Source organism: Cyanistes caeruleus, chromosome 3 (assembly GCF_971803275.1).
Source record: "Cyanistes caeruleus chromosome 3, bCyaCae1.hap1.1, whole genome shotgun sequence".
Classification (NCBI taxonomy): Eukaryota; Metazoa; Chordata; class Aves; order Passeriformes; family Paridae; genus Cyanistes; species Cyanistes caeruleus.
Genome location: NC_141703.1, coordinates 27,554,349 through 27,626,437, shown reverse-complemented (window position 1 = coordinate 27,626,437; position 72,089 = coordinate 27,554,349). Strand labels below are relative to the sequence as shown.

The 72,089-nt window shown below is 38.8% G+C and overlaps 1 long non-coding RNA gene across 1 annotated transcript; it reads left to right on the top strand.

Annotated features, from left to right (window-relative positions):
- The first annotated feature begins 25,340 nt into the window (after positions 1-25,340).
- On the top strand, positions 25,341-34,450 carry LOC111922687 (uncharacterized). The gene is made up of 4 exons (XR_015284283.1): positions 25,341-30,367; positions 32,766-32,958; positions 33,413-33,591; positions 34,256-34,450. It is a non-coding gene; the product is annotated as an uncharacterized LOC111922687 (long non-coding RNA).
- Positions 34,451-72,089: the final 37,639 nt, after the last annotated feature.

Here is a 72,089-nt window from a genome sequence, read left to right as displayed (position 1 = left end):
TTCTCTTAACAAACCTGATTTTGTGACAGAGAGCTATTACTGCTCTAGATGGAATCCCTCTTTGTCTGAGGATGTATGATTGAAAAAAAAAATCTATATTTAAGGTTATTGGAGATTTATTATTGTCCTAAAAGAAGTCTGAAAAGGAGAAAATGAGAGAAATAACATCTAAGTTCTCTCATTTTTAATAGTTGTCTCCCTTTACAACTTTCCTGAATGACTTTTTGAGTATTTCTGGCTTAGGCTTCTCCTAATTGCCCCTTGAAAATTTGAGGACATGTGGCTGCATTACCTTTTAAAATACAGCAGGTCCTGTATTGTGTGCTCCTAGTTCATGCTGCAAAAAAGGAAAAGGGAGGGAAATTTCAGAGTGTCTTCTGATTCTGTGCAGTATTATGTCTTTCTTGATGATCCACTGATATGGTTTGCTACTTGTTGAATGGTTTATTAAATGCCTTTCAGCCTATGTTGCATAGGCACATCACTCATTACAGACACTTCAGGTGACATCAGCTCTGCAAAGAGGGTCTGAGCAATGTAGGGTCCTTCTTCTGGTGAGAATGCAGAGAAAGGAAATTGTCATTCAGCCCCCTTTTCCAGCAAGAGGTTGGCTCTTGGCTTGTTTGTTATCACGATTACTGTCAGTCTATAGAAGAAGCTTATTACTTGGCTTTGTCTTGCAAAATGGGCTTCTATGGCTGTGGTTAAACTGTGAGACAAAAAGTTGTCTAGGCATAATGGGATCTGTCCCAGTGTCACAGTCAGTGTCTCATAAAGAGATTTAATCATAGAATCACAGAATAATTGAGGTTGGAAAAGACATCTAGGATCATTGATTCACAACCATGAATGCAGTACCACCATATCCTTCCAACCAAAACCCTAGGTCACATTCACACGCCTTTTGGACACTTTCAGATGTGGCAATTCCACCACTTCCCTGAGCAGCCTGTTCCAATGCTTGACCACACTTTAAGTGAAGAGATGTTTCCTAACAGCCAATCCAAATACCCCCTGGTGCACCTTGAGACCACTTCCTCTTGTCTTGTTAATAGAGCACACCATAGTTCTTCAAACCTCTTTTCTCTTGTAAAAGACCCAGGGATGGTGCATACTAAATACCCCTGGGGCCAGTGCAGGCTGGGACCAGGATGTGCAGCCCCAGTACACAGGCTGAAGGCTGCAGAATAGTTAGTGTAGTTACAACCAATATCACCATGGAGATCTCACAGTTGTTTCCATGGCATTTATTGGTATTTTCAATTCTTCATGAGCAGTGAATAGAAATGAAAAAGACTGGCATTCTTCTTTACAGAAAGAGAAAAAGAAAACATGCAGCACATTTTAAATTCATTATTTAAGAGTTTACTTTTAAATCTATATATTATCTGTAAATTAGCTTTTTGTCAAGCAGTGAATCTTTTCTATTATGCATTTTTACATCATGCTTTACTGTCCTGTGTACCTAACAATAATTACTAGCAGGACTTTTGTTTGGGCATTTGTTAGATACTAAATAGATGAAACTGAATTTAAAAATAAGAACAATCTGGTTTACTGTGAAGAGTGATCAAACACTGGAGTATATTTCCCAGAGTTGCCCAGTGGATCAGCCATCCCTGGAAATGTTCAAATCCTGACAGAATATAACCTTTGGTAACTGGCTTTAACTGACTCTTTCATCAGGGGATTGGACTAGAGGATCTCCAGAAGTGCCTTCCAGCCCCAGCAATTCTGTGATTGTGATATCAAAGCAGATACATAAGGAGACGTTCCACCAGACACTAACCTGCAAAGCACCAGGATTTCTTTTTGCTGATGTGAGTGGGAATTAAACAAGATCATGGGTGGTTTGCAGCCTTGACAGGAAGTCTGAGATGTGCTTTGTTATAAATGTAGTGTTAATAAAATCCCCTGTTCTGTGAGATCTATTTTTATTTTTAATAACTAAGAGGCACTTCCCACCCTTTATATTGAACTGCATGCATTTTCCTTTATTGATATTCTCCATATTTTTCTGTGACACCACTATATACCAAAAAATAGCATTCTTTAAGAGAAACAATGGCTTTTATCACTAAGATAAAAAAGAGAGGATTTTGCTTCTTAGAGGAGAAACAAGTGCAAGAGAGGTATATCATACATAATATGTTGATTTTGTAAAGTAATTAATAGAAGACTCAGAACATATATTTTTGGCAATATATCAGCATTAGAGTTTTACATTTTCCCATACTTTTTCTTTCTCAGCGGATTTTCAACTGCAGAAAAAGCAAAAACCCCCAACCTTCTTGAATAAATAGCTAATCAAAACTTAGTCTTAAAAGAAATACTGGTTTGGTGGAATTTTTCTGCCAAAAAGCTGAATTGTAGGACATCTGTTGTTCTACTCTCTGCTACCTAAGAATGAAGAGTCTTTTATTGTTTACTGGTCTGATCTTTGAAATGGTTCACAAAACAGGTTTGATAAATAATGATAGCTTCTGGGGGAAAAATTAGATTTGGTTCATTGCTAGTTTTAAAATCACAGTGTGTTAGAATAAGGTCAATATAATTGCTTTGTCAGAGTAGTTTTCTTCTCTTTTGGAGCTTTCCTAGGGTATTTTAGCTGGTATTAAATTGTTCTTTTTAGAATTCATAGCAAATTTCTAAGATATTTAAATCAAACCTGGATAATGGCTATTAACTCTGTTTCACACCATTCAAACATTGTAATAACTAATATTGAGTGGGTCTTGCACAGGCGGAACATGGATTTGAGAGATATTTGAGCTTTTATGGTTCCTATTGAAACTCCAGAATTTTTGATAGGCTGTTCAAGGTCAAAGAATGGGCAAAAAGTTGTGAATGCATTTTAAGTTTTTAATATAAGAACTGTGACATTAAAACCCAACAACAGTAAAATGCTTTCATACAGGCAGATTAATTTTCAGCAATTGTTACGAGTACTGAGGTGTTATGGACAGCACGAGAAGGTTCTGCACATGCTGAAATGTGTCCAGAGGAGGGCAGCGAAGCTGATGAAGGGTATGGAATGGATGTCCTGCAAGGAGTGTTGGGTTGTTCAGCCTGGAGAGGAGGAAGCTCCAAGGGGACCTTCTCACTCTTTACAACCACCCGAAAGGAGGCTGTAGCCAGGTGGGGGTTGGCCTCTCCTCCCTGGCAACCAGTAACAGGACAAGAGGACACAGTCTTGAGCTGTGCCAGGGGAGGATTAGGCTGGACATCAAGAAGAAATTCTTCACAGAAAGGGTGACTGGGCTGCCCAGGGAGGTAGTGGAGTCACCCCTGGAGGTGTTCAAGAAAAGACTGGGTGCAGTATTCAGCACCGTGGTGAGTTAGGTCATAGGTCAATGACCTCAGTGATCTCAGAGGTCTTTTCCAATCTGGTTAATTCTCTGATTCTGTGATAGCTATTACCATGGTTTGATATTTCTTCATATTGTTTCTAGATTTAGAAATATTTCCAAGTTTCTGGTACACCACCACACTGCACTGCATGCCATGCCACTTGACTCTGGCAGAGAATATATTGTACATTACCATAGCAACCGTAAATCAAAAAGCAGATATTTTGCATATGACTTCAAATGCATTATGTTAGTACTCTATCAATATCTTAAATTTCTCTAGTTTTACACAGTGACAGATTCACTGTCTGCACTGTATATTTCATGCTGGAAGGGCAAAGTCAGGGCCTGTGATCGTAAGTTCCAATTATGGTGTTTTCAAGGTATGATGGCTACAGATCAGAAGTTTTGATAGACTAGAAAATTTAGTTCAAAATCCCAATTGTTTCTTAAACCATCTTAATCTTTCAAGTCTATAAAAAACTGGAAAGTTTTGAGGGTACAATGTGATTTATAAAATTTGCCTAATTTCTTCCTCTTCTTCTACATTCTGCTCCTATTTCTTCAGCCATTAGATATCTTTCCAAAATCACTGGAGTGGCAAAGGTATTTAAAAGGAATAATTTAAAGAAACAGATTTGATCAGCAAGAAGTGATGTTCATTTTTTTTTTACTTGACATTTTAAAAGTTTCTGGTGGACTCCATTCTAGGTTGTGCAAGGTTTTTCTCTTCTAAAGCACAGAGTTATTAGACAGCAGTGGTTTGCACTGTGATGGGGCAGATAAGAAAACGACTGAATAGAGAATTAAAAAATGTATTTATCTACATCTTTTGACAAGAAGAAGCCAAAGAAGAATCAGAGCAAAAAAAACAAACAAACCAACAACAACAACAAAAAACAAAAAAACCCCAAAACAACAAAAACAACAACAAAAAAAAACAAAAAACCAAAAAACAAACCAAAAAAACACAGGGCTCTTCTGTTTGTTTCCCATATAAATATCACTCTGGGAGCCCAAATTCAGTCATGCCCTCAGTTTACTACTTTTGAAAACCCACACACCAGCAGCTTGCAGAGGATTTGCTAAAACTCTAGATTTTCAATATGTGCAAATATTCTCCCCTTAGAAAATGCCAAATGCACTCTGTATCAAAAGCTCCCTCTGATACATCTGCACAGAACTGTGGCATTACTGTCTTTCCAAATCTATTGACCACAGCCAAAATTAATTAAAAACACATCTGTTAGAGAATTTCCCAAAGAAAATAAACCACAACACAGCAAAACATTAACAGTATAGGTTGTCCAGCAATTCAGAAACTCAAAGAATGAAATAGTACTTTGAATGGTGATCTTAATAAGATACATGTAGAAATCTAGAAAGTGTGTCAACTTTCATTTGAATTATTTCTTCACTGATTTAATTAGCCACATATCTATATATATGGATATATATATACAGATAGATAGATAGATAGATAGATAGATAGATAGATATAGATAATGCACTTCTTTCAGGAGAAAAGCTTACTATCTCCTATTATAGCCATTATTAATGTAATATGAAAATAATAGCAGGTTAACTGTTTACAGCCATTTAAAAAGCACCTGTTAGAAAGGCAGAAGAAGCTATGATAAACATTTTAAGAAGCATCTTCAACTTATTTGCAAGTTTCTGATAAAGTGTTACTAAATACCTTAACCTAAACAATCAAAAGTAAAAATTCAAGTGCTCTGCACTACAAGCTCATCTCTGAGTGATTATTTAGTGCTTTCAATCTCTGTTTCATCAGCTGAAGAAGCCACAAATGGCTCCCTGAATACCAACTCCTTGCAAATTATCCTGTTCCATAGCAGGGGACAAGAGAAATAAAAACACAGGGCGCTTTGTCTCATCTTTAAAACCCTAGTCAGATCATTCTCTTTTTTATATATATTTCACTGCAGGGTGCCAGAAGCAGAATATTCTGATGTCAGCAAGTGATTCCTTAATGGGGATCTGATAAGCACTCTGTCTGTATTCGATTTGTACATAAATGGTGCCATTTTTCATGTGCCAAACAGTGCAATCTTCTTAATTGGGATGTGCTTAATCAGAAAAATCATTTAATGGGACATTGTTTGGGAATCCTGTTTAAGCCCAGTGATAATTAAAAGCAATGGGTGCTGATTAATGGTGGCAGTAATTCTGCATATTGGGACACTAATTATTTGGTCTTGGTGATGCCTTTTGTGTCTCACTCTCCTGGAAAGCCACTCAGTTTGCTTCTCTAAGAACTGATTTCACTCTCTGCAGCAGAAACAGAAGGATCAGTAACCAGCTCACTCCTGCCTGTTCCCGGTACTCAAGGGTTCCTTACAAGTAATGTTTCTGATTTGTCACTTAATAACTGTAATAATGATTCTGAGGTTGTTTGAAAAAGCATTCTTGCTAAATGACACTTGCTCTTACCTCTTGCTGATTAGTGCTGTTCTGAAATTGTAAGGTTTGTTGGGAAAATAGGTTATTTTCATAAGAAAAAATTGTGCCTCCTGCAATAAAGATGATACTGAAATTTGGCATTTACAGCCTTAAATGCTGTGGCTTAGACAAAACTGAGACACATACATCCAACCATTTAATAAAAGGTAGCACTCTCCCCTGCAAATCCTTCATCACTTTTTGCCTGACTGGGGTCTGCAAGGGAAAGAACAAGCTGGAGAAATACAGGAAGCTGGGCTGAGCTTCCCTTTGTTCTGTGATAGCCTAGCTGGTCACCAGTAATCATTAATAGTATTTTCCACCACAGCAAAGCTGCCCCAGACAGCATTAAAGGCTACTTGAAAGGTTCACCATGTGCACACCAAAACACAGGTGTGGGACAGTGTTGATCTACAGTGTTTCTCTGTCTCAGTCACATCTGAGTATGCAAAGCAAGTTCATGCCAAAACCTACTTGTCTGTTGGGTTGCAGTGCATTCCTCACATTATGAGCTTCAAAGAGTAATATTTTTACTTGGCTATGGAAAATAAAGGTTGTGAAGGAGATGCAGGGTTGAATGTTATGTACTCAAGGTGGTTGACTGAGGCCAGCCAGCTCTAAAGAAGTGAGGACCCAATCCTTCCTGCATACCCCAATCTGGGGTTCAAAAGAAATACCCCAGAAAATCTGTACTTAGTCCTGCATTGCAATACTTTCTGCAAATATTTAATAAATCAGCAGTAACCAGTGCAGAGTATGGGCTTCAGTGGAGATGACAGAAATTATGTATTTATTTAGATATTATTTGTTTATATATTAATATATTAATTTATTTTTTTTTACAAATTTTATTCCTGTCTACCCCTTCTCCCCTCCCAGAAGACAACTAATGTGAACCTGCTGGCCCTATTATAGTGAGTCTTTAAGCATGATAACAAAAAGTCATCAGGCTTCAAGAATTAAGTTCAGAAAAAACCCAAGATGCAGATTCCTAAGAAAGAGAGAATTAAAATACATTTATTGATCCTAAAACACTTCTGAAGAAAGTATGAAGAAGATTTTTCCTTTAGTTAAGATGAGTAGTAGGAAAAAAAGTAGTAGTGATTAAGGGTTTATTGATGTAGCTTTATTAATTTTGGGTGAAATATTTGCTTTAATAAAATGAAGGGATTTTTGCCTTTGACTTCAAGGAAGGCAGGACTTCATCCTTCCTATTCTTCAGCAATACACAAGCTTTAAAAGGGCAAGAATCATCTTAGTTAATCAATATATATGTTTGAGACAAATTCCATCTACTGTTAAGAGTAAGCATTTTTAGGGTGAAATCAATACGATCTATTTTAGATGTTTATTTCTTAGATGACTATCTTTAAAAAGGATCAATCATATCCCAGATATGATTTATTTTTAATAAATTTTTTTCAATTTTTTCACGCTTACAATCAAAAGAATGTGATTTGCTTGCACCTACATGCAACCAGATGAATCCCACCCTACAGTGCTTGTCTCAATATATTTCCTGTTTTCTTACTGTAAGCATGCATTAAAGGAAATTCTGGTCACATTAATTTATATCTTTTTATTTGGCAAATACACATCTTTTGGTACAACATGCTTATTTTATCTTTCTAATCACTAACAGAATGTGAAAATTTTTTTATGTGTTTTATTAATTTTGTGTACATAATTGTACTCAATAATTATATGGCCATATAATTAATACACTGTGCATTCAACAAACAAATAGTGTAACACAAAACTGTTCAAAATTGTAGGAATATCTGTAAACACTACAGAAACATTAACAGAAATATTAACATATTGCTGGTTTGAGGATGTGTATTCTTAGTTATTACATTTTCCATGTTGTATCTTGAATGTCTGTTTCATAGAGGTAGTTAACTGTAATTTCTCCATTAATCATTTTATGTTGTAAAGGACTTTAATCTTCTGCTAAATGTATACTTCATAAAGACTTTGTAGACGAATAAAGGCAGAAAGTTAATCTTTTCTTTATAATAAAAATGAAGTCACAGTAGGCCTGTGCTTGGCTAGCTGAACCACACTTCTGGTTTCTACAGATTTCCTGGAGAAATGTTCCTACTTACAGGAAGGAAAGCAAACAAAGAAGGACTGACCTGTTGCTGGAAGAGGTGTGTTTTCCTTACTGGGATGTAAGATAGGCTTTCTAAGCAATATATTGGAAATTACTAATACACCACTTGCATTATGAGTGCTTTGCCTCTTTTGGCCTTCTCATACATACATAATGTTGACCCTTGTGCATTCCAAATTAGTCTGTGCAGTTACTATCATTGATACTGTCTCCAAACAAAAAGCATTCAGGAATTCTGTTCTTGTTTTCACATGGGTGTTTCAATCAGATTCTTTACAGCAAAAATCCATTTTTGAAAAACCCATGTGGAATTGCCCAGCAGCAGTTTCTTTCAGAATGCCTACCTGTTGTATTCTTCCTAGTAAAAGAACAAAAACCCTGTTGTGGAAGCAACAATAGAGAAAGTGCTTGCTCTTTAACACATTTACATTTGGAATTTCATCATTCTTCAAGTTATTCATTTGTTTGAGTCCATTTCACATAGCCTCACTGCAAGATTTTCTGTACAAAAATTACCAGTTTAGAAGGAATCATTTTAAGGTCTCCAGTATTTTATGTGACAAACTCTAAATGCAGTGTAAATTCAGATGATTGACAAAGAGAAGAGGGAGCAAAGAGATGCAATGTTGTTTCATAGTGCTGCCAAAGCCTCTCTCAAATACAAAGGCAAAAGTGTTTTTGAAAAAACCTTTAAAATTCTCTTGGAAGGCTCTTTTGTTTCTGAAAGCTGTCAGGACTGCTCAAAAGATATTTCTGAAGCAAAAACTAAAAAAAAACAAAAAAAAAACATTTTGGTTGAGCTTCAAAGTTGGAGCTTTGTAAACTTTTAAAACACAAGACCTGAAAATTTTCCATTCCAAGTATGATTTCATTGTAACCACATTTAAGCTTTTATACACAGCCTTATATGGAACGTAGCAGCAGAAAATTGCCCTGCCCTCAGCTTGGCCTCAGTTGTCTGGAGGAAGAGAGGTTGTAGGAATGGTGGTTGGAGGAGGAGAGATGTGCAAGGCTGGGAGACCATGTCCATGTTGACTTTTGGGAGGGGACCTTGAAGACTGGTCATGTCTGCTGTGCACTGGGGAACATGCAGGTTCATAGAACCACAGAAATGCTTCATCAGGAGAGCCAGCAGCTGCTGCATCATCTGTGCAGTGCTCACTACCTCTGGAGCTTAACACCTTCTGGAGAATCTTCCTTCAGAGCAAAAATGATGAAGGCTATGAGTTTCTCATGCACCTAGGCACATGGGAAAATGCCAAAAGAATTTGATATACCTTCCCTTTCCCAATAAAAAGCCCAATATTTCTTGTTTGGGGCTTGCAAAATGGAATCCTACTGCCTCTTAAGTACTGGAACTAGGAGCATCCCTCCAAGTCATCTCGAGTATCTCCAATGGTAGCAGGACATCTGCCTGGCACCCAGGTGGAGGCATAAGAACACACAGAGCAGCACAGAGACCTGTCACTGCATTTTTAATTGATCTGGACTAGTGTAGTTCTGGTGGGAGCAGAAAAAGTTCCTCATCAATCCAATGAAAGGAGGGGGATCAGACATAAAACATGTGATGACAAGAGTTTACACTGTAGCTAAAGTGTGTAATGAAGCATCAAACTTCTACTGGCTATGTTAAAATAGCAGGGAGGAGTTGATTAATTTTATATTAAGCATTGTGTGGTTACCAGCAAAGTATATACCCTGAAGATCAAATTTGGGTCTTTTTTTTTTTTTTTTTTTTTTTTTACATAGAATTAACCATTCCTTTAATTGTAATCCTTAAAAATAGCAGGGAAAACTTCCATTATCAGAGTCCAGTTGTATAAGTCACACTTTGACTACCAACATTTTAGATCTTTCACTATAAAGATTGTAATATGGGGTGAAAAAAAAGAAACAAAATTATATAGAGCAAGAACGTGGGGGGTTTTCTTCTGCAGGCATCCTTTGTCTCCCAGCATAGGTGCAATGTAAAAGTCCAACATTATGTTAACAAGATGTTGATCTATAGCAGTCTTGTGGAGGGGCAAAAACTCATGCTCTAATTATTGCCAAAATAGTCATCTCCCCTAAAGCAAGTGAGGCCCCCTGCATTATCTGAAGTTATCACTCTGAGTAACAAGAGGTAGCTGTCTTCCTCAGCTCAGCCCTGCTCAGGGTGTTCTCTCATCTCTAGGGATAGTGGTACCACAAATCTGCATCTCCAAAGCAGTCAAGCAACTGGAAAGACATTTGGCTAATCTGCTCAGAGAAAATGGCCTTAAGACAGCCCTGGATGAATCCAGCAGAGCCTGCTATTCCCTGCTGAGGAGCAGCAGAGGTGAGCAGCTAAGATCCAGTACCATGAAGATTTTCTTGACTGAAAGGTTTATACGGTGATGCAGAATAGGAAGCTCATGAAAGGCTGCATGAAAATTTCCCTTGCCTCCCTTCAGAGACAGAGAATGTGTTAGTGTGGCAATTTGCCTTTCCTGTATCTAAACTGTTCCACAGCAATTTACTCTTTTTGAGCCTACTGCAAAATATGGCACTCAGCAGAGCTCAAATCTCCCTGGAAACACATGGGGTTTTCCTGGCCCATAGCCAAGAATGGTGTATGCACAAAGGGACAAATTATTAGAAGATATTGGCAAAAACCCTTCACAATTACTTGTGTCCTTTTGGAAACTTGACAGATATCACTCCTTTGGTAGCTAAATATAAAGGGCAGAGTTCAGGGGCAGAGATAAGCAGCAGGAGAGGAAAACTTACCACAAAACAAGTGATGAGAATCCGTGTTATTTTTCAGACACCTTTTAGATTGCCCCCATGAGATTTACCAAAAGGCTTTTCTTAGGCCCTGCAGACAGTGCTTTACACACCATACCCTGGAAAGTGAAAGTTTCCTGAGGTCTCTGGAAAAGCCTAAGCCCCATTTCTCAACTTGATGAGGCCAGTGAAATCTATGTAGGTACCTTTTTTTTTTTTGTGTGTGTGTGTGTGTGTTTTAAATTGTGACACATTTTTTGCAGTTTATTGAGCCTGTAAGGGCCAGAAGATCACATTATTCAGCTCTGCACCACAGTCATCGTGGTACAGATGATGCCTGTGTCAGGAAAATGCTTATTTTTCACTCCTCCCATTTACCTGTCAAGAAAGAAGAGGAAAAAAAAAATTATTGGCAGAGTGTGTAGCACCCAGGCTCTGAAAGGCAGAGTCATGCCCTGGCTTAGCCTGTGAACATAACCCAGCCCCATAGAGAGGTAATTATGTTTTGGGAGCTCAGCAGACTGTGCATAATTATACTCTAAGGAGGATTACTGCCTTGTATGAATAATACCATGATGCAATGGCACATGCAGAGTGTATGCCTCAAACCTGCAACCCAGGCTGCATGACAGACCCTGGACCACCCTGCCTGTGGCACAGATTAGCTGTCCCCACAGGAAGAATGCCCTGCATGAATCAGTTTCCCATACAGACCTCACTTTTTCAGAGACAGGTAATAATCCTCCTGTCTTTTTTATTTTACTCCATTCAGGAGATAGAGAAGTAAAGACTTGCTAGTCAAAAAAGTAAGATTTTGAATGTGAAAGAGGGAAATATATTGCCTGCAGCTTAATCTGAACTAAGTAATCCCTTCCTGTTTCTCCCCTCCCAGCTTCTCCTCAGCCAAGAGACCTACACAGTGATTCTGGGATCCACAACAGCTTTCTGCTAAACCTGACACACCAAACAAGCATCTTAGCTTTGAAAAACCTCTGCATATGGGCAACAGCACACAGAGCTGTGCCCCTGGGGACGGGCACTTACGTTTGAGGTTATTCAGGGCTTCCCTAGCTCTTCCTGTTCCCTTCTCAGGGCAGTTCAGCAAAGCCTCTTGCACCACCTGCCCATGTGCCATGGAGCACAGGGAAACCCAAGGAGATCTTCCTGTGTTGTGCTGTGGAAGTGGGCTTTTAGTAGAGGTGACTGCAGGAGATCCCTTTGACTCCATTAAATAGAGAGGCAAGACAGTAATGGGTTTATTTTCCCTATTTAGCTGCTGATTTGCTTTGGGCCCCAGCCCCTCTGTTGTAGCCAGGTTTCTGAGTTGTTGAGGTTACCAACACCTCGTTTACCTGTCCCACTTTCTCTGCTTGTTAGCTTTTGAAAACTTCAAGCTTATAGCACAGAGATACTGACTAGTAGCTCTGACTTTTCATGCCACAAAAGAGGGCAGGCAGCTGCTAGGAGATGACCCAAATTGTCATCCCAGCCTCAGCTGTCCTGGTGGCCCAATGTCTGTTGGAGCCCAAAGTTGTCTTTTTAATATTGTAAAAAATGAGGGGAGGGGAGGTCCTTCTCACATAGCAACATGAAATAGCAGCTAGGATGACACAGCTTTCTTGACTGAAAGGAGCAGGGAGAAAATAACCCCCTCTGCTGATGGGGCTGGATGTACAAAAATAAATACTTATCCTTACAAATTTATTTAAGAGCACCCACTTAAAAATATTGACATTATTTATGTGTACAGAACCCTTCAAAATTAACTTTGGCTAAACTCTTCAGGTAGACTAGAGTTTCAAAGGAGGAAAAAAGCAAATATAGGGCCCAAACGTTACTTTTAATTTGGATCTGAGTGCCCAGCTCCAGGGCACTTTTGAAAACCCTCACCTCAGTGCAGCCAACCCTGGCCAGAGGTCTGATCAGCTGCTCCACTCCTTGGGCAGCAACCTTCAAGGAACACCTCTGCCACAGCTGTTTGTATAAGATACTGGCTTAGTTTGCAATACACACGCTCTCAGGAAAAGCTGTTGGCAAGCTTATGATTGAAAAAGTAGAAACTGCAGCCCTTTGACAGATGAATTGGGTAATTAAATGTGACAAGGGCCTAAAGTGGAAGAGTGGGGGCAAAGTGCCCAAAAATAAATAGAAATCTAAATGGTAAAATGTGGTAACATATAAGCCGAAATGAATGTTGTGTTGAGTAAAACATCTAGATGGATGAAGAAAAAATACTCTTTGCCCTGTCAGTGTGTACCTCATGCCTTATAGCAGTGATAGACCATTGGTAAAACAAAAAGCAACCAATCAACCAAAAAATATGCTCTCAGTTATTCAGGTTTCTAATGATAAATGTAGTAAAGGTCTAATGTTACAAAGAATGGTTTTGCTTCTAAGAAGTAAAAGAAATAAGAAGAACCATTAGAGTTCTTGGCATGTCTCAGCAAAATGGTTAAACCAGTAGGTATAATACCAAATGTACACTGCATTTTGGAAATTTCTTGCAACCACAAGGATTTTAGGACACAAAGTTTCACTGTTGTTTAGGCACCTCTTGGGAAGCACAAATTTAGACCACTTGTGTCTATAAACATTTTAAAATGCAATAGTTTGCATATGCTGTGATGATAGACTGCAGCAACTGCTGGACAAGTACTGGAAAGTGTCTTTTTACACTGAATAATTCTATACTGTCAAAATGTTCAGAATGAAGTCATTGCTGAAAGTGAGAACCAAGCAGAAATTTTAAGTGCCAGATGCGCACTCATTGCTGTCAGCCATTAATGAACAAATAATCCCTGTGATGGCTAAAGTGGATTTAAGTGTAATGGTACATTATAGTGGTGATCTGTGATAAATTTTCTGATGCTTCTTACATAATGAGTCAAAAGAAGTAAGAAAAAATCCAATTTATATATAAATAAATAAATAAAAATTTAAAATTTTGCTGGATTATCCTGGCTTGTGTATGCGACCAAAACACCCAAGAATGCATCTACACAAATACATATCATAACTGGTGACTTTATAAGTAATGTGACAGCTCCATAGTATTCAAAAAGAAGATAAATGTTAAAAATAGTGAGGAAATCACTTATCACATCATACTGTACTGGTAATAGAAGTATCAATCCATATTATAGTATCAACCAGTACCTCACAGCAGGGGTTGAGGGAATTTCCTTTAGATATGAAGGTATGTCCCCCGTCATTTAGTTCAGATAAACCATGCAGAGGAATTATGTCAAAAATATTTTTAAAAACCAAAATTAAATACAAAATTGGTAATTTAGAGAATGTCACAGATCTATGGTTTTCTTCAACACTGAAAAATATCTTGGAGAAAAAAGAAGGCATCCCTTCAAACAGCTATTATGGATGTAAAGACTAGACCCTGAAAATTACTGTTGACTCATCACGTTTCTGTGGTTTCACAGATAATTAGCACCCCTGAGCCTTGGGCCCAAAAATGTGGTTGGTCCCTCGGCTTATGTTCAGGAAACAAAGCAGTAGCTTTCCAGGAGTGCTTGCTAGGTACTTGACATCAGCTTTTCCTTTTAACATGCATTCTGTGCACTTGCATTTTATCTGCAATAAGCCTTAAAACCCACCCAGAGCAGAAGCTCTAGAGCAAAGGGAGAGTTAAAGAGGGAAGAAGCAATTAGATTAAGAGGGAAATCTTTTGTTAGTTATGCAAGAAAGAATTCGGTGGCCTACACTCTCAACCATCATAAATCATTGTTGTTCCAGTGGTGACAAGGGAACTGTCAAATTAAAGCTGTTCACAGTCCTACCCTTTCTTTTTGTAGCATCTTTTCTCCTTCAAAAGAATGATACTGCACCTGAGAGAGCTGCAGGGGTAATGCTTTCGTTTCACTGTTACAACATACCTGCTTTGTGCTACATCCCAGTCAAATCTCCCATATAAAGTCAGTTTATTTGGCCCAGAAATATCACCATAATGTAAAGGGAAAGTGTGGCAATTCAACAGAAATGGAAGTGCTCATATTCCTGCCCTTCTGCTCTCTACTGGCATTTGGGGTAGGAAATGGCCAAAGGGAGAGGCCAACGCTTGGATGGGACATATGCTGCAGAAATCAGCAGCCTGTGCCTCCATGAGTGTAAGGCTACCAGCCAGCAAAACAAAATCAAAGCACCTCTGCTACAGGCTCCTGCCTTGCCAAGGTGCTCCTTATGCCTGGAGGGTTTCTAAAGGAGAACTTCACATCCGTTCCCCCAAGACATCCTGTAGTGAAAGTATGAGGATTTCACTCAAGAGATTCATATGCAGCCACAAATAGTATTTTATTAATTAACATGATAGTGCTGGGTTTAAATAGCTTCTGTTGTTTACAGATGGGCTGTCAAGACTGTCACTGCTGTATGACTGTTTTTAATAGAGGCATAATCAATTAAATTGACTACATGTGTTCAAAACTGCCATGAGAAACCTATTATACAAATACAGAACATTAGAAAAATCCCTTTACAGGAGTTACTTAAAGAGAACCAAAACAAATTACAGAGTACCATGTGCCATGAGGACATTATTCATTCATGACAACATGGCTTTGCTTTTGATAAACCCCACCCTGTACAAAGGGAGCCACTGAAAAGTTACACGTGGCAGTGCAGTAGGGACTGGTGCCTACAGTGAAAATATACTAACCACTAAAAAGTATCTCATCTGCAACTGCAGATGTCACACACAGCCTTGCTGGAATTGGTGGAAACTAAAAGATAGAAAATACTTTGGCTTTACTAACCCATCTGTGAGACCCATGTGTTTTGTAATAGCTGATTTTCAGTCAGAAATCCCTGTCAAGTACAAATGCTAAGGCAGCCAGCACAGACAAGGCAGCAGCTCTCAGGTTTGCATCAGAGAGTAATATAGTGAAGCTGAAGCTGCGACTTCTACTGCCCAATTATTAAAGGAGTTATCAGGTGGTATCAGAATCCTTTGCTTCTCCACTGTGACCAGACATTTTAGGTCTTGGATTAGATTCTCTTGGCCTATTTTCTCCAAACAGGTGGATGGATTAGAATTATTAACTAAAAGAAACCATAAATATGAATGCATTAGGGAGACATTACAGTAATGTACATTGTAAAACCTCAATTTAAACCCTGATTAGACAAAACTTGTCTCACTCACTGTGGGGCAGGCATTGATTAAGAAGCTGATGGAAATGTCCATTTTATGATATTCCCCTCTAAAGGAGTAATAGGTGTATGGAGAAAGGTTGGAGATAGAGGAATAACACACCTGAAGAGTTTGTCCTGGCATGTCACCAGGACTTTTTTTTCATGGTAGACCTGGGAGACAGAAAATGCTCCCTGGTCCCAGAGCACGTTGATAGCTATAGTCAAGCCTACATTCCACAGCCACAGAGACCCTCTGGTCTATACACAAGAGCCTCTCACACAGCACCAAGCCCACTGCTCTGCAAGCAGGGACACTACAATTTTCCATGTGCTTGGCTCTCCCTTGCTCCTCCCAAGGAGCCAGGGATTTAAAATGGACACATCATATGTCACAAATGGCTGCTGTGGAGGTGCCTCCAAGATGCTTCCTCTGCAGGCTGGAGGCTGCTGAAAGCACACGATGATTTCTTTCAGTACACTGGCACTGAAAAGCAGCAAGGCAATCTCTGTGAGCACTCTTTGTCTGTGTCTGATTTATGAGAAGATCATAGGGAATGCTCCAAATCCAACCCCTTTTTATTTCATATTTAGGTATCTACCCAGGGCTTGTTTTCTTCTGACCCTTGATCAGTCAAGCAGGGCACTTTGAAGCACTTTGTCCCACGAGACCTTTTTAATACATAACCCTCTCCCTTTGTTAGTCTACAAGATTCACCGGGAACATGATGGTTCTGGACAAACTTCTGTCATTAATCTTAATTACTGTGATATCTGAGAGACATAGAGACGCATCCTACAAATATAATGGCAGTGGAACTGCCTTGAAAGCTAAGCAAACCTTCACGGGAAGTGTGAAGTCTCAAGTGTCACAAATTTCCACTCAGATGTGGCTGCAAACCTTCTCTCCAAGGTTCAGCATTTTCCAGAGTGTCACACGGATCATGCACCTGCTCTGCTGTCCAATAAACTGCACCACAAGGGTTGTGAATGAGAGTATTTAAAGATTAGTCACCAGGGAGGTCCCAGACCCTGTGCTTAGTAAAGGAAAAAAATGGATCTTGCATCATGTGCTAAAAATGGCTATAACTTTACCTTCAGAAAATCAAGTTAAGGGAAAACTTTAATAAAATATATGAGTTCTGTCATGTATATGCACCTGCCAGTAATTGCCACCACTGTTTCTCTTGGATGCAGACCAAGACATCTGTCCTTCATCCAGAATATAAGAATAGTGGAATGGAAATCAGGAAAGCTCCCTTAATTCAGGCTAGAGCAATTTTCATAATGTGTTCCTTTGCACCTAATATAGAGAGATATAAAATGCAAGAATTGTTTAATTCTAAGAGAGGAGTCCAGATTTAATTCCAGACAGGATAATAACTAAATCTTGTAGACACATGTGAATGCAGAAAAGAGATTATATCAGTTATGCATATGAGTAATTTAATATGGAAAAAAATATGTGAGCAAGCAGTTGTGGGGAAGATGAAAAGTCACATTGCATAAAAGTGCCCAGCATTACTTTGTGAATTAGCAATGCTGTGTGTCATTCAACTGTTGGAAAGAATCAGTAATGTCACTGTGGCAAATTCTTGATATGGCATTACAGAAGATTCTGCTGTGCTTGAGATTAATTCAGCTGGTTTCTAGTGAGTATTAGTGATACAGCAGCAAGAAGCTCGCAGGGAAGAGCCATTCAGAAATTTACACTTAATATGAAATAACTATTCTAGTGCAGAATCCCGGACGTGGATAATACCAAACCTTTGTCATCAAGCCTGCATTTGATGGCAAACAATTAACATGTACAGAATTCATACATTCAAAATTCTGTGTTGCTTTTCAGTTTCAATAAGCACTATTCAATGGTAGGAGAAAAATAAATCAGAAAAGTCACACTGCTCAATAGTATGAGGGAAGAGAATGCATTTTCTTCCTGAGACTGTGAGATGCATACAAGTGTGGGGACATATGAAATATGCTAAAATTTTCTCCTGAAAACTTTTCTTCATATCTTGTAAAGAATGAAAACCAAAAGGATTGCTACAGTACTGCACCAGAGAATATTATTAGAATTAATCCCAAACACAGAAAAATTTCAGTTGCATTCAACTGTTGACAAAACCTGGAGGGGAATCATTAAGGTTTGTGTATTTTTTTAAACCATTTCTACTCTAAGCATTTTCAACCATGAATTAAAATGGAAGCTCATAGAAGTCCTATAAAAATATTTTTAATAAAATTCAATTTTTTTTGTGGAGGAAGAAATCTGAAATTGAGTGAGACACATATGCTAAGAGACCAAACCTTGACCCAGGAGATTTGAATAACTGTGTAAGTATTCTGGGAAGCAAGATATTGGAAACATCAGCTGTCAACTTTAAGGCATGACTTTTGGCATCATAGTACATCGTTATCCATTGCCTCTGAGACAGTCCAGAAATGAAAGTTGTAATAACGATAATGTGTTAAAATAAACTGACAGGACTATGTAAAACAGTGGAAAGTATTTTGCAGTGACTGCACTTGCTTCAAGTTGTTCAGTTCAGTTTCTCTGTGGCAGATATAAAGGTCAAGGGGCAGTTTAAACACTTCCATTTATTGGGAGTGTTTTCTGCCATATATAGTCTCATCTCTTATCAAATATCTATTGAGTGGCAGATTTCAGCTGGGGTTATGTTCTTTGTCTGGAGCAATTGTTGCTGCAACTATTCCCTAAAGCAAGTCAATCAATTTTTTAAATGTTAGTGACTTTTTGTCCCAAATTTGTTTGTTGTGTCTGTCTAGGCACAAGGACAGCAGAATGTTTTTATTTGTTCTGTTATCCAGCTAATGCCTTTATTTACTTGTAAATGTCAGTCATGACCAATTCTTCCACTGATGAGACTAATCTAGGATACAGTCACTAATGAAGATGATCTTGCTGATCTGTGCTGTCTGGTTACATTACAGCTCAAAACGCAGTTTTATTTTCATAGTTTGTGTTGAGGGTAAATCACACAACAGAACAGCAGCTTTTGAACTATAGTTTTACAAGAGGTTTTTATCTAGCATATGTTTAAATAAGCATAATAATTAAAGTAATGGATTCACCAGTACAGTCAGGAAACTTGCTGAGTCTACAAAAAAGAAGCTGAGGGGGAGGGGATGTTTAATTAAAATATGTTTCCTTAAACTCTCCAAGGCAGAATGAGACATTTCTTCAATTACCATCTATACTTTTCATTAAACTTCTCCTAGTGTGTTTTGGGACTATATGAGGCCTGTGTCCACTTAAAAATTCCTATCTCACCTAAAACTAATTTCACTGAAAGCTCTCTGAAAAGTGCCTATCTTACTGAGCACCATATCTTTGGTGAAATGCAGAAGGGTGCTTGAAATAAATCCATTCTAGCAGCTACGGTTTTGTCTACTAATGAAGAGGATTATGACCATATGGTACATCCAGATTGTATGTGGAAACAGTATTAATTCCAGAAAATCGATGTTATGCTCCTGATCATGGTAACTGTAAGAAAAAATTATATATACATGCATAAATTTACAGTAGCTGTAGGGAGCAGGTTCCCAGTTGATGAGTAGTAGATAACATGTTCTTATTTCAGTAAGGGGAACATACACAGTCCTTTCGTTAATCAAAAGCAAAATCAGGGTGTTTCTGGCCGCTTGTTAATTCTCAATCACAAGTCAATGAGAATTATGCCTGGTTTCAATATTCTGTGGGAGCCCTCAAAACTACTAACTTTTAAAAGTCTCTCTGTTAATTCCTACTAAGAAAAACTTGGTATATACTGGGCTGAATTGTGTAATAAATATATAATAATATAATTGTGTAATAAATTATTCCTTTTTAGAATGGCAGCAGATGGGTAAGACCCTCAGTCAGTTGATGACATGAGGATGGACAGCACTTGGTGGACACACAAGCAGGGATTGTGCATTTCGTTGACAGAGATACTGTGCATCCTGAAGAAGAAAAGACATAGAACTAAGCTTTGTGAAACTTTTGTGCAGTCAGAAGCACCTCAAATGTGCCTTTTTACCATTGTGGATGGGCTTTTTCAATCTGTCATAAGGAAGTCATGCATCTGCTTGGCTGTGCACCTGAGCTGTTGGTATCATGCAGACAATTCTGCTGAATACTGAGTGGATTCATTAGCATCAGAATGAACCCTATGGCCCTAAATGGGAGAGTATTTCCTGGCAATGCTGCTAGCAACATTATTCTAAGTTGGTACATTCGTGTCTGCAGGCTGACTTAATGGGGCCAGACACGGAGACAAAAGCTAGCTAATGTTAGAATTAATTTTCCACTATTTTCCTCCTCATGTTGCCAGACAGAAAGTGTAGAAATTGAGTGGAAAGGAGAGGGAGAGTTTGAAGGGACCATCTGGCTCAGAGTCTTGGCCTCCAAAATTGCTTTACAGAAGATACTTAATGCAAAAAGTGAATGCCTGAAATTTGCTCCATATTCTCTTACTCATAGCAATTTATTTTAATTTTCTTTTCAAGTCCCACCTCGGTTTCATTTACATTTCTTTTTCTATACATTTTAACTACAAAAATACAATTTTCTCACTAACCCATTCCTTTTCTATATTTTTCCAGGGGAACTGTATTTCTTTACTATTTCACCCTTCTTAGTAAAAACCCAGAGTATTGCACTGAGGACCTAAAGCAGTTCTACCCCTAGCTAATGAAAACTCTGAGTTTAATTCCCATTACCTTTGCACACTCACTTTCTCTGCTTCTTTACATTTACACCTAGAAATTCATACGGTGTTTTCTCCTAATTTTTCAGTCTTTCAGTTAAAAAAAGTCAAAATCTGTCACATCTACTCAATCCAGGATTATTTTCAATGAGTATTTACTCTATGTTTTTTGCTGCTCATGTAATCCAAAACTAAAATAGCATCAGTTTCACTGACTATTTGTCAAAATGTTTGCTAAATATAATACCCCAGATGTCTAGGTCTTACCATGTTTGGTATTTTGTGTGGTTTGGGGATTTTGGTGGGGTTTTTTATGCCCTTCAGTATGTATTTGAGAAGCTGACATTTCCTCTCTCTCTCTCCCCCCCACCCCCATATCCACCATTTCTTTGTATGTATTTCATTATTAGCTTGATCCATATCCAGCTCTGAAAAGTCTGTAATACTGTTTTTATCATCCTTCTTAGGGGTAATCTTTATAAGAAAAGATTTCATTTTATTCTTGTTACCACAGTACAATTCATTCCACCAGCTACTTAACAGGTAAGCAGCACAACCAGCTCCCTCATTTTTCTTTTCTGAATGCAAGAATGCTTTCACTCCACTGATTCCTACTTTTCTACATTTTCTCACTTTTCCTGCAAAGTCTGGTTTCATAACCTTTCCAAGAATTTCAGTCTCCTCACAAGCATAAAACAAACATTTTGGTTATTTCCACCAACTACAAACTGAGTACCCAGACAGAATATGCATGTTTATGTGTATTCCTTAACTTCCAGCTGAAGCTTAGATACAAATCCATACAATCACAGCATATAGACAGTTTTGAGTTGTTGTGGTGTTTTGCAGGGAGTAGAGGTTATCTGAGACTCTCAACTTTCTCTGACAATTGCCTGGCTCTGGCAATACCCTTTTGGAAAAGTAATGTCAAACTTCATGAATAGGTAGTGTACTGGTGTATGTTTGAATAAACTGTAATCATCAAGAAGTATCTTATCACTTTTTAATCTCTTTAATATTTTTAATCTGTTTTTCTGGACAGGAATAATCCCCATTTTTTCATTCTTGGATTTCCCCATCACATTAAACAGTTTGTTTTCTATGGCGAGAACCTGGCTGCCTGATGTGAAGAGCAACCAGTAGCCTTTTTCTCCTTAATGTCAGCTTGCTCTTCAAGCACTGTTTGGTTCTCCTTCATAAAATGCTTTCTTATTCCTCTCAGTAATGAGACTGCTGATGCTCTGGTGCTAGGAACAGATATGTCTATTTCTCTTTGGTATTGTTTTTTTGCTCATTTTTCTTCTTACACTGCATTCTGCCTTCGACTATTTCTCCTCTCTGGAGCATTCTCCTATTGATCCTGGACACTGTCTCTGAAGAATCCTATTGTCTGCTCACTGTAGGCTAGTTTTTGCTTCATCTCTGTTGAAAGCAGAGATCCTGCAGAGATACCCAGATAAATTAAAGAGATGGGAAATCACTAGTAGTGTGATGTTTAACAGGGGCAAGTGCTGCACCTGGCATAGGCCAACCCTGGATGTATGGAGGCTGGGGAACAAGAGGCTGGACAGCAGTGCCATGGAAAGGGACCCAGGGGTCAATGGCAAATTGAACATGAGCCAGCAGTGCCCTGGCAGCCAGGAGGGACAACCCTGTCCTGGGGGCATCAGGCACAGCATGGCCAGCTGGGCAAGGGAGGGGATTGTCCTGCTCTGCTCTGAGCTGGGGCAGCCCCACCTCCAGTGCTGGGGACAGTTCAGGTGTCACAATATAAAAAGTATATTGAACTATTAGAGAGTGTCCAAAGTAGACCAAAGGGGCAGTGGAGGCGCAGGCACTGATCTCTTCTCTCTGGTGACCAGTGACAAGACCCAAGTGAACATCACGAAGCTGAATCAGGGAAGGTCTAGGTTGGATATCAGGAAAAGGTTCTTCACCCAGAGGGGTGGTTGGGCACTGGCTCAGGCTCCCCCAGGAAGTGGTCACAGCACCAAGCCTGATAGGGTTCAAGAAGCATTTGGACAATGCTCTCAGGCACACTGTATGATTTTTGGGAATGCTGCTGTGCAGGGCCAGGAATTGGACTTGATGATCCTTGTGGGTTTCTTCCAACTCAGGATATTCTATGATCCTATGATTCTTGCTATCCCATTTTATCAAGCCACTGAATTTTTTCCTTAACAGAATGAGACTGCTCCAGTGGTTGAGTTCTCTTGCACATAGCCAGACATTTTCTTCAAAGATGTATGATTCCAGTGTTCTTTTAAACAGACTTTCTTTTTGGGTGCCAGGTATCTGCAAACCATATCAGATTTCTGTCACATCCCTATAATTTTTTTTTAAGTCTGTTGTTGCCTTCACTTAAATGTCTAGGGCCTGAAACCTCTCCAGAAGCTCTGTCAGGAAATATCTTTTATAAAGAACCAGCTATAAAATTATGCTAATCTTACAGATCCAACATCCAGCCACTTCCATGGCCCATGCCATATTTGATATTTCCCTTGCTAGTGCCACAGCAACCTTCTCCATCCACCTTAATATTTCCTAATATAGTAAAAAACCCAAATCCCATCTCTCTCTTTCCCTCCCTTTCTCTCTCTCTCTCTCTCTCTCTCTCTCTGTGACTCTCCTAACTCATGAGCAAACTCATGGTTGTTGCCCACTAAACAGACTACTCAGCATGCAGGTTTTTAAAAGCTTTGTATTGAGTCAGTCCTGTCCTTATATTGTCTGAGCTAGGATGAGCTTTCTATTCCCTCAGTTTTTGCAAGCTCAAAAAAAGATAAAAAAATAAAAAAATCACTCACTCTCCCATGATCATAACCAAAATGTTCTAAAAAAGAGACACTCCTTTTAAATCAAGTGGCAAATTAAAATGTCACTAAATAAAATCTTCCCCAACAACAAGATTAGAGGTTCTGCCTTAGCTGACAAAATTAATGGCAACTAGCCATGATTTTTTAGAATTAGCAAAACAACTCAGTATTCCAAGCTGAAGAGAAAACACAGAGCAGATTAGCTATTCCTGCAATATGGCACAGTATCAAAAAGTTGAATATGATCTGAACTCAACTCAGAAGTTTTACCTTATGGAACAAAGGCAAATGTTTTTATCCTCTGGATGTGTTAGTACAGTATTGTGTGTGGTTCTGAAAATGCCATTACTTTATAGCAGGACATTTTTTTAAAAAGACCAGAAGAAAATTATCCAAAATTAGAAGATTTTCTACACATGAAACATCTTAAAATACTTAAATATGTACTTTCTTACACAGTGATGGTGACCCGTGAAAGTTCCGCAACAGCAGGTGATGAGTAAGAAATCTTGGTGTAAGCTGAAGAGTGGATCCATTTAATGAAAAAGCATTGCCTTTATTTCACTCTGATAGTAGCTACATGTTATGGGAAAACTAATGCCAAATATAAAAAATAGTAGAGTCATATTGATTTAGGGTTTTCATCAGTCTAGTCATCAGATTTAGAGTATTTCATCAGTCTAACAGTAGGAAAATTGTTCCCTTAAAATCAATGCTTCTGTTAGATACTGAATATCAAGCTTTTGTCTTCCAAGATTTAATAGGGAAAATCCACTTATCCCTTTGATCAATCATGGGTGACTTAGTCTTTTTTTTGTTGAAGTCTTTGAAAATCCATCTGTATAACTTTCATTACAGTGTTAATACCCTCGAGGCTCTAAACAAATTGGGGGAAAAAAAGAACGAATATTTCTCTCAGTCCTCAATACCATCAAATACATTGTGCTTTTTAGTGATAACTTAAGAAAAACAATTGGGAGGAATCACAGTCAAATAACATAGCAAAAATACATTTTTAAATAATAATAAGAAAAGTATTCATAATTTTGCAAATTTTCATAAGACTGTTTAAGAGTAACATAGGAAGATCTTTTCTCTGTTAAGAAGATTAGAGCTTTAAACATTCTTCTTAACACAGTGATCCAGGAGTAGTTAGGGTGTTAACACAGGTGGCTTTGCAGGTTTCCAGTTTATTTTTTTTCATTCTATTTCATGAGACAGGGAATTTGCTATCAAATTTTGACCGAAAAAACCCTACTCTTAAAACTAAGATGATTTGGGTTTTTTCTAATAAATAAAAGAAAACAACCTTTGTGGAATAGTCAACATTTTTAGGATAACTGAAAATAAAAGAGAACTTCAAAAAGTAGAAGTTAGGCAACTAATAAGTGAACATGATCTACTCAGTGTCATTTTTCAAGCATAAGAAACTGCAGAATATAGACTTTACTGCCTGTGTCTGTTTGCAGCCCTGAGAGACTGTGCATGGTCCCTGTGAAAAAATGCCTGGGCTGCAGTGTTAGTGATATTAAAACCTAAGAATATACTGATGTGCTAGCTAATTAAATTTAAACTAACTCAGATACATTTGAAATTTGAAATTATACCAGGATTTCTGAAATGATAGTGTTTATATATCTTAGATTTAAAAATTAAATAAATGGGATTAATTCAATCTTGCATGAGTGCAATGATATTCGGACATTCCAGCTCCATGGGTAGGAATCAGTACAGTGATCTGGCAAAATCAGAACTGCATAAAAATAGCACATGTGAAAAATGCCCAAACAATCTGCCTTAAAAATAATAAGCTGGCTAAAAAGTGGCTATGAAAACTGTAACAGTGGAAGACCATAGCCTTCAGAGCAGATATTAAAACAAAGATGAGAAAGAAACTACCTCAGGAGGAAAAATGTATTTCTTTAATGGTGACTTGGGACAATATTAGAAGCCTCTGATATCTTTAGACTCACTACTCACCTTCTTTGTTTTCACAGGAAACATGTCAGTGTGGGAGCTAAGTTGGAACTTGAGTAAAGACCTTGAGGTATGGCCCCTGGAAAAGACAGTATCAGTGCTAGCAGACGTGAGTGAATTATCCACTACTAAAGAGAGATGAAGGATTTTATCTGCTTATTATGGGCAAGTACTGATAAATGATTGTGTAATTAAAATGGAAATTGAGTCCTGCGCTGCACTGGCTGCGGTGGGAGGAGGCATCCTGAGGCAGTGCGAGTCCTTATGCTCTGGTGGCAGGCACAAGGTTAAACATCTGCTCCCAGCTCTCAGCATCCAAGTCAATCAGCTGGTCATCCTTCCCCCTTTAATCCCTCCATTGCATGCTTTGAGACTTGCAGGCACTAAAGGAACAAAGTGCTACCAGCAACAAGAGGTTTGCCACGTTGCCTCAGGTCCGGTAATTCAGTTACCCTGGTGTAGTGACCAGAAAGCAGTACTAATTCTGGTGAACCTGCTTCAGAATTTATCTGAGGAACACAGTCAGTCCCCATTTGTGTACTAAAACAAAGGGAAATGGAAGTTTGAGAGGAAATTTTTTGTAAAAGAAAATTATTCATGTTGAAGTAAGCACATGATATAAATAACATATTTAGTAATAATGTTATTATAATAGTGATAGTAAGCATATAAGCCAAGCTAGGTTTACAAAAAGAGGTAATAGATTTTACTGGACCAGTGAGATCATTGGAATAAAAAAACAATGAAACTGAGAACCTTTCAAGTGCTTCTTCACTTTGGAATTTGGTAATTGGCATGCAAACCAAACCATTGCAAAGGTAATTACATGAGCTATGTTTGAGAAATCAGTCTCATCAATCATTAGCCAGTTACCAAAAATACACACTCTTCATAGGTAGGAAGAAGGGAAGCTGTAGGGATCTTCTATCACAGTTCAGAAGCTTCTCACACACTCCAGAAATCCCTAATAACTCAATTGATTTAAACGTCAAATTCAGCCCAGCAGAAAGCCTAGTCTTTAAAGCTTAACACTAGAAATGTCTCTATGTATTTTTATAAATTATACACACATGTGAATTACTCAGTCAGTTTCTATCATATGAAGAATATCAACAGGTTATTGCTCCACCCAGCTCCCAGTCAGGCATTACCTTTCCTCACTCCCAGCTGGACCAAAGAATTACTGAGAAGCTCCTAAAGGCAGAGCTATCAGGGATGCTAAAGAGTAGGATGTGGAACACAAACTGGGGAAGAACTGTGTGGTTGTGAAATCTCTTTATGGATGCAATAAAACAGGACAGTGGGGGAAGATAAAGGAAGCGACTAGAAATGTGGATTGGAATATCTATCCTGTGTAATGGATGCCCTGCTGAGAGGTACCCTGGATCAGCATAGCTGGATCTAGGCAGCACGAAAAAACACTTGGTTCTGACTGTGGTCTTGGCAGCAGCACGAGACCATGGTTCCCAGGCTGATAAATCCTGCCAGTCAGCTCATCAGGAGCTACATGCTGCTGAGCTGCTGTGATCTCCACTACCTAAAATGTTACAGCACAGTCTTCCAGCATTGCAGTATAGGCATGCTTTAAAGATATTTGTCTAGAAGTGAATATTAGAGGGTTAACTAGGGAGAAGGGATTGCTTTGGAAATGCAGACTGCTCAGCAGTCTTTATCCTATATCCCATGTGATCTCTACAGGAAAAAGACATCTATCTTTATCCTCCTTCCCATCCATGTTCTTCCCTCTTTCTTTGCACCTACATGTTCAAGGTGTGTATGAGGAACTGCATGGATACTGATGATTTTAGTGCTTGCTACTTAAGACATAAAAATAAGTATTGTCCCTTCTCAGGGAGGAGTGTGGAGCCCTCCTGAGCTAGAGCTAAACTGGACATGGTGGAGATGCATCAATGGAAACAACAGAGCAATTCTGTTCCTCATATCTGCTGAGGCATTCCACCACACATGGAAAAGTTTTTTGCTGTAAAATCTCTTTTAAACAAGCTGGGTGAGATAAAAGTAACACAGGAAGAATCTAAGAGAGGTTCACAGGGATGTGTTGTGTGTCTCTTTCATAAGGTGTGGAGTGGCTGAGTACTACATGGAAGAGACTCAATTTTCACTCTCAAACTCATAAAGAACTTTTTATGATCAAAGTATGCTACTTCAGTGTTAATTTTTCAGCAATATGAGAATAAAAACTAAAAATCCATTCCAATGCACAATTCTGCTGGAGGGAAAAGTGTTGACTGACTTCTGACCATTTGCTTGTTTTACTTGTGTTAAAAATATTTTCTTGACCTACCGCAGTGGAACTACAGACAAATTGATATGATCCTTTTTTCTATCATTTTCAGTCCAGTGAAGCCCAGTGTTACAATTATCCTACATCTCATCAATTGTTAATGTGATTTCTTGGCTATGAAAACAGTGAAATGTCAAATTTAAGCCTCTATGTTAGACTGAAATTGTCCTAGATTTAAGGGAAGTAGAGACTACTTAAAGTAGGGTAAATTTTTTTACTTACATAGTGTTTGTCACAGGAGCAGTCTTGGTGCAGGCCCAAAAATATGTCAGGATTAGTGTCAGACAGATCCATGGAAAACTGAAACCTGCATAATATCATAAAGGGGTAAACTGGCAGAAGAGGTTCCATAACCTCCATTTAGAAAACTTTCCCATTTCTTCACTCAGAAAAGTAACTTGGAAAATTAAAAACTTATAACAAATACTTGCCAAACTGCACTAGGACCTAAATGGCCTGTTGTATTCTGTACTGGTGACTCACAGACAGTAACAACAGCATGGTGCAAAATTACTCTAATTAAATGCCTCTAAGAAGACTTTGACATTTTGGTATGCTTTTCATCTTGCAGAAGCAACAGACAATGGTGCCTAAAAATTATTTTTTCACACATTTTTATTGCTACTGTGTCTGGAAATGTGTTAATACTTTTTAATAACTGTCATTTAATTTTAACTGGTTTGTCCATATTGAATGCACAAAATATCATAACTTTAAGAAGTGCCTGCATAAAGGATTGAAACTGTAAGGGCTATGGCCTTTTGTTGTGCAAATGACCTGTGAAGAATATAATTCCTAGGAGAAGGTGTATAGACTCAATCCAGGTCTGTTTTTCCATAATGGATACAAAGCAAATACCTTCAAAGAAAAAAATAAACAGAAAATCCTTCACTTGCTCTGCACTCCCAATACAGGTCTGAGTACAATTAAAGCACTCTGAAGAAACAAATATGAGGAAAAGAGGGGAAAACACCTTTGAGTTTCCTTAGACCATAAATACAGTGTGTTTATACATTACTGATCCATCAAGTTATAAATGGGAGTAGTTCCACAATAGTTACTGCTTCTCCTGAAGGTAGTGCAGGTGTTCTGATGGCACTCCGTAGCACAGCCGGGACAAGAGTCAGTTCATCCTAAGAGTTCACAGTAATCCATGAGCAATTGTGACAAAACAGGAAAATAACCCAGGAAATGAACTCTGTGAGGAGCTGCTGGCATTTTGCATGGTGCCTCGTATCTGTTTACTGCTACCACAGTACTACTTTAGGTTTTTAGAAATTTCTTACATCTGTCATTCTGAAAGATTCTCAGCCACAGTTCAGCCATCAGCTGCTTCCCTACTACCATCACTGTTTCCTCTACTGCTGCCTCAAGTCCTTCCATTGACCCACACAGGTAAGGTTGCTTCCCTGGTTCCTTCAATGTTGTATGTGAGGGTCTCCAGTTGTACTGCATGCCACATCTTTTGGTCAGCACCACTGTCTGCTGTCCAACTTGTAATCAGGCTTTTTGTTAAGAGGGCAGAGATGTTCCCCAAACTTCCCCAAAGTTTAGGGAAATGACAGGCTGTAGCTCTCTGTGGGTGCAAAGCACAGCTCAAGAAGCTGTGCATTGGAAATATGAGCACTCAAGGAAGACACTGGGATCCAAGGGAGAGAAGAGATACTTGGAGGCAGAAGAGATCAGCTAGAGACTTCAGGAGCCATGGCCACCACCTAGAAGGAATGCAACTGCACAGGAAGCATAGTGCTGCTTCCCAGCACTGCTACTGTGTCAAAACAAAAATGAGTGGAGCAGGTTACTACCTGAGGAGAAGCACTGGGCTTTTTGTTTTTAAAGTTCTTACAAAATCTGACTTTTTCAGACACCTCCTTTTATGCTTTCACTCAGTCTGACAGATATAATCCTCCAGTAACCAGAGTTGTAATCTCTTTTAAATGTGCTTTTATACTTTAAACTTAGACAATGAGAAGAAGGGGATATTTAGGTCCCTACTCAATTTAGCCTTCTTTGGAATTGGTTATGGTTTTGCACTTTATCTGTCATCTTCTCAACCACTATAAAATTTCAGTCAAAATAGCTGAAATCATTCAAATGATTCTGAGCTGACAAGTCCTTTAAGCAGAGGTAAAAAATCTTTGCTGCTGTATATTTCCCTATATCTGTCATTTCAATGCATGAAAAACTGAATGCAAAATAAGACTTTTGACATGATATATCTTTTTCTCCAATTTGGTTTCAGTCTATGACCCCTATATTTAAGGACCTTTGTATTTGGCTACCTTGGTACTTGTAATGGGAAAAGTTCTACAGCACCTCTGAATTGTTTTTCAGTTTTGTCCTTGAGTAGTGTCAGTTCCTTGTTGTTAAACCAGATTTACACAGAGATTGTGACAGTAACAGCAGCAGCCTGTAATCTGTCAAGTCTGTCTGAAACATCCTTCAGTTGCCTTTGTAAATTTAGCGCATCTGTATAAAGTCTCTTGTGTAAAATGTATGTTCTGGTTTTGATCAAGTCCTCCATATGCTCTCTTCTTCTGGTAGTGGTATGCAAATGCAGAGATTCAAGGCATTTTGATACATCTCTTTGTATCTTTTTCCTGCTGCAGTAATTGCTTTGCATTTCTCACTTTCTGTGGTATATTGATGATAATGTTAACATGGAAAAAGGTTGTAACTTTCTTGGTTTCTACTTTTCAGGCACTTTTTATGGAGGAATTACCAACTGGCCCTCTCAGGTTTGTTTTTCTGAAGATTGTTCTCTATTCAGTTTTTAATTTTATAGTTGAACATCTCCTTTTTTTTGGAAAATTTGGGTCAGGGATTTAAAAAAGCAGGTAAGACTGTGGTTCAAAAATATCTTTCTGTAGCTTTAATTGCTTCCATTTCCTATTTCAAACTTTTGAGGAAATGACAGAAGGGAACTATCCAGGTTTCGAGTCTTTTTGAAAGAAATGTATGCTCACTGTTTTCTATAAAGCATAGAAATTTAATGTCCTCCATCCATTAAATAGAACAACTTGCAGCAAAGTACTTTGCCCTCTGCTGGGTTTTCCACCCTCCTAATACCTCACAGATATCTTACTTCAAGGGAACACACTTGGCATGTTGCTGAATGAGGAGCACCACCAGGAAGCATAGATAAAATAGAGGCATATAAACATAGATATAAAGAAGAAAACCCATCTTCTTGTCCTCAAGATTCACCTCTTCAAGCTGGAGTTAGACACAAAACCCATTTATTTTTTAAAGCACACAGCTGGGCAATGTAACCGTGACATTTCCTCCTTGTACTCTTCTGCTGAGGAGTTAAGAACATTCCTCTCACATGTACCGGGGACTGGTTACACACCTACGACTTTGGAAAGCTCAGCTGACAAGCAGTGACTTCCAGCTGCCAAGACAGTGTTCCCCTGCCATGCAAAGGACATCTTTGCATGTACCTTCCATTTTTTTCTTTTAAAACTTCGTTTGTTGTAATGCATTCACAGTAGCCTGCAGTCTCCCCCGGTTCCAGGCTGTAATCCCAGTCTCACCTGTGCTTTAAGAACCTGTCTGATAGGTGTAGCCCCTAAACCCTAAACCCACTATGGTTACAAATGGAAATTGCAGGGATAAGTACCTTTTGAATTCCACCAGGTGTGACAACTCTTAGACATGACTTGTGGAAAACAATGACACAACCCATCTCCCATCACTTTCTCAGAGGAGGAGTGACAAACTTCCTCCATCCATTGTCCTCATGGATAGAAAAGCTACCTTAGGATGAGACAGGCATTTTTCTTCCCCATGGTCTTCAGGCAGACCATTCATTGCCCCCTTATTGGTGAGTGCTTAAGATTTCATAGCTCTCTGCAAGCAGAATATCAAACACCATGGATTTCTGGTGTCTCCAGAGAAAGACAGCAGCTGCACAGGGTGTTTCTAAGTTTTGTGTTTCAGGGAGGATATACTGGGCCTGAAATGTAAATAAACTATCTGGATCCATTTTTTGATCCATTTGGAGCTTTTCACCTTATCTGTTTTAAGCATACAGGTAAGAAATACACATCCTCATTCTTAGTAGGTAATATTAAGCATGTACATGTGGTATTTCTCATTGATCCTTGATTACTGTAAAATATGTTGCAATCATGTGTGGATCCAACACTGAAAACTATCACTAAAACAACCTATCATGTTTATACCACATTGGAGCCCTGTATGTTTACTTATATCCCAAAATCCCCAGAGCACTTATGATGCTAAGGGAGTCCAGAGATTTTGGGCACCATTTGGTAAGTCATTTTTCTCTCAGACAAGTACCAGGAAATCCACCAGTGTATTTTTGGTTTTAGGTTTTCAGAATAGCTAATATTTCCATTCATAGCTTCAAATGAAAGCATAATGTTTTAATGTCAAAACCACTACAAATCTCTTATTTGGTTTCATCAATGTAAAAAGTAACATTCATCTTTCCCCAAAAGTAAAAGTGAAACTTAGTATCCTACAAATAATGCCTATAAATATCACAGAAGCCAATACATTAAAATTGGAAAGGACATACCAGATCAATTAGTTAATCTCCTTGCAAATTAATTTCTATTTCACATTATACGATAACATTTGTGTTTTCTAATTCTTATTTACCACAATCATTCAAATGCACAAAAGAAACTAATCACTTTAATGACTGGGAGACCTTTTTGAATGATTGAATTTTGGGGGAAATTAAATAGTACGAAATGTGCAGAAAACAGAACTTTCAAAACTGCATTAGGTGACCACATGGTGATCAGGAGTTACTATATCGTGTCCTTGAAACGGGCATGTCACTATCTGAAATTCAAATTCCCCAGCTTTTATATGTAAGGCATTTAAATGGTAAAACTCACAGGAAATTGAGCTCCCCTGTGGATATTTAAGGGTTACAAGCAAATATAAGTCAAAACACAGTTGATGTTGAAATTACAGTAGCCTAGTTACAAGGGAAATATACTGATGGAATGAACCCAGAAATAACTGATGTTAAATTAGCCTGGTAAATGGGCAATTAGCATGGATGTGGTGCGAACAAATATGCCTCAGGTTTTACCATGCTAATTACTCAGAGGCTTCATCATTCAGACCTTCACTGCCTTTTGTCTTTTCCTGCAGTTCGTAGGTACATGTGACATTGCAGCTAAGATTTTTTGTGGGAAAGGAAAGGGTACAGCAGCTTTGGTTGATAACCTCTGCGTGACATCCTCAGTTTGCTCAGCTTTGCCCTTCCCTTGGTGCAGTGTATGAGAAATGCCCTGGATCTACACAGGCAAGGGTTCTGCCAGGTGGGGCACCAAGAACACACAAGGTGAGTATATAGCCCTGGTAAACCTCAGCACATCAAATCTGGTTAAGCTACATCATCCATTCATAGATATTTATTTTTTTCAGCAACTATAGTGAAGACTTGGGAAAAAAAAAAAAAAAAAAAAAAAAAAAAGTCTGCTCTGTCAGGACCATTAGACTACTGAGACATTTTCTGAAGCTGAGGTAGATCATTAATGAGTGGTTTCAAACCGCTGCAGTAATTTTATTTTTTATGGATTTCCATTATTTGAGAAGTGGCAGAAATATATTAATTAATTTTTCACTGATGCATCTAAGTAACCTTTACACACAGCAGGCAAATAAAATCAACAGTGAAATCATGGTTTAATTATTTACCTAGAAACAACTCAGAATCAATACAACATATCTTACTGACTGCAAGAACTTAATCTCCTTTCTATTCTCTTCCTTTTATGTGGTTATCATGCAATCAGGAGACAAAAGATGATGGGATTTTGCTCACATAATTATAGCTCATCAAAACGGCCCTCATGAACAATTCATTCATCAGATTTGACCCTTTATCTCTTGGAGAATTATCTGTGAATTGATCATGGCTTTTATTATTTGGTTGATGAAGAGCTTTTTCCAAACACATCTGAGCCTGACTGTAGTGAGTACTTCAAGTGTTTGTTATTTAGAGTTCTCTGGTTGGATGTCAGCTTTCTCATATGGTATAATTATTTTTACTGTTTGATTAAATAGATGTCCTTTGCATAGTGGACAGATAAAAAAAAATTTAAAATATTAGTGCTGAAATCTTCTCAGAGAGAAAAGTGAATATGCTATGGAAACTTATTAGGAAATTAAAGCCCTGAAATACATAATGTAGGAATAATGTGAAACAGGAATAACAACTTACTGCTGTGTTTTACCACTTTATATCTGTCTCGGTATATCTCATTGTTGAAACACTGCCCACCCTTCCAGAATTTTGGGACTTTTTAGAAATTATTCAGTATTAAACATCAAGGCTGTTATATGTAGGACTTGATATCAAATTCCTAATAGTTTTGAGTTAATGTCAGAAAGAAACACCATTCTCTAGAAAAACAATGAACGTTCGGAGAAAATGCTGCAAATGGTGTAACACACCATAAATACCACTATAAGTTGCTTTCATGAGCTCTTAGAGTGCAGAATGTTATTTAGAATGCTACTACTACAGATTCCCCTCCTTCCACCATGCTTTAGGTCTGTTGCAGGTTTGTGGTTAAATAGGAAATGTCAGATTTCATGCTTTCATACCTATGCCTCCATTTAACTTTTTCCTTTAGCTTCTCCAAGACAATTTCTCAGTTATTGCAGAATGGAGATATTGAGTCCTGTGGTCTACCTGGAATTTTGACACTTCCTGAGAAAAGTGCTGTGCCCTCCCTCCTTTCTCCCCAAAGCTATAAACTCATTACTCTCTCAAAGAGAGGAATACTTTCTGATTTGTTCAATAAAAGAAGTAACACTAAAATAATATACTCTACAAGATGACTTAATAATAAAGCTGGAATTATACTCTTATCTGTTGCCAAAGTACTGTAAATTTGGGGAAAGCATTCTCACGAATTGTGCCTTCTCACGTATTATGTGTTGTGTCTGTCAGTCACCAAGCCTCTAACTTGTAAATTTGCATCATCCCCACCCTTCTGTCAGTGTGCTCTGATTAACTGGGCTCTCAGAGAGAAAATGTGTGTGGAGCCTGTGACAGCCTGAAAAGCTTTTTCCCAAATGTAATCCTCCAGCACATTTGCGTAAGCACTTACAAAGTAATGACTATCCTTTACGACGGGCCTTTCCGAGGTTTTATCTCCCCCCACTCTTGTAGACACAAATAATACTCAAGATAAAGTGCATGTCACATCTCATCGCTGCTTCCCCCTCTCCCCCGCATCACACAAAATCAAACTGGTACAATCTAATGTGGAAGAGTGACACAGAGTGAATGATTCATTTCAAAGGAAGGGGAAAAACGTAAGAAAGTGAGGAAAGTTCTGAAAAAAAACCACACTGTGTATTCTCCTCTGTAGTAAATTGTGTCTCCCCAGTCTCACCTTTTAGGAGGAAACCCTCTGTCTTCTAAGCACAAGGTTCAGCCCACATTGGTATCTCAGGCTGGACTGGGATTTTTGGTGTAACTTTTCTGCAGCAAAGACAGTGATAAAGTCTCATTCATTAACTTACAGATTTCCCTGTCTGAGGATGTGACATGTAGTCCTTTTCCTTGGTCAGAATATTAAAGACATTTCTCTTCTCACCTGAAGCTAAATTTCATTGAAGATATAAGAATTTAATATTTCTGAGGTTTCTTTTCTTCCCCCATCCTTTAACTGAGGTGAGCCATGAGTTTTACGGTTACGGAGGAGATGAAGGCAAACACAAATGTGCTCACCCATATCCTCTCCTTAGAAAATCAGGTGGGGAGAAATGGCTGGGATCCCTCAGAACAAGAGATAAACCACACATCTTAGATAAAGAATTACTCAGGTAGCTGTAAAAAATCATGGAATGGTAGGGTAGTGAGAAGAATGGAGGAATATGTTATTTGGTAAGAAGTCAAACAATGTGAGCTGACCATCAGAGCACAGATCTTTCACTCTCCTGTGCTTCCCACACCCCTTCTAACCGCCTTGGGAAGCACTCCACATCTTCTACACATTCCTCTTGGCTATCCCCAGATATTTTCCCCATCCCCTGCCCCCAGACAGCCCTGCATGCACACTCGAGGCTGCAGAGCCTGGAGGAAAGGTGAGTGCTCCATCCTGCCCTCAGTAAACAGCAGGAGGTGCCTCTCTTCTAAGCTGCCCCTCACCTTGAGCAGCTTTGCCAGAAATTATCTATCTGCCTCTGTGAAAAGGGATGATGGATTTGAAAAAAAGAGTTGTCACATGTACTTGAGGAACATGCACCTTTTTCCCTAGGAATTCAGACTAAAAGGAGTGCCTGTCTCAGAAATTCACCTTTGACATGAGAACTATTCACTCGATTCAAGAGATGTGACAGCCGACAGTTCTGCTAAAAGTATCACCTTAATGATCATATCAGCAGAAGATTTTTTTTTTTTAATATCAGTATGATATTTTTTACCTAGCGCATTTAATACAAACACACACACACACACACAACCATTTGCATTTGGGTATTTAATGCAAGCCTGAAACTGTGCTGGTGTGCATGCATGTACTTACAGGCATTTAGAGATTCCTGGAGAGGTTCTTCCTGTTTTCTGACCTCTTATTTTCTCTTATTATTCATCCTTCTTGCACTGGAAAATAAAGACAGGAGATTGCAGCTTTCAAACATCATTTCAGGGAGGACAAAAACATAAACCATGATCTCAAGAAGACTGAGCTGCTATCTGCTCTTTCTATCTGAAATGGTTTTTAATATTATTAAGCTTGTTTTTCCATCAATACTGCACTGTTGACTTAACTCTCCCCTACACAGTTGTCAGTGCAGACCAAATAACTCATTTCAAATGCCAGTGTAAAGTACATGAGCCAATTTATTTTTTTTTGGATGGTAAAGGTCATATAAATTTAATATTCATATTTTTTCACTTCTAAATACATGGTCAGGAAAATACAGTACATTGATACAAGTGTAGGAATGAAGCATAAAGTTTGGAAGGAAAATAAAATTTTAATAACTTATGTAACCTGTTCAGATACCAAATCAGGATGCCAACACAAAATGAATAAGCAAAATAATTTCTTAACATAAGACACAGTCTATATTAAATCAAACCCTAAGTCTGCCTGATTTGCCACTTGAACAGAAAGTTTCTTTTTATGTGTTCTATAATTTGATCAGACCATGGACTGCAAGTAATCTAGGACAGGCAGATGAAGGAAGAGTAAAGGCAGAATTTTACACCAAGGAATGTGAATTTTGCATCGTGTTCAAAGCAGAAACAGAAGTCAAGGAGCACACCTCCCACCAGCACCCTCAGGATTAAAAACATGGAACAAAATTAAGTACTTTCAAACAGTGGACTGTTAACCCCAAGCCCATCATAGCTTCTTCATAGGGTCTGAAGCTCTCTCCCTCCCTCTGTCCTCAGGCACAAGGAAGAGGCAGTGTTCACATCCTTTTGGCCCCTCTGCTTTCCTTGCTGGTCCACGCAGCCAGTCACTGCCACACTGCACTGCCACGACTCCATCTGCCACTCGGGAGCTATTTCATTTGGATTCCACTTTGGAGATGATTCCCTATGGGAAAAATTGTCTGTCTCTTCTTGTCTCAATGAAATGCTGGCATTGGGCAGCGCAAGGGGCTGAGGAAGAATAAGAAAAACTTAGCCAAAAGTTCAGAAAACCCCTCCATGCTCTCCATGGAGTCCTGGATGAGGATGGCCAGGTTTGGCCCTATATACTGTGTACATTGCTAAAAAGACATGTTTTTATAAGGCTTTAGAGAAGCTCTCATGAATTTCCATTGGTCAACAAGGATTGATTTTTTTTTCCCTTCAGTGACTGTCTCTCCAACCTGTGATGGTCTGGACAGTTTCCTTTGGTGAGCAAACTTTCTTCAAAGAAAGGTTTCTAGGGGTGCAAATCCAGTAAGAAGAGATTAGTCAGGGTCAACTGAGAAATCTCCAGGAAAAACATAAAGATTCTCTTCTGGATCCACACAAACTCCTTGTCTCTCCCTGGCTGAATTACTGTCAATAAAGCACTTGAATTAGCAGTTGGCAGCTGGCCAGCATGTCTTTCATTCTGTCCTAAAGGTGAAAGGCAGGGAATTTGTGAGCTTTTCAGAGCAAGCCAGTGATGAGTTTGCTCAGCAGAGACTGAATATCTGGTGAACAGCTTGCCACAGCTTTTGTCTGCCAATGCTATCATTTTGTCTATCCACCCTTTGCCTCTCCTGATTTCCGCTCACGCTAACATGGAATGACGGACTTGCCCATTTAACTCTGCAGGCTGTTTCAGCTTCATTACTATGTATTAGACCTATTTTCACCCCAATTTAACATTAACAGAGTAATTTGCAGAGTTCTTAACTGAACCACAAATCTCCTAAATTACTTTTTTACTTCTTTTGTATGGATTCAGCTTAATATTTAACATTTCTTCTACTTTAATGTTTATACAAATGTCACACTTTTGCTCCTCCTCTTTGCTCTCTACTTGGATCCAGGCTTAGAAGGCATCATGGCCACATAGTTTTACTGCTGTCTGTTCCCATTACACTGATCCAAGGGATCAGCTGTGACCACAGTCTAATGCTGTTGCACCAGATTACAGCCTATGACAATGAACTTCTAAGCAATAATCCTTTACAGTAATTTTTTTTGTGTCTGCAGAGTAAAGGTCCAATATCTTCTCTCCCATTCTAGCTCTGAAGTCATTGCCTTCAAGGATTTCTATCCCTAAATTGTGACTGCATTTAAAAGAAGCAATGTGAGCTTGAGGGCCTCATGGCCAGGTGCTTGTAACCTGCACCCACCCTGAAAGTGTTTGCATTTCTTTTAGGAACAGCCCAGTTTAAAAAATCTGCTGATTGTGGCAGACAACACATTTATACTTGCCTAAACTGGATTGTTTTTTCCTTGTAAACACAAGAATTTAAGAAACTTTCTAAGAAGTAGAAAGAAACTTCCTCTCTGTCCCTTCAGAGCTTTCTGGGTCTTGGACTGAGGCTTTTAACACAGACTTCATAAGCACAAATGGCTAGTAAGTCTCTGCTTGAGAAGGGGCTCTGAGGAGTATAACCATACACTGGTCTCAATAGTCTCAATTTAACAGTGATTTTTAATTTATTTCTTTGCAACAGCATAGTTGGTTTTTTTTAAAAAAAAACCTAGTTGTTTCCATTCCTGAACTTTTCAACGATTGCTGCTGAGGCTTGAATATTTCAACAGAATGATGGGGTGGGGGTGTATGTTTGGGCTTCAATGAGTTCAGGTTTTGCCCAGTGACGAGAGCCCTTTTTCTGAAAATGTTAATAACATTATTTGATGATAATATTGCAATGTCTCATGGCTCTCATAAAAATTGGACTCCCCTTGTTTTTGTCAAGAGATGCATTACAATTCAACCCCTAGAGTGTAGTTCTCAGTGTTTAGGCAAACCAGGTAGGATTGCCTTGCCAGAACACACAATTCCATCATCCTGGCTTTCTCTCAAGTGCCTCACCCACAACTAGATGATACATAAGGTATCACTCAAAATATCTGGAAATGGCAACAGATATTACTTTACCAAGAAGGCTAAAATGCCTGAGAGCTTTCTCATACTTTTAAGAAAATAACTCAGCATTCTATTTTAAAAGCACAGTAAGATAAAAGAGAGCTGCCACAATAAAAATCTTTTTATGGCAGGATAGGTGCTTTGGGGGTGAATGTTCCACTCTATTTTTGCCTTTCTGGGTGTAGGAGCCTTAGGATTCAATGTGTCCTGGCAGTCCGTTTGTGAAATCATGTTTCATATGAGAGGAAAGGGGCTTTTAAGAAAGCTGAGAAAAGGCACATGAAGGGAACAAAACTCTTTTAGAAGATTAAACAGCTTCAGAAGAATTAAAGTTCACACGCTTGCAGCTGGAAACTACTCTCACAGTGCCTAGTGCTGATGAACTTTGATATCACAAAGCACAACACCCTTCCTTCTGACTATTTTTAAAAATGGCAGCAGCCATAAATTGCTAAAGGTGGGAATAACATTCCTGGAGTGTATTGTAGCAATAAGATCCACTGCTGTCATTAAGGGTTTGTATATCTGTTTGCTCTGGTATTCCTCTCTGAAGTCTTTCCTGCTGTGACAGAGAAAAGGCAGGCTAGAGGAATTGAAAAAACTCTTCCAAAGCCCTGAAACAGACATATACATCTTGTCCTTTCAGTTGGCATTGCTCCTGTTCAATTTACTGGATCTTGTTCTTCAGAAAATGAGGCACTGTTCATTTAATCTTTTACATCACAAACATAAGAAATCTTATTCATATTCTCTTGTACTTGTGGCACAAAGAATGGTTTTCATATACTTTAAACAAAGTAGTATCTGCTTTTTATGTATTTCAAGCGCAGAGTGATGTTATAGCTGTGAGCTTCATCCAGAATGAAAAAAGCTGAGTTCATGCAGTCCCAGGAACTAGCCTCAGGATGACTGGCATCATTGAGAGGAAGCAGTTTTCTTAGTAGGGAAGAGTATCGTAGACTCATGGAGCAGCTCAGTTTGTAAAAGACCTTGAGAGGTCACCTGTTTCCAGCTATTCAAGGTAGGCCCAACTGAGATCAGAACATTCCCTTCTCTCAGATCCAGACTGCATCACCTAAAACTCTTTCATCTTTACATTTACCTACAATGACCAGTGCTTTGGCAGGGCTCATATTTTTTTTAATCAAATATATAATTTCTTTAGAATAGGCAAGAAGAAAATGTGTGACACTTTCCAAGCACTCAACACTGTAAGCAAAATGGGAATATTGAAGAATGAAAGATAACCTTCATTAGAGACAATTAATTTTATTAATCTGGAAGCTGAGTCCTAGCTCAGCTAGCTTCAGTCCTCAGAAGAGCTGTTAAAATCTGCTGATAGAAGAGGAATTCTCCTAACTAGAAAGCTACAAATGAGAAAAACCTGAGATGCTCCTTTTGTCAACTTGACACACTCTCAAAGTAACAGCACTAGCTACCTACAGTCCTTTATGAAATGGGTTGGGCAAGAAAACAGGGGAGGCAGCCACATCACAATATCTGCAGTACTCCAGCTAGTGGTTAAACTCAATGTACACAGAACACATTTTCTAAACAGAATTAAACTGTTCTGGCAGTACTGATCTCTAGACAGTCCTCTCTTTTGAAGGAAAATTGAAGTGACTTTTTAAGTATGGGAAGAAATTTCTCCTGCACCTGGGACTCCGTAACTGTGGTCAAGGCACCACAAGCTGATTCCTCAACATTTGGCCTCAGTCTGCAGGAAAAAGAGAGGCTGAAGCAACCAGAGAGCTTAAAGGGTAGGGAAAAGGGAAGGAGGAGAAAAATTAGAGTACCAAACACAATTGAGCATATTCCTTCTCAGTTTTGTGCCTCTAAATTTCCATCCAAAAAATAGTGTTAAACCCACTTTTCGAAAAAAAAACCAAACCACTACACAGGGATAGGGTAGGAGGGGGTTTAATGCAATTTTTCAGAAGTGAGTAGTGTCAAAGTGCTTTTCTTGATGTGTTCAAGACAGATGTATTTTATGTGGTGGAACTGGGTTCTCTTTTTAAGCTAGCATGCTTCAGGGCACACGATTTCCTTTCCAATCTTTGTTCACTATTCTGTGAGCACAATGACAATGTAAACACTCCGAACCTGAGGCTGGCAGTAAGAAGCTTTCCTGGACAGTAAGAAGTGAAATGATAGATATTCAGAAAAAGTACAATTATTTAGAGAGGGGTGAAAACCATCTTTTTTGAACAGCAGCAAAATCACCTACCTTCATCTTTTAAATCATATATGTATTCGTCAAAGATAAAATTAGGCAAACTTACTGAAAAACAATTGCCAGTGTGAAGAGTAGGGGAGAACAGATTCTCTTCCTTTTTCTGTAAAAAACAGCATATGATTAAATAACATTGGGAATTTATTGTGTGCCCAGTGTGTGAAAAGCGACAGGGAATAGGATCACTCTGGCATCCCCCCCTTAGTCAGTCTCCAAGTCCCTTGAGCACTGGTCAAGATGTGTCATTGTCCCAGTGGTTTCAACAGGACTACTCCCTTGCCTTATAGGCAAGAATTTTGGCATTTGTCTTAGATGGAGCTTAACTCTGCCCTGATATGCATGGATATCTACTGAGAGGGTGTAGTGGGAACTGGACAGGAACAATGGCAGGATTGGGAGGAGAAGAAGTGGTTATGCAGAGAGGGACTAAATTAGAAAGAGGACAAATAAGGGTATGTAGTGAAAAGGAAAGATTTACTGTTACACCAAATCTCAGTACTAATTAAAATGTAGATGTGCTTTGAATTATGGGGCTATCACTCGATTTTGGAATACTTGTGTCTCTCTGAACTGCTGGAAACTCATTTTTTGAGGTTTACAATGTCACCTTTGATAAAATTGTATTTCCATAATTCACGATGCTTGTTAAATTGTTATATATAGAGCTGCATGTATTATAAATTAAAGCCTGTAATAGGTTTTAGGGCCAGTGACTACACTGAAAAAGTACTGAACCCATAACTTATTTGATCTGGTTTGTCATTAATATTTGAATAAATTATTCAGTGAAGAGTCACTGGCCATGTAGAGATGGCCAAAACGTATCAGAAATATTTGCTGCATATATTACAATATCCAAGAACAGAAAAGGTAAGATACATAAAAGAGCATGTCTGCTTGTTCAACATGTTTCAGTATCAATCATCTCATAGATTAGTGTTTTTTCTCAGTATTTCTTCAGATTTCAAGCCCTATTTTCTTTCCTGAGACCATTTTGAGTGTAAAGCTGAACTCTCATAATTTTTTGCAAGATGAAAGATATTTGGGGAGATATATTTGCTTTCTTGGGCAAAGAGGGAGCTTATACCCTCGTATACCCTGCTACAAAAATGTTAATGTACTGAGCATTTTTTCAAGTTTGGTGATGCATATGAAAAATATATAAGAACTTCAGATAAAAAGAATGTCCCTCGCTGGGCACTTCTTTTGGGGGGAAGCCTGAAACTGCAAATTACTGCTGCAGTAACCCAGGAAATGCTCCAAAATAGCAAGGAAACTAAAGCAAAGGCATGCAGAAGTTCGTTATTCTGATCGACCTTTACATCTTTTACTTCATCTAAATTGAAGAACAAACACATATGAAATCATTACAAATTCTCTGTAATACATGGTTTGAACTTCTCTCAATAAGATAACCCATAAAACAGAGGAGGAAGCAATAAAAAAAGATGGCTTTTAATCCTTTGGAATCTTCATGGGTTTTGACTGGAGTTGGGAGTTAAAAAAAGGATGAGTTTATGATCTTAGGTCTATGTAGGACTAATAACTAAAGAAAAAGTGTCAGATGAGACAAATAAGGCTTTGGCTGCAATTAAGGGAATTTACAATCATATTTTTCACTGTTTGGGGCCCAAACCCAAGATGTTCGTGAATATCAGTAGGCAATTACCAGCAAGGCTCTGACCTCTGCAGGTATAAGTGATGTCAGGATAAATATATAATAATAAATTCAATCCTCATAGTCTTACAGTTTGTTTGGGTGATGTATTTTTTAGTAAATTATGTAACTGGAAGGTGTTCATTGACAATGAACTTTTGTTTGACAAATAATAATAATAAATAACTGTAATTGACACCTGAAGAGTGGACCTCTGGAAGCTCTATTTCCATTTGGTTTATTTTCTGTATTCAAAATGAGTCTATCTGATGTTTACTTATTTGTTTACAGTTTGTCACAATGATACTTCAGAATGACAATTCTCCAGATATAATACTAATCATTATACTTGATTCTTGACTTCTCAAAGAAGCAAAAACTATTTCTTGAAGCAACTTCTAAAAGTTCTTGAAATGTATTCTTACAGGTTATAGAATATAAAAAGCAAAAATTAAACCCACAAGATATATTAAAAAAATTACACTGGTGCACTGGAATGGCATAAATTATTAAGGATAGAGTTTCTGTGTTAGATTTATGCAGCTGAAAAGAGAAAACTTGGGAAAAGCATGCACTGAAATATTCAATATTCCACAAAGTGTAAATTAAAAATGAAAATTACACTATGGAAAATGTTTCTTTGAATGTTAATAGTAGCACAAGAATAAAGAGGAGCTGCAGGATGATAGTGTCTTTGTTCTGTGCAGAATTTATTTGCTCAGTTCCACTGCTAATATCAGTGGAAAGCCTTTGTCTGAACTGTTATGAACTCTGCTCAAAATGAATGTCAGGAAGAGAGGCACTGTAGGATACCTAGGCACAAACCTGTGGAACTCTTTGAATGAATGCCACATAATCACTAAGTATTATTCAAAACCCAAATACATGCTGAGAGCCCAGTTAAAACACTGTCATTCTTCCTCATTTGGTTTCTATGAGCCTGAATATTCCCAGTATAAAGTAAATGAAAATACTGTGGGGAAAGCAAATAATTTTTCAGTGTTGACAAAAGTGCCACAATCAACTTGGGCTGTTACTACAATTAAAAAAAAAAACCAACAAAATATTATCTTACAGAATGATATTTGCTACAGCTACTTCTGCCCTGTCTGGGCTATCAGCTGTCATGAATATCTGGAAAGCCTCATATCCACACCAAGGCATTCTGCTGGTAGGCATCCAGATTGGATGACAACAACAGTTGGTTTGACATGATAGCTGCTTTTTATTCTACTGGAGAAGTGAAGATATATAGTAGCTGTCATGGGGTGTATAAATATTTTACAAATAATAAACTAACACACAAAGTCCTTACTCAATTATTATTTGGGCAGAATTCTTTTGTTCTCATAAATAAAGCTGGATATGGCCTCAAAGCACTTATTCCACAGAACTGTTATTAGAAAACAATCACTGAAAATGCAATTATTTTCAGGACAGCACAGCAAAGAATGCCCTATTCCCCGAGCAGAGATCAAACCAAATAATTAGGAAAAAAACCCAATGAACTCTCCGTAATGATTTGGTGAGTAATCAAAAGTAACAGAAAACACAATCTATGCCAGTGTATATTATTCCACTTCAAACACAATGGCAAAATGAAATGCAAAAGCAAAGAACAGGCAGACAGGGACATGTGAGTTGTGTCTTATTGTCAATCTGTATATGAAATCACTGGTAAAAGGCAGAATATGTAAATACATGTATTTTAAAAGCTGAAAAATTGAAAGGGGAAATGGCATGGCAATCCATGGTCTGTTTCTGTCAGCATAAATTTTTTCATGAATAATGCTTTATGTAATCTGCTTTTCTTTTCCAAGCTTGGCTGTGACAGATGCTTCAATTAATTTATATAAAGTCACAAGGATTCTGTGAACAATTGATTCTTATTGGAAATCCCTGTCATAGGTACTTATTCTTAAAAACATTTACTTATTGAAGTATTCCCCACTGGGTCCTCCCTGCCAGTTTATTAAGGGCCAATCTTAATAAGCACTCATCATAAAGTTACTTAATTACCTGCTTTAAATATCAGACATGGAAAATGGCTAATGACTGTGTGTGAACACTTTAAAAAGTTACCTGTAGCACTGAGACCTGGCCAAAAGACAATTTTGGGATTTGCAAATTTCCTCCTCTTTCATTTGGTTCAGGTCCCAGCTGAACACCTGGAAGGGTGGATAACGATTAAGCTAAAGGGCTACGCTTTTAGAGAAATTAATTAGACACCAGCAAAGCTAGGACTGAAGGAGAAAATGTCTCCCTTGGGGGTGTGCTGTTCTGGAATAACCTCCTCTGGGTATAATAGGTTTGGGCAGCAGGGTCTGCAGGTGCCCTGTGTGGAAGGAGAGGATGGGAACTGCCTGGGATGCACGTAACAGGTCCAGCCCCCTCTGACACCAGTGTGAGAGATGCCAGGACAAGGACATCCCCTAGGGAATGCAGTCATTGGCAACCCACAACAGAGTAGAGGAAAGCTAGTAAGAAGCAGAAGGTAGCAGAAATAAACAACATGCAGGTAATCCAAACAACCCGTGCTTCCTAGCTCTTCACAGAAGGCATTGGGAAAGTCTGAGTGTAACCACAGTGAAAATAAGGGAATCTGATGTGAGGATGAGAGAAGAGTGTTTGGCTGAAGTTGAGCCTGGGAAAGAAAAGCTTTCTGTTTAAATGGTTGTAATTTTATTTTATTTTTAATGCCAAAACTAGTGATCAGAAGCTTGTGTTAATTAAAGACAATAATTGGGTTATTGCATCAGAAAGATTAAACTAAGTACAAATTGCAGAAGGCAAGGCAGTTTTGCTTTCTGCCAGTAGCAGGACCAGAGAACTTGCGCTAATGCTTATTGCTGTAAGCAAGTATGTACCTACAGCATGAAGAGCTCTGATGTCACCTGCCAGCTGACTCTCATCTACAGGGTAAGCAACCTTGGAGGTTTATGCTTAGGAATGAGGGCCCAAGACCAGCACAAGGCTGGGTCTTAGTGTGCTGGAAAGGAATAAGTCACTGGGAGGAAAGCACCTGGGGGTTTGGCTGTCTGCCTTTGCACCTTTTGGATAACCAGAAGGATTAAGGCACCACCTTTGCTTCTGGAAAAAGATACTGCAGAAGTAGCTCCATTTCCAAATATTTGAACTCCTTTTATTGATGGCATTGGAAACCAGTCAGTGTTTCCAAGACAGTGACCTAGATAAAGACTTCAGCAGGACTGTGTCCCCTTTGCTACACTGAACTATTGTCCTTAAAAGGCATGGTTTTCAGTGACAGCAAGGTAGCAGACTAGGTGGCTGAGGATGTTGTCAGAGACTGAAATAGTTCATGCCTGAAACATTGATACAACGTTTTGCTCATCATAACAAAAACTGTATAAGGAGGCTACAACCTAAGAAGTCTCCCTGAAGATACCTTATTGGGACTTGGGACTGAAAGTCAGGCTGCTGAGATTAGATAAAGGGAAAACCCATTCTTCAACCACCTGAAACAGACAAGTAAACAAGGAAAAGGATGTGAGTCAAGCTCAGCAGCCATGCGAAGAATCATCTGGCTTGCTTTGGGGGGCGGGGGGTAGGCCACAGCCCACAGACCCTTTTGCTGGGAGCAGGATTGCATAGATTTCCCCCCCCAGCTGAGGTGGGGGAAGGAAGTTTGGGTGTGTTGTAACCTCTGCTCAGGGGCTGTGAGCCCATCCTCCCTTAAAAAGTTAGCTATGGAACACCCAACCCTGGGAAGGCCACGGGCTATTCACATGAGGGGCAGCTGAGGGGGTGTCTTAATCCATCAGAGGCCCCCAGAGTCATTCCTGAAGCCTTGCACCACAGGACTGCACCTGATGCAACAAACCTGGAGTCTTTTGTAAGAGACAGAACTCCCCCCATCCCCCAGGGAGGTGCCTGGGTTTTCCTCCCTGGCCTGAGCATACATTAACCCCACAGATTCACCAGTTTTTGGGGAAACCTTCATCACCAAGAAGACCAGCTGAAGAGGATCAGCAGAGCATTGCTGGGATCCACAGAGTGGTGATATTTTCCTTATTCTGTCCCTGTCACTTTCTCTCTTTCTATCCTCCCCACCTATTTTCTATTTCTTTCTTTCCCTCTTTCTCTCTCTCCCCCCGCAATATATTTACTATCAAATATAACCCATATTATTGTAACTGGCATATGGTCTCGTTTGCACCTTAATTCAGGCAGAGACATTTCTAAGAACCTTAGTAATCAGATCTTGACAGATGTCTCTTCTAATCCTGCTTGTTCTATGCCTGAGAACAGGTTACTTTCACCTTATATTCATTCCTCTTAGGGTGAAATTATCACTCAGAAAGAACTGAGTAATAGGACAAAAATCTGCTTCAAGATAAATGTGGATCTTTCTTAAGTATCAATGGGGGCAAAGAAAAGTCATCCAGGGTAATGCAGACTGCTTCTCCTTGAAATTGGATCACTTTTTTGGAGCTGGGCTCTTGCTGCATTCCTGTTTTCATGTACCCAACAAATTCCCATGGTAATGCTTGCAAAGAAATCCTTCTCTGTGTGAATATAGAACCAAGTGCCAGCCTCCAAGGGAGCAGCCAGAAACATGTCAGAAGCTGACTGACATCAGTGGCAGGATAGTATGGAAGTGATTAAAATAGGAATAATCAAAATAGTGTTTAAGGCCACCCTACATTAAATCACCTAACTTTCTTTGAGTGTGAGGTATGAATGTACCCTGAACTTTCAGGGAACAGGTGGTACTTTCAGCATTTTGCCCAAAGGTTCAGTAGATTCATGTGAATTGCCTTAGTCTTCCCACAAAGATTAAGTTATCCAGCTGTTATCCAAGGGTGGACACTGACAAAGTTAAGTGCACATGGGTTCTGGGCACAGGAAATAACCAGGTTATATTACCCACTTCCATAAAAGTGAGAAGTTTGCAAGTATGAAACAGAGGCCCACTGTGCTTATTTGGTGGCACTTTGGATGCCAAAACAAATCTGAGTACCTTGGACCTTGGATGTTTTCCAAGGCACTTTTTCCCCACAAGCCCTATTCTCACTGCACTATTCTTACTGACAGATTCTAGACTTCACATCTGAGTAGAAAACAAGGAAAAAGTTACCAGAAAGAGCTGAAACTGCTCTTGTAATATTGTGAAGTCCAGACTACTGACTTCTACCTGCTTCTCTGCATATCTGCCTGATAATCATGTCTCACTCTTTATCTCTCAGCATTCTCTCACCCACCTGACTAATTCATAAATTTCTAATTGGTCTCTCATTTTACCAGTATTTGTGAATTATCACCCCATATTACTAAACTGCCACTCTTATTCTGGAAATAAAACTTAAAATATTGGCTTCCTATATGAAAATATGCAGCAGAGTATTCCTTATAAGTAAATAATAGGTTTTTAGGTTTTACTCTTGGATACAAGGAGATATTGAAATGATCTATTATGACAAAGATTTCATTTTCACTGCTATCAATTAAAAGCAGCACTCTTAATAAATCAGGGATGAAGAGTCTTAATAAACACTAAGATAAAAAACAACTTACTATGTCTTTCATTTTGATGTATGTACTTAATATTGTCTTTCATCACTTCAAGATAGTGATCTTGCCAAAAGCTAGAGCAGCAAGAGAGAATGGGACTGATAAAGAGCCACTGCTCTGTGGCTGAGGAGTTTCTTTAGCTGCAAGATGTTATTAAAACTGTACCTGGAGCTTCTAAAAGAATTTAATCTAGGTGCCTCTTGGGAAGAGGCAGCAAACACTGTGCAGTGGGCTGTTGTTATTTTTCTATAATTCTCACAGTATAAAATAAGCAAAGCCAATTAGATCTCTCACAAAAAACACCATCATGTGCAGTGAGCTCCATGGCTGACTTGGCAATGCTCACAGCATGGTGAGAGCCTGGCAGTGCAGTGACTCAGCTTTAGCAGGAAGCAAAAAAACGTAAAATTCATCAAAAAAGATACCTCTGGGTAATGGATGACTGAAAAGAATAGATGAGATTGTTGGCTGAAGCCTGACCTGCTATGGTAATGACCAGGTAGCTTTATTACCTGGATATTTCCCACAATCTATTGAGTTCATACTGTGTTCAAACTTCCGTGCAAGCTGTAAGTACACAGAGAAACTTGAAACATTTTATTGGTTTGGTCTTCATCAGAGCAAAAGCTCTGATTCTTCAACTCAACACTTTTCTTCTATTAGCTGGTTCAGGCATTCTCTTCTATAATAAGACATATGCAACAACTGCTCTTATGGTGATTATAACTTCACAGTACTGACCCCGTAATTTTGATTGAAAATGTACTTTCAAGTCCCTAACTTCAAATACTTCTGCCATGAAGAAAAAGACATCCAGTCTTGTTAAATAAATTTTATTTTTATTTACCATTTTTTAAATATCACAACTTAGCCAGCCCTCCCTCAGGGGGCAGTGAGGGATGACTGCTCTGAAAGAACTAAGGAGCTGAGGCTGAAAACCCAGCTAGCATGGTAGGAGCCTCCTGCAGTATCCAAGAGAGGTGATCATGGCAGGTCCTGAGAGAGCAGCCAGCTTGGACCAAGAGTTTGGATCATCAGACTGGGTGTGGTGATGAGGCAGGCACTGGGAGGTCAGCTCATGGTCAGAGTCCAGATCAGCAGGTCCCATGGCCAGGCAGAGGAATGGCTATGGTTGAGCTGGACACCAGGGTTCCTTTGACACTGTGGGTGCAGAATGGATCCTGAGGGCTAAACAAAACCAGCTCCTGGGCCCAGTGTTATAAATGCATATTATAATATCATCTTTTTGCAAGTATTAAGATGAATGCTATATGCATAATGTTAAAATGGCTTTGCTGTAATAGTCAATATAGTATGTTTGAATTGCTTAGTTAGGATAACATTCAATGAACAGATGATGGGGGCCCTGCTGATTATCAACACTGACCATCCATGGAAAGAAGGAGCCAAAGCCCAAATTAAAAGGTGATAAGAAGAGAATTAAAGCCATAAGCCAAGAAACACATGCTCTAAAAAGATGGACCCAAGGAGTGGCCATGCTAAACAGTACCTAGAAAATGTAAACTAGTTAATAGAAAAGTTTGAATATATATAAAGTCTATGAATATACATCAAGTTGATGCAACAGAAATGGTATATAAAGGGTGTTTCCAAAACATCAGGTGTGCTCTTGGCAGATGGCCAAGCACCTAGCCATTTTAACCTTTTGCTTTATTTTCTTTGTCTCCTATTGTCTTTTTTTTATTAAACCTTTCAAAATTTGCCAGAACAGTGAACGTTGTTTTTCACATCAGGAAAAATGGTGGGGATGAAAGCCCTAGGTGAGTTTGACTGGGGCCCAGTAAGGTGTATTAATGCCTTCAAGGCACTGACATACTTTTCATCATGCCCTAAAACAAACACCAAAATCTGTACTATAAGCATTGTCTTTCACATTTGTAACTTTGCAACACACAGCAAAACATACAAATAAAATCTTAAAAAGCCTACTCTCTCTGCAAAGAATTTTTCAGTCTGACACACATGTATTTAGCTTAATGTGTCTTATTTTTAATTATTATTTTATTCATTTTATAGTGTCCTTTATCTATTAAACAATAATAGATAAAGATAAAAGATTATAGTGCAAGAATAATTTGATGAGAAGAAATCATCATCTATTATGATACTTTGACTCCCATGAGTAACTATCTGAAACCAGCAGAATGAATAAAGATATCGACATGCAACAATTCAGATACTGCACATCAGTGCACGTCTGCACCAATCCGAATGGGAAACTTAAAATCAGGCATCACAGCAGTCATAGAGATGCCAGATCAGGTATGAAAAAAAACTGACTGCTTTGGGGTGTTATAGCTCTGCTACTTCCAGTTGTAGTCTGTATCATCATAGAGAAGTATTCCACTGAGCCTTGCTTAGAGTGAAAAACACCAGGAGGGTTTGTTGCCTCCTTTGGTCTTGTTTTGAATACTGAGTTTGTTTATACACCATAAACACCATCTAAAATTCAATGCTTTTCCAAGCAAACTTGGGTTACAATGAATTTAAAATTAAGATGTTTTTCATAAGAAACTTACCTCAGCTATCTATGCTTTACTTTATGAAAATAAAAGACTGTTATCCCAACAGAGTCTGTAGAGGCTTGTATTTTATAAATAGTGATTACAAGTACAGAAATACAAATATTTTAATGTATTGGTCTTTAATGACTAGGAGGCAGGACATTGTATATACCAATACTGTCACCACAGTTAAAAGATATCACCTAATTTTTGTGAAACAGAAAGAAAAGAGATGAAAAATCTGTTTTAGCTTGATGTTTGCAATGATAAATACTGTCCTTCAGGGTGCAACTGAATGTTTATCTTTCTGCCTTTGCTTGAGGCAAGATGACTGGATGAGTCACAGCACTAGAAAGGATGAGTCTGGAGCTTGTGGAAATGTTTGATGTTTGATGGGAACTTTTGTCAGTCCAATGCTATAGTCTTTATCTTTTTAACTACATCATGTGCAACCAGGTGCAACCAATTCAGATAAGCCTGTTGTCATAAGTTTAGGTGTGAATATCTTAAGAATTGAATAGCTGAAAAGTGAAAAATAAAGACATAAAAGTTAGTCTTCATATGTACAAAAGGGTTTGAGTTACAGCTCCTGGAGGAAAAATAGCTCTAAATTTCAAACTTCAACAGGAATATTTACTGGTTTGTTTTAGTTTCAATTGCAAGTATATTTCTTATGAAGGAGAAAAGTCTAATACATCAGTTATGAACTGCTGCACAGGTGCATTTTACTTGCCACTGTGCACAGTTTTACACCAGGATGACTCCATTTATTTACAGTAAATTTCTTACTGAAAACAATAGTTGAAGCTCATAAAAATAAATTGCCTAACATTTTCTGTTAAAAAAGTATTTTGGGGGCATTTTCTGGTGAAACTCCTGACATTGACATTAGTCAGATCCTTCCAAACCATCTGGGCTCAGGAAACACCCTGTAAAATTCTTTACATTTTCAGCTGGTACATAATATTATCAATCCAGTTCTGATATTTGCATTGTGACTCTAGCTCATGCCACAGAGTAGATGGACTGAGGGTCCACAAAGCCACCAAAAGCAAGCTCAGCTCAGGTGAGGCAGCAGAGCAGGGCACCAGGCATGCTCTCAGAGAGCAGGAGGCTCAGCACCCAGCGTGGTGCAGGGTGACAGCTCCTCCTTGGGTTAGTTCTTCGCCTCAGGAGGCAGCAGTTTTTTTGGAAAGTTCAAGCTCAGACGCTGATATGCCCTGATGTGGTGCTAGACTTCCTATTGCCTCCTACTAATACAATGGAGGAAATTATGCTCAACTCAAACCCTCACAATGAAAGGACTCTTCAGCATAAATTTCCAATTCAAAAATTTGGAAATTAGCAAATGCCAAACATAGATTTCTTGCTGCTTTTCCACTTCCTGTATCTATGCTACTATCTTAATTGTTCTGTAACATCCCATGTCTCCAGTCACCTACTTAATTCAGCACACATATCAAGGAATTAATTTGTAATTGGGCATTGTATTAGGAAGCAAAGCAAAAGACTGGGGAAAGCAAAGAAAGGCACTGGTGTTAGAACAGGTGTCCTGATACTAAAATGAACAGTACTTTCTCCATGTCTTTACCATTTGCAGACTTTTCAAAAAACTAAAACAAATTACATCAAAATATAAAGTACCAGAAAAAGCTCTGGGTTTCTCTGTGGTTGTACTCAGCTCAGGATCACTAGGAGTGACTGGGAACAGAGCTGACCATTTCCCATGGCAGCACACACGTACGCTATGGCTGTTCAGAGTCTCTGACAGTAGATAGGCACAGACGAGATGAAGCAGCAGAGATGTCCAAGGGAAGGCTCTGTCATTACTCCACAGGGACAATGTCAATTCTGAGGGCACCTTACAAGCCAGTTCTTATATTCCATTTGAATACATTGGGAGGCTTTAGAGAACATCACGGCTCATTTCTAGCCTGCACAATTGTTTATCAGTGGGTGCTAAGTAGTGCTAAGTGGAAAAGTTTGTATGCCCCTGGAGTTTATTTCAATGTGAAGCTGAACCTTGGCTAGGGCAGACACCAAAACCCATGAGTTGGGATCATTCCAAAACTACAGGAGGTCATCACCATCGGAATTAATGAAGATAAGACCCTTTAATCTTTGTTTATTCATTTATAAATGTGGATTTTTTCTTAGCACAGTTAATGGTCATGAAACTAGGACATTCATGAGTGGACCCTCGAAGGACATGTGGAACAGTCAGGATTTGAAACAGACAACTCATCCCAGTGTGGGACAAGGGCAGAGCACACCAGAACAATGAACTGTGGTTGCAGGCAGCACGTCAGTCTGCATTACCTTTCCATATTTGAAGTTACATAGGAAGAGAGAACATAAGTGAAAAGCATTGGGAGACAAAAGAGAAGAAGGAGGTGAAGGAAATGGAACATTGATGAAGAACAGAACAAGAAGAAGTTGTGAACATGACAGATAATCCATCTGATTTCCCCTCACCTTTATCAATCAAAAAATTCCTGTGTCATTTTCATGTATAGGTTCTGATTACCTTCCTGTTCCTAATATTGACTTTGTTCCTGCTTTCCACACTGTGCAAAAGCAAAAGTCACAGCACTCCTAGAATGCAACATTAAACTGGGCCCAAAATAACATCAAAGATCCACTTAATGGATTCTTGTAGTACCCGAACAAAACCATATCCTTGGCTGGTAAATGCTTAGCCTGAGTGATCCCACTGGATTGTCTGTATAAATCAGGGTTTTTCATTGCCCACAAAATTTCACAGCTAATGAAATGTGCTTCTTTCTCTTCAAATTTCTTCCCTACCGAAACCTGTGAATATACAGATTACACTACAAATAGGAAAGTAGACCAAAAAAAAATCCCCAACAAAACAAAAAGCCTAAAACCATACAAAACAACAAACTGAACAAACCTGTGTATCTTGTGTAAATTTCCATAACCCCATAGAGACCTCACTTTGTAACTGCACTAATTTGCACTATTTGCAGATCAGCCTGAGAACTTTCTACCTGAAGCTTGCAGATGAAAATCCTCATTCTGCATTTCTTGCATTCCTGAAATTCACATTCATTTAAGAATTTATGAAAGGAAGGCTTAAAGCCTAAATTACACCATTAATTCTTTCTTGTGCTTATAGATCATAGCAGATTAGAGAGAAAGGAAACAAGACAAGGAACAAAAGGAGATTTTTTTTCTGTGAAACATAAATTATCTTTGACTACACACACTCCCTGGGAGGTGGGAAAGGCCATCATTGATTGTTAAATATTGGGTGTGGAACAAAAACTAATAGCAAAACCCTGTAGTTTTTCCTAATAGTAAATCATTGATACTATGTAACCTGAACAGAAGCTCAGAGAGAGAACTGGATGCCCAAAATCTACTGTAATTTTTGAACCCCGTGTCAATTGTCATAATAAGGGTTATTATTTCCTCCTCTGTCCTGGTTTTCACCTAGGGTAGAGTTAATTTCTTCTCAGTAGCTGTCACAGTGCTGTGTTTTTGATTTGGAATGAGAATGATGTTGATAACACACTGATGTTTTGGGGTTTTTGTTAAGTCTTGTTTATCCTAGGTCATGGACGTTTTTTGCCTTGTCTCATGTTCTGCCAGTGAGGACAGATGCAAAATAAACTGGGAGGGAGCATAGCTGGGACAGGTGACAGTGACCAAAGGGATATTCCTCACCATAGAGCATCATGCCTAGCGTATGAACTAGGGGCAATTACCTGGAAGGGCCTAATCTGAGTTCAGGAAGGGGGGTCTGACATTTGTCAGCAGGTGATGTGCAGCTGTACTGTGCAGCACTCGATCTTTTCCTTTTATTGTTATCATTATTATTTACCATTATTATTATATTTTCCTTTATTTTAAGTTATTAAACTGTCTTTATCTCAACATACAGGTTGAACTTTGATTCACCTCCCAATTCTGCCAGGGTGGAGAGGGGAAGAAAGGGAATATTGGATGAGCAGCTGTGTGATGTTTGATCTCCAGCTGGGCTTAAAACCACAACATCCCCACAAACCTCCCTCAGCAAGCAGCAAATTGAATGTGCATATATATGTTCTTGTTATTTTAGTAATCTTGCTGGAGCTGCATGACTGCCTTACCAGAAAACTTTGAAAAGCAGCTCACCAATTGCTAGGAGGAGAAAGTGGAGAAAGGAGGTTGAAAAAGGAGATGGAGGCTTGTGAATGCATTTGGGTTCTGTTAGTGAAAATGCTACTGAAAATCTACAAAAGATTGCTGAAGACCAAGTAGGGATAGGGAACTAATGGTCATACTTGGGATATGGAGGAGCTGCTGCTCTCAGTCTGAACTATTTTCTGTGGAAATTGTATTTGCTGGCCACTAGTAGAAAGGGAACAAGTGCCTCTCATGTCTTCCTGAGCAAGGCTTTCAGCCTGGCATTGTCAGAAATGGGAGCCTTGGTGAAAGGCAGGGGCAGAGGCAGATGCCACTTTCTGAAGTGAACTGCCCCCACAAGCTGCATAGCAATGTCAGGAGAAGAGAACAGGTGTCAGGGGAAATGCTATAAAGAGGAATTTGTCTGCCTGCAAGATGAAACTTTGGTGTTGTGACCAAGGTAACAACTTGCAGAGCCATGGAGCCCAGCCATCTCAATGCCAGTGTGGAAGGAAAGGCCACATGCCCTGTATATCTATAGTCAGTGCAGCTGAGACAATGCAGTTGTGACACTGTCCAGGTGCCCAAGATGGACCCTAGTAATAAACCCACTAATTCTCCAACACCCTCCTTCAGTCCATGCATACACTCACCATTTTAAACAATTACAGCCGAGGTGTTTACACCTAAACTAGTCAGATGACATTCTTGTAGTCAAAAGAGCAAAAACTAATTAGTACTAATTAGTACTAATTACTATTAGTAATTACTATTATATATAATATAATACAAATAACTATTACAAAAACTATTAGTACTAATAACAGTACTAATAGCAGACAACTTATGTGAGCTATTCTAGGCACCCGTAGTAGGGTGAATCGTGCCTTGAAAGCGCCTACTCTTCCTGTTGCTTCAAAAGGAAACTTGGTTTAGTGAAATGGTTCTGTTTGGTGAGGTGAATCTAAACTTTTCAGCCCATCTCCTTAGTTATTCAGTGTAAAATATGTCAGAGATGTGTGTAAAGGAGTAGTTCTGTAGTTATCCATTTCAGACACACATTGTATCTCCTCAGCTTAATGATATGAGACAGCCCAGTCATTTTGATTATGCTCTTTGCTTGACTGAAATGGCTAAGGCTTGTTTGCATGTAACTATGAGATCAGCAGCTGGAGAAACAGCTTCAGCACACATTATACAGGTGCCTGTACCCATTACGAAGGGGAAGTTTTCAATCATTTAAGCTATGTTGTTAAAATCTTATCTGTAAAACTAATAATTAATCACTCTGCATAGGCATGCCACTCATCTGCTCTGAGCCCAATTAAGGTACACAATAGAAGACTATTAATGAACAATGCCTTAAATGCTAAGCAGAATGCTTATGGCTTGATAAATAGTCACATTTTATTGGGCATTCTTTTTAAATGCAACATTTGAATATAGATAAAAGCAGAGCCAGATGACTTGCAGATGTTGTTTCATTAATGGATTAATGTGATGTGTAATAGATTATACTGATTGCCATTAAATCAAACTTCAGCAGATTAGCTGACATATTTAAGAAACTTAGTCATTTTCTATGTAATGATGACAAGATGACTCATCAGAATGACACTTTATAGACAGAAGAAGCACTTCTGTGCACTGGCAGAGTTGGCTCCTGGGCCACATCTACAGCTTGATCACACTTTGAGGTTGGCTGGTTGATCCAGTTTAATCTTGTCCAGTGTAACAACAGTGACCAGAGATGAGGGAAAGCTTAGAAGCTTTCTCTTTGTGGGCTTTCCTCCACGCTGCTCTCAGAGACAATAACATTTGTCTGGCTTTGGGTATAACCACTTGTACCTCCTCGAAGAAATAAATGTACCTCAAGGCCAAATTCAACACAAGACTGTTTAAATCCGTATTACTGGCATCAGTGAAATATAGCAGGAGGCCAGGAATTTTTTCTCTTAAGAAATTAGTGCTGGCATAAAAACATGAAAGGTTACTTAAAGAAAAAAACTAGAAGAGATAACCGGTTTTTAAAAAGTTGTTTGTACTATTTTTCTGCAATTTATTTTCCTTAAATGGTCTGGTGCACTTTTTCACCTACTTCCCTTAAAATTTTGGTATGTAAGATAAGAAATACTATGTGATTTTCCAGTATAATCTTGCACTGTGTATTGACTACAGGGACAAAGTAGAAAAGTATATACCATAGGGTTGTTCAAACAATAGATGTCCTTGAAGAAATTATTTCTCTTAAGGGAAATTCACTGATGAGATAATGCCACATTATAAATGAATATTCATCATTCCATCATGTTCCTAGATATAGCCTTATATATTGTTTTAAAGGACAAAATCTCTGAAGGTTCATGGTAGGCATCCTCTGTTATCATCCTGAATCCATCTCACCACTGCAGCACTGCAAAGATTCTTTCTTACTGCACAGCATTAATGATAGAAAAGTGCCTGTACTGTAAAAAACATGAACTACCTTCATTTTTCACACTAAAAGATCACCAGTGAGTTGCCTTTTCTAAGATCTTAGATATAGCCATTTAAACAAAAGATACATTTTGATGGGAGGCAAGAGCCTTTTAAACCTTTACATCAAACAGTTTATGCAGTATCTTCGAAAAAAGAAAATATATCTTAAGGGAACCTTGACATTTCACATGTGAACTTGCAAAAGAAAGGAGACAATAAAGCTGTGGCAGTTTTGTTCAGTCATAACAGTATGAATTAGTTTAATTTTAAGCTCAGACAATTTTACGCCGGGTACCTGCATATGTATTTATCTAGCTGTGGTACAAATATACTCAGGATTTTATGAATAGGTTCATTATTGGGCCCACCTCAGCTTCCACAGGGATATGCAGAGATGCAGATCCAGTGTGAATGAAGAGTTTTTTTCCAGGTGGCATAAAACACACTCCCCAGTATTTGTATATTGTCATGGGGTTAAACCCCATTTACTAACCATTTCACATCTTCCCTCAAAGCAAATCTGCATCTCATGTTTGTCATCCACTTCACTAAGAGAAAGTTTACAGAACATGGAGCACTTCTGAAGAAAAGGTTTTATTGTGATACCTCAAAGTGAGGATCAGTGGGAGCTGCAAATATGTCAAGCTACTACTTTAACTACATTTTTTTTGTGTGTCCTTGTAGATTGATTAAAAAAAAAAAAAACAAACCACAAAAAATCCAGACTAGGATCTTCCAAGTTATTTCATTTATTGAGAATAAATTTAACTGTGACAATGTCATCTCTGAGACTTCCCTTATTCTATGGAGACAGAGCTCTCTATCTCATTTAGTTAATACCATCATCAACATGCTTTATGTTCATCAAAGTATTTCAGGGGACTGGAAAAATGTAGTGCATGGCTTTGCAAGCCTCGTGTCCTTCACCCCATGCTTGCTGGGATATTAAATCTTCTTCATATCCCCAGTGCATCAACCATTAGTTTGGAGACATATTTTAAAGTTTGTATTCACAGAGGCTTAAATCCTGATCAAAAATTGTCTGAAATCATCAAGGTCTCTGCTGGTTCCTTAGCCACTTCAGAAGGTGCTCTTGTCAGCATGGTCTGACTCATCAGTCTATTCTCACACTGATCATTTATTAGAACAAAATAATTGAAAGATCCCATGGATCTGGTGAGTCAAGATTTTACAGCCAGTGTTAAATCAGTACAGTGTGTGTTCTGCATGCAGCACTCACAGAAACTGGACAGAAAAAAATCTCCTTCCTTTTTCTAGGCAAAATTAATTTCTCTGTTATAATTCTGCTTCTTTTTTTCAGACTCCAGGCTGGCATCTGGTAGTTTAGATTACCAGAAGGACCTTGAGGCAGAAGGTCAGCCAGGGGCGCTGCTGGAGACTTCAGCAGCACAACACAGCTGCAAAATCCCCTTTGCTGGCAAACCATCAGCTGGCTGGACCTGCACAAAGAATGAGCCGTGTGCCAAGGGCCAGAGGTGAAAGGATGGACGGGAGATGTGCTGATTATTCTCTCAGCAGCATCTACTTAGCACATCTTTTATGAAGAGCTTGGAAGGGTCTTGTGCTTCACCAATTCACCCTATACAGTCTAACAGAAGCTGCTAAGAGCTGAGTGAACCTTACCTACCCTTTCATCTCCACAAGCAGCCTCCAGTGGGAAGCATTTGGAGTCATGCCCTGGATGAGGCCATACTTATTTCTCAGAAAGTTCTGTTTATCTTACAGTTTGGTCAATTCTCCAGTTGGGTGAAATCCACCAAATATATAGTGTTATAACATTAAAATAGGAGTAAAATCACCTTATGAAGTTATTCTTTTCTTGGACTGAGCACATTAGTAACAAATACATGGGCAGCATTGCTCTGTATCAGACCTTCGTTGTTTCAGGGCATTAGCACACTCAGCTTTAACAGAAGGACAGTGCAGAGGTGAAATTAGCATCCTGTTGTTGAGAAAGGGGTCCAAGAGCAGGAGGGGCAAAGCAGAACAAGAACCCAGAGTCCAGATTTGGGATAACTACAACTGCAACATGTAAGAAAAGATGGTGAGAGCTGACTGAAGAACTTTGCTATTATCTAGTTTCTAACATATGCCAATTTCTTTTCCTAGAACAGAAAAACATTCACCAATAGTGATGAATAGAGATTTTTGAAATAGAAAAAAAATAGATTTATTACAGATGGGGTTTTTTTCCCTCAAATTTCTTGTACAGAGTTTTGTGGATTACATACAGTAAACAAGGTCCTATGCCTTCATACCACTCAAGCCCTGGGAAGAAAAAGGCAAGCCATTACGGAATCATCCATCAAAAATGAAAGCACATAGTAAAGATGTGTTTTCCTGAGAAAGGTGTGTACTTTTAAATGAAAATGTGCTTTTGAAAGGGCAATTTATCAATCAAAAACCACTCTAAACTACCTTTGTGTTTTATGCAGAAGAAAGACCATAAACATTTTATAAAGTCTGGTTTAGGTACTTGTGGATAAAATGAAGTATACAGAGGAGATGCTGTTGTTTTCTTGCTAATTTTCTGCTTCTTAGGCAAAGTTCTCTGCTTATGACAGGATATTTTTTGCATTTTTTTGTTCATTACATTTCCCAGAGAAGAAGTACCACTTTGTATGAGATTCTCTGTATCATTCTGCTGTTGATAAAAAATTTAGTGTGACTTATGTAGGTTTTTTTTATGCTTGAAGAGCGAGGGTTTAACAGCATATACTGTACCACATATGATCCAAACTTGATTGTAAAGGAATTTTTTTCTTTTCAGATATCTGCTGCCAAACCTTACAGATTTCTGAATGCACTCTTCCACTGCTAGCAACCATTACAACAAAGGAGTGACAGAAATTATCAGGACACACTGCCATACTATATGTGGGGACAAGGTATATCAGTGCACATTCTGGCAACAGTTGCGGGTTAGAAATATATTCGAGGAAAATATTAAACAGCCCTATTACTCTGTGTCTCTTGGCTGATGTGAAATCAGACATGGGCTATGGATCTTTCTATTACACCAGCTGTTTATGTCAAGCTTGGGGCGGTCACAGCAATTAGTGTGAGTAATATGCATCATCTTTCCAACTCACCGTCGACTCTGGCAACCTCACACAAATGACATGAAAGACACAGTCTGCCTCATAAGTCTGCTTGTAAAAGCCTGGTCTTCCAATTTAACCCAAATGAATCATAAGTTCCCAAAGAAATTCCTTCAATTCTGTTCTAAGGAAAGAAGTTTTGCTATAACAGAATAGCCTTTGGAAGGGACATTTAAAGGTCATCTAGTCCAACTACCTTGCCATGGACATTTTCAATTTAATCAGGTCAGGGCCCCATCCAACCTGACCTTGAATGTTTTCAGGGTTGGGACACCTGTCATCTCTCTGGGCAGCTTGTTACCCGTTTGCAAAAAGTTCCTTCCTTACATGCAGTGGGAACAGGCCATTCCTCAGTTTGAAACAGCTGCCCCTTATCTCATCGCAACGGGCCATGCTAAAATGCCCACGTCTTTCCTATAAGACCCCTTTAAGTACTCAAAGGCCACAGGGAGGGCTTTCTGGGTCCAGGCTGAACAATCCCATCTCTCTCAGTCTTTTTGTATAGGAAAAGTTCCCTCTGGCCCTTGGAACCACTCCTCTGGACCCAGTCCCAACACGTCAGTGTCATTCTTGTGTTGAGGGCCCCAGAGATGGATGCAGCACTGCAGATGGGGTCTCATGAGGGCAGGTAGAGTAGGAGAATCACTCCCTTTGCCCTGTTGCCCACGCTGCTTTGGATGCAGCCCAGGGTACTGTTGCCTTTCTGGGCTGCAAGTGCATGTCCAACCTCTCATTCACCAGTACCCCCACGTCCTGCTGGCAGGGCTGCTCTTGGTCAGTTCTTCCCCCAGCTTGAATCGATACCAAGGGTGCCCCTAGCCAGGCACAGAGGACCTTGCAGCTGGCCTTGCTGAACATCATGAGGTTCACGTGGATCCACTTGACACATGAGTAGCAAGGCAATGATGGATAGAGAAACAATACAAGACCTGATCAGGGGATGGTTTAATAGAAAAGGTAAAATAGCAACTAAAAAAAATTGTGGAACCGTAGCCTGGTCACCTGGCAAACTATTCTCCTGAGGTCTTTTTTCCTAGAGCCATCACAGTAAATTTGGGGGTTATTTTTGGCAGGGCAGAATTCTTTTGCAGAAAATATTGGAAAAACAAAGAAAATCATTAAGCACTGTAAAGTGATCTAAGGCTAAAAAAGTAATGGACCTCCTTAATGAATCAGGAAGTTTTTATTTATTTGTTTAAAGAAAAACTCAATTTATCCATATTCTGTATATCAAGGAATATTCTGTCTGACATGTGCAGGGCTGAAGCACTCCAGCATACTGCTATAAATGAAAAGATAAACTTACCATTTTCTTAAAGGCACAGTGAACAGCTGTGTATTGAGAATATCCATTAGATAGATATCTAAAACAGAATTAATTTTTGTTCATTATAAATTCATAATAGGCAAGTCTGTTCATTTCATGCTGACTCTAGTTTTATGTTGTCAGAGCTTTTTAAATATGCTACGTTGCCTCAGCACTTCATTTTACTGCAGACTGATTGTGTTTTTCAGATGGTTCTATCATTCCTAAAAAAATCATCCCATGGCAACGAAACAAATAGGTTTTATGGAGTTATTTTTTCCCCAAAGTAAGTTAAAAAAAAAAATATTTTGAAGGCAGATAGCTTTTGAAAGATTTTGTGAGTGTGTGTTTGTTCCCCACTGGTTCATTCTACCTTTTCATGGAAGAAAAAAAAGACAACAAAATTTTCTTCTAAGCATGGAACAATCAGTCAAAAGGTTTTGCTCTTAAAGTACATAACTATTCACATCATGAGTGTGGTTTTAATACACAAAGTCTTGTATCTGTGAAGATTTCCATGTACCACTTTAGAGAGTTCCAATAACATTATTTTAATACTAGTTCGTTTTGGGTTTCAGAGTCCCTGTTGACTGCCTTCATTTCCTGCAGACGACCTTCAGGGATATTCCTGTTCGCACATTAGGACAAACATTTCAGCCTTGAAATGTCCTCTGGGGTGATTTAATGAATGTTCAAGAGTATCCCGTGCTCGAAAAATGTTGCAGAAGCCATTATATAGCCCAAACTGCAGCACAGCATAGCCCATACCTGCTCCCTTCCCAGTGGACTTGTTCACTCATGTTTGGCACATCTCTTTGAAAAAATTCTCTGTTTATTTGCTGTACCTCACAATACAAGTGTCCCAGTGATCTTGTCTGATGTCTGTCCTGGGCAACAGCCACTATTTCAGGTCCTTACTGGGAAACAATTATATATCTACAGTGTCACCTTGTCTCCTGCTGTACCCCAGGGAAGGACATCAGCTCCTGAACTCCTGTATCAGGTGAGGGATCCTAATTCCCTCTTCATCGTTTTCTTCCCCTGCACTTAAAATGTTCTCTTGGGTCCTCTGGCATGACCAAACCCCGAAGGGTTCTCAGGGGAAAACTGAGGACATTCCAGCGGTCTGGGGCCCATCAGCCAGCCCAATTCCAGTGAGTGGGTCCAGATTTGCCAGCCCTTGCTTTAGCTGCCAGGAAGACACAGACAAGTCTAGTGGGAACAGTGGGAAATTCTGGTGGACCAGGGTGTGGTTTTGGTCCAAGTAATTATTTTTATTCTGTAAAGCCACACATTCTGTTTGATGCAATGGGTTGCCTTACACAGAGCTGCAGGGTGGTCATCACAGGATGTGGGTTACACAGCTGTCAGGCTGGAATGAAAACACCTGCAGCTGGCAGGGTTACAACAGGGTGGGAGGGAGCATTGAGGGAGCTTAACAGGGTCAGTCTTTGGGGGAGCCTTAGGCTGGTGTGGACACAGGCCTTTGGAGACTGCTCAACACACACCCTGCAATACAGAGAAGATTGTAATTGTGTTTGCAGGGCTGGAGGCAGTGGCACAGGACCTAGTGAAAGGTATGGGGCACCTCCCTGTGCTGGAACAGCTGCTGGTGTTCACACCCTCCTGGGAGCACAGCACAGAAGACCTTTCAGATCTGCCCAGTTCCAGTGTCCAGATGCCTGCTCCCACCTGCAGCTAGGATGTAAAGTTAGAGGATGAGTTAAGGGGGTTAGAGGTGTAAGGTCAAACTTCAACTTGGTGGGGACAATTTTAACTTCAGTCACTCAGTCAGCTCTTCCTATTGGTTTATTTTTCTTGCATGGACATTGCAGGTATGAGTCTAAAGTTTTCTATAGAAAAATTCAGTTTGCAAATAGCTGCAGGGAGATTTTGGCAGGCATAAATACACACAGCCTTGCTAACAATTTTTCTTCTGAGCCCCACTGCGGAAAACAAAATATAATTAAAGGTAGTTAGAGGCTGAAAAATACTTTTCACATTTCAGAAAGCAATGTGTAATGATGGCTCAGATGGCTTAGATGGCTCAGTGATTGAACTCTTTGTAAAGGTACAGTCTGCCCTCAGGCCTCAATCTTCTGGGTTGAAGATATTTGTCAGCAGCCTACCAGCACTTTCTAGGTGGCATTTGGCACTACCCAGAATTGGGTACTAGAACCATGTTTGTGGCAATGATGTGTTGAATTTATGAAGTTAAATTACTCTTCCAGTGAACTTACAATGATATTGCACTGCGCAGAATCTGTGACATACATATTTCCCTTACTTCAGCATATTATCAACCCTCTGTGTACATTGCTGTGCTGGATAGGCTTGTCTGATCACAGAAATTAATTTTCAAAGGTATTTTGGCTTACATACGGGAAGCAGAATCTGGATTCACAAACTCTAAAATTCCATGTGTTTAAAAATAAAAGAGAGGGAGAGAGGACTGTATTTCTGAAAGTTTTCTGCTGTCTAGACCATGAATGAAAGACATCAAAATGCTTTGGGAAGTGCTTTATTTTCAACCTTCTGACCTATTTTATTGCCCAGATAACCTTTCACAGAACTCATAAGCTGGACTTGAGAATCTTGTGTAAGATATCTTAGTTAATTTGTTTAGATTCAACCAATCCCCAAAATAGTCTAAGTATTTTTCATGAGATTCCTATAAACCTCCATATTTTCAATAATCATAAGTTTCCTTTGACAGTAGGGAAAGTTACCATGATGCTTGGATATGTCTGTAAAATGAGATGTTCACCATTTTTCAGCAAAGAGATTTTTTCAGTCATGCAGAAGGTGTGTGTGGTAAAACAAAGAAGTCTGTCTCCAGAACATACAAGACAGCTCCCCATGAAAGATGAGTAGCAGGAAAACATGAAGGAGGCAATGGAGATGCATGAAGCACTTTCTAGAATAATCACTAGTAATTCTTGATTACATTGCTGGGAGGTTCAAGGTGAAGTGAAGGGTCTCTGTTGCAAAACTGAAGAAGCCAGGGAGAGCAAGCAGATTTATGCACTTTTAGTCATAGCATAACTAATTTATCTGAATTAGTTAAAGGAATTATGCAAATAAAGGAATTAATGCAAATGTGGATATTTTTCCCACCCTTTATTTATAATACTGAATAGAAATCAAAATGGCAGTTACCTCTTGTTATTCTGCTTCTTTCTTTTTGTCTGCTGCATGTTTTGTAAACTATATTGAACAGGATGAATAAATATGGTGACCACCAAGTAAGCATCACTTCCTTGTTTCCACCTGATGTTCTCTTTGATTGCTTTTCCAGTGGAAAGCATTTCTATGTTCTCTTTCTCTGCTTTTCATCTTGAAGTGAGAGCACACACATGAGTAAGAGCAAGGAATATAAAAAAGGCACCTTAACATGGCCAATGATCAGTATTCAAGACTACCAAACATGACCACTAAAAATGCCAATGAGATGTAAACATCAATAAAAGAGAAAGTTCCCATCTGACTGTCCTACAGTCCCCCAAATCTGTAAAAGGAAGAAGGTGGTTGCTGCAACTGTGAGGAGTTCACAGAGAGATTCTTCCTTCCCATCTGACTTTATGTGTTTAAGTCAAACTTTTCAAATGTTCCATAGCATCATGGGAGAGAGGTAAGGTGGGGACAATAAATTAAACCTTTACCTTGAGCAAGTTTGCATGATACCTGTGTAGTTTAAGGAAGGGAAATCAGGGTGAGAATGCAGTGCACAATCAAGCCTGCCCAGGTGTTAGCATCTGAAATGACTCACCTGTTTATCCCACTTCTATACCCAGATGCAATAAGCTGTAAAATGCAGTCCATTGTGTGAGGAGAATATTGTCAGATTCCTGACTTAAATATATATGGCTTCAGTTCTGCATAGCTCTGAGGAAGATCCATTCCCCTCTCTACATATAATAGATAAAAGTGGGTGAAAATTACATGCCAGCATGGTATTGGGAGGACATATAAAAGGAAAATAACCTAATGGAAAGTGAATAATACAAAGACTCTTACTTTAGAGTACACTTTATTAAATTCACTGTTGAGAGACCAAGCTCCCCTCTCTCTCTCTCTCTCTGGTTTATGATTTATTGCACTCTTATTTCTGATCCACTAATATCTATCAGACTGGGTCAAATTCTGACTTCAGCAATTCAGGTGAAAATTTAAAGCCTGAAGTCTGAAGTACTTCTGCAAATAGTAATTGATTTCTTGTGCATGTATAGGGGTGTAAATTGAATACAGTTCTGGTCAATATCTATACCTGACATCTAGCTGTTCTAGGATCTCAAACTACAATTTCTGGTCTAGAAGCCATCCCATCATTATTAGCATTGTTTTAATTGTGTTAGGACCCAAAATATTCCAGGTACTTTTCAGACCAGCAGAAGACAGTGCTCCTCCTATAGAAAGTACAACATAAAGTAAAAAAGAAAAAGAGTAATGGAAAGAGATATAACACATAATCCAAGGGATATCTGTAGCAAGGAGAGTTTCATCAGAAATGTATTGTACTATTTTAATTATCATTTTTAAACTTGTTTTCCTAGGGAACAGGAGCAAAGTGATTATTCATTGACTTAGTGGTCAGTTATGCAGGGAAATTGTTGAGAGTTCTTTAGTCTTAATTCTTGCCTTGCTAGACATGAGGGACTCCAGACAGGCAGTGTACCCTCTGTAGTTTCTCTAGGGTCTTTAAAGGGTTGACTTCATGTTGCAACCTTGATATTATTAAATTAAAAATTCAATCAACCATGAGACATACACTAACCAGAAAACAGGCTTCATTAATTCTGAAACTGATATTCATAAGCAAATTGGTCTTCCCTCTCTGATTTTCTTTCCATGAATCAGTTCTCATACCCTTCTGACCATCCACACCAATAAATCATCTTTACACACAGAGTAAATCAGCTTTGCATCCTTCCTCCTGAATCTAACAGATTTGAGCCTTAGTTTCAAAAACACTTTTGTATCTGGTTAGTTAAAATCAAAACTCTGGGTTTGAGCACTGTAATGTGCTCATGTCCCCCCCTTGCAATCCTGACTGCTTTTGGTGCAGGACAGATGTGCACTGGGGCAGTTTGCTATCTCGTTTTGCAGAAGGGAAGTTATGCCTTTCCCTAGCACTATAAGTAGCTCTCCTTGTGCAAATTCCCTTGTGATAGGCAGGCCTTAAAGATCAAGACATGCAATCTCTGGACTTCATTCCAAATATCCTGAGAACTGGCAAGGTCCACCAAGCTGGACAGTTCTGTGTCAAAGAAAAGGACTTTCTTGATTATACATCATTACTGTTTTACAACCAGTTTTGCTGCAGCCAAAGATGTGACCTCAGTATAACTTAAGCATATTCATATCTAACTCATAATAGAAAAGTTGGCAGTGCAGTGAGGAATTCTGCAATTTGTGGATTAATGTAGGCTATAAGTCGACTTGGGACTGAAGGAAAGTATTTGGAAAGCTAATATTAATATTCAACTTCATTTGGTAAAGCCAGCTTGGGTGTTTACAAAACTTTCCATCATGTGTTTCACTGCAACATAGACAGATTTTTGCATCCCTGAGGAGGAAAGTGCTCAAGGAGTCTCCACACAGTAAATGTAAAGTACATCTGAATAATTCTGTTCTGAATCTGAGAAAATAGTTCTAGCAGAAGCAGTTCCAGCATATATCTGGAATCTATAAGATTCCAGATCATCAGCGTATATCCCTTCATGCTATGAGAATATGTATTTCCAGATCTCAGCCATTAAGGTACAAAATTTTGAGGGGATTTTTGGCCAGAATATGCACCAGGCTAGATTAAAGTTGAGCCGTGGTTTTGATCCTTTCTCAAGCAGCACTTTGCATATCTGTGTTCCACTCCCAACCTGTCAGATGGTTTTCCAATATTAAAATTTTCTTGAAATGGCAGCCATCCAGAAACTACATTTCTCTGTAGAGAACAGTTTTTAATTGCTAATATTTCATTCAAGTCTTCTTAAGGTAATAGTTACCACTTTTATACAAAAGGAGGAGGTGACGAGATGACAAGGAGAAATGTCCACCCCAGATGGCATTTAAATGCTTAACTAATATTCTCTTTCTTCTATTGCTCCAGAATGACTCATTGCTCTCATTTCTTTGTTCATGTTTTTACTTGTCTGGGTGACATTCACTGCTGTCTGCTTCACTTTCAGCCACATACGAGTTCCTGGGACAGGTCCTTCCCACCTGACTTTCCCATTGCACATACATCTGGGAAACAAAGGCACATCTGAATTGGTTTATATCCTCCTTGGAACCTGGCTATTTCTGGCCATTTTGAGTGGAATGCAGGGGTCACCTCACCTGGAAATAATGAGAAGGGAATAAAGTTATCACAAAACTCTTGAAGACAGAGATGCAGTAATTGGAACTATACCCTTTTTTCTTGGTTTCTCTGAGGAAACCACCTTGCTTTCTCCTGGCTCTTAAAGCACTGGAATACACCACAGGGATGGAAGGGGAACCCCAAATTCTTGAGCTAATGTCTGAACAGTGCTCTCAAGGTAGCTTTCTTCCTCACACAGCCTTAAATGCATAACTAAGGTTCAGAGCAGAGCAAGAGTTTGCACTGGTCCACTTTGCAAGTAAGTATGGCAATCGAGAGAGAGGTGCTGAGGCATGGACTAAAGCAAGGTCACACCAGCTCTAACAGAGCTTTGTTTTGTTCTCAAGACCTACTTCCATAGGGAAGATTAGTTGATGCACTCCTGATAAGAGGCTTTAGTAAAAAGAGTAGGTGGAATAAAAATTTTGTAAGAAGGAACAGATTTATTTTGGCTGTCTTATATTTGTGGGCTGTTTGAAGAAAGATGGGAATGTGCAGGAAGTGGCCAGGATGATGAGCAAAGGGTGCTAGCATAGGAGAATTCAGGTGTTCTTAGAAGACTATCTTTACCCAAGAACCACATTTAAAAATTGTAAACATTAATAATTATTTTCTATACCTCAAATCTGTGGTAGATTAAAGTTAGCTGAATGACAGTTTCCTATCTAGCCATTTTCCCACTCACACTTCTCACAAGATAGAGGTAGAAATACTGAGGCAGAAAATACAATAAAAAAAAGAAAAAAATAATGGGTTGATGAAAGGACAAGGATATCACTCACCACTTGCCATCATGGGCAAAAAGGCTTGATTTGGCAAAATTACTTTAATTTATTGCTAATTGCTAACAGACTAGGACAGAGAGAAATAAAACAAAGCAAAACCAAAAGTAGAAACACTTTCCCCATAACTCCAATTCTTCCCAGCCTCAAATTCAACTGCACAAAGTTCTCTCAATGGGCCACAGCTCCAGCATGGCCTTTCTGCAAACCAGCTTTCTCCAAGGCATCTCCACCTGTTCTGTCATAAGGTCCTGTTGCTGAAGGTAATTGGATTACTGCTCAATGGAGAGACTGAAGGAAAAGGTAGTGAGAAGAGATGAATAGGAGAAAATAGCTGTTTGCTGCCATCAACAGCAATGTGCACAACACCTGTAATGTCATCCTTGTCTCACAAAAGCAGCCAGCATCAAACAATGCCTGGTGTATACAGAGAGACTTCTTGGGCTCACCTCTGAACACTCAGGGCAACTTGAGAAAGAAATTAGAAGCTGAAGTCTCAATAATGCCCACTCCTTTGCAGGATGAGTCACTCAGCAGAAAGCAGTTACCAGCTGATTTTAAGTGGGTGTTTGCTACTTCCTTAAATGACCAAATATATGAAGGCATTTTATAAAAGAGTGCAATCCACACACCAAGAAATACTTTTATTTCTTTTGATTGTTTCAGAGCAGCAGAAAATACCAAATATCTCTACCCTATCAACAGTAGCAAGTACAGAAAGAATTGTGTCTTAGCTATTATGGTGACCCAGTAATATTTAAAAGAAATAACAGAAAATATTGTTATCTCACTGTTTGCACCATGTAACTTTTATATTTCAGAAACTGAAGTTTATGAATAAAATTAGATAGTTTATTTTGAACAGTATGAGTCTTTAGAAGTGAGGTTTTTGAAGTTAAATTATATGGGTGTTCTTAAAATGTTGTTAGTTAAAATGTGTGGGTGCACGTAATTTGTCAGCACATCATTAAAGCCACTATGAGATGCATGAAGGAGAATATTTTGAAGGGCAGACTGGTTTCAGGTGGACAAGTATTTTCCATGGGTTAAGCTACTGCTCAAGCATAATTCCTGGTTTCAAGGAAAGTCCTCTATATCCTAAGGTTTTATTTAAATCCATCTATAAAATAATATTTTAGCTGTCACTCACAGGAAATAATCAACCAAAATCGTCCAGTCACTGCACTTTAAAAGCATCTATTTCCTCATGCAGGTGGGGTGAAGGCATCTATCATCCCTTTCCACTAATAGCAGTGGCAGATGGAAAGATAAAGATATTTTAGAAGGAAAGGGTCTCTTTTAATTAAAATCTCTCTGACAAATTAAGGGACCAGGTTTGTACTTGTATTAAGAGTCTATAGATAAACAGCATTCAAGGAATGGCTAGTATCTCTGGAGTAGCAGCAAAAGTTTTTGAAAAAATCAGAGGGTGGACAAGAATGCAGGCAACTGACTGAAGAGCCAATTTTGTTGTATGTACTATAAAATGCTGAGTGGGATTTAGACTTGGGACACTGATATATGGTGCTTATTAGTTCTCTCCATTCTGAGTTCCAGAATTCAGTGTCATGGTTACCTTGACAATTTGTTTGATGGACTGAGACCCTAAAAAATCTACCTGCAACAGATTTCTTTAAAAGTTTCAGGGAAGGAGGAGAAAACTGATATTAAAATCTGTTACTTTTGGTTAAGTTTTGAGTGTAAAATCTCCTTAGAGAAAGCTGTAATTTTTTTTCAGTCATTCCATAAACTATGAATTTTAAAATGCGATTAGGTCAAATTTTGCTAGCTGTTTTCTACCAAAGGAATGAAATTACTGAATACTGAATCTCTCAGGCTTCTGAATGTCTCTTTTCAAAATATGTCTTATGTATATGCATGGCTCAGTTCAAATCATAAAATTAAATGCTTGTAGTAAAAAGGTTTTGCAAAGCACATTCTATGAATTATTTTAGGCCTTAGATTCAGTTAAATAAATGCAAAATCCCAAGGAAATAAATTTTTCTCTATTCCATCTTAACTGACTGCTGGGGGTAGGTAGTGGGAATATAAGTTATAGTAGATCAGGTGGGTTTAAAAGTCCTCTGAAGAGTTTCAAGGCCAACTCACCATCAGAATACATATACCTTAATCCTCCAAAATATGAAAGAGGACATGATTTACAGGTGTTAGCCTGTTTAATGTTATTTCATCTGCAGAAAATATTCAGAGGCATGAAATACAAATAAGCAGTGAGCTTACATCTCTCTAGAGGCTTCGGTCTCATTGCTCCAGCAATGCATTAAAAAACTCAACTTGACCAGTACAGAAAGCACTGGTTTTCTGCCAAACCAAATTGGATGCCCATCTTCCACTACCTGCTGCCCATTCACTCTGGCTGATTTCTAGTACTCATTCAATAAAGTCCTGCTAATGTGTCCTAACAGAGCCAACACTAACATGGCATTTCTTCTCCTGTGCTCTTCCTTCCAGTGGACACCAAAAATACACCCATGCTTCATAATTAGGCAGCACATCAGCTCTTCATGTTTTAAAAATGTTTGCTTTTAGCAGAAAGTAGAAGTGGGAATGAGTTGTTATACCTTGGTGTGTAGGTTATACCAGCTGCTGCATTTCAGATTGAATTTATGTTTTCCTCAAATCCCAGAGATATCCCTTTGGTGTTGTGTTCCTTCATTTAATGTCATCCAGAACTGACTCTAAAAGGGCTATTTTTTTGTTTGTTTTTCTAAAAAATTAATTTAATTTTTTTTTTTCTAATAAAATAAATCTTTCCACTCTTCTCAATCACTCCTGACATAG